A 64,624-nucleotide genomic window follows, 5' to 3' on the forward strand; every position below is an offset into this window, starting at 1 on the left:
TCGCGGGCTCTAGAGCATAGGCTCAGTATTTGTGGCGCGTGGGCTTAGGTGCTCCGCAATATGTGGGATCTTCCCAGACCGGGGCTCGAACCTGTGTCGCCTGCATTGCAGGCGGATTCTTAACCACTGCGCCACCAGGGAAGTCCACCTCCTGATATGTTTTCCTGTTTAAAACAATAAATAGGAAAAGAGTGTAAGAGGAAGAATCACCACAGTCTCACAACCAGAATAGCTTCTACTAGCTGTTTTCTTGTTTCCTTCTGGCCCTTGGCATCCTTTTTTAGATTCTTGTAATACTAGTAGAGATACTTTCATATCCTGCTTTTTCCATTTGCACTGTGTTGTAAGCATTTTCCTGTGTTGCTCCACGGTCTCCTGGTGCTGCGTGGTCCTCTCTGGAAAGGATGCACCGTGTTAAGGTGATGGGCCTTCCTTGACTTGGCTGACTCCTCTGTGTTTTCCTTTTAAGTTGTTTCCAACATTTCAGTTTGGCAAATGAAGCTATGGGGAAGTCTCTGAGATTTTCTTTCCCTTTTAGATTGTTTTCCTAGAAGAAAATTCTGTGTGGCACATTACTGGCTAAAAGAGCATTTTTAAATATTTCTTATTTTGCCAAGTAGCTTTCCAATAATTTTGTGCAGCCCCCAAAATAAGAATCTCTCCAAGTTCCCTTAATAATAAATCTATATGTCCACATCTCTAGATCTATTTTTGACTATGATCATTGCCTTGTAGGCATTTCTGAAATCTGTGGACTTGCTTTTGTTTACGTTGCAGTGAAGGGACAGAGCAGCATCTCACTCTGGCAAGCATGCAGGACCCTCTGCTTTACTTCTGTTGGGTTCACATGTATTGATTGATTGAGCATAGAGTAAAAAAAAAAATCACCAACCCAATGTGGTTTTCCGAAGAGTTTTTTCTCTCTAGGTTTGGTCTTCCCTTCCCTGTATTTTCCTGTCAAGAAACTAAGGGAAATTACTCTTAAAAATTCCCACCAGCTAGGTTGAGTCAGAATCATGTCTTTTTTTGCTGAAATCTATTCCTTGTGTTAGAGAGTATAATTCTAAAATTAACATTAAGCTAATTTAAAGCAACAGAGTAGCTTGGAATGAACATGCCTGCATTCTCGTTGTTTTATATTTCAGATTGTTCCCAGATGTGAGGTTATGGCTTAGGAGGCGGTGGTAGAGAAGACAACCAGAGCCCCTTTTTCTAGCAGCCCTTTGTATGGTGGCCTAGTTTAGCCATATTTAAATGCACATTTACCCTCATCCTTGGGTGGCTTGCATTATTTAAGGGGGTGGAAGAATGCTTCTTCCTCAGGCATGGGGTTTCAGCTGGACTAATGCATTGTCACATTCAGACCTCATGGTGTTAGTCACGCTGCAGAGTGTGACCAGAACTTGTGGAGGAGGGAGCCAGGGTGCTGATGACACTGCTTTGGTGGCTAAACTGGGGCACAGCGTCACCTGCACCCTGTCTTCTGCCCTGTCTTCAACTCACAGGGCCAGGGTATGAAAGTGGAGTGACCCGGGTGCCACCAGCCTCTGGAGCTGTCCCCTGGTGTGTTTGGGGCACCTCTGAATGCAGGGCTCTGGTCAGAGTAGTGATGGAAGCCCCCCAGATCATGTCTCATCTTTATAGGACAGCCCCTTCTAGCCTTCATAGGAGTAACAGTCCCTGGCATTTGCAGGCCACTGTATGATTCAAAAAGACTTTGGCATCTCATTAACTAATTCGATTTTCTCAGTATTTCAAAGTAGAGAGAGAGGTGGTTTTTGCCATATTTTATGCATGGGAGATTGAGTCAAAGAGCAGTTTGGTAACTTGGTGAGTCAGTAGTGAACCCAAAACTTGAATGTGTCCACATCTTGTGTCTTTAAGGTTAGTGCACTTCCATAGATGTTGTGGATGTGTGACACCTTGAAATATTACTGTTGGGAGTCTTTAAAAAAATCAGGGTTCTCTACACATCATGAGAGAGACATTTTTCATTCTGAGGGTTTAAAGGCATACAAATTGGGGGACTTCCCTGGTGACGCAGTGGTTAAGAATCTGCCTGCCGATGCAGGGGACACGGGTTCGTGCCCTGGTCTGGGAAGATTCCACATGCCACGGAGCAACTACTGAGCCTGCGCTCGAGAGCCTGCAACCCACAGCTACCGAAGCCTGCTCTCCAAAACTACTGAAGCCCGTGCTCCTAGAGCCCGTGCTCTGCAACAAGAGAAGCCACCGCAACGAGCAGCCTGTGCGCCACGATGAAGAGTAGCCCCCGCTCGCCACAACTAGAGAAGGCCCACGTGTAGCAACGAAGACCCAATGCAGCCAAAAATAAAAAATTAATTAATTTTAAAAATGCATACAAATTGGGGACATAGGGTATATGTGGGAAACTATTCCAGATACAGAGAGATGGGGACCTCCCTGCTGTTTTCAGCACTCCCCTGTCATCTGAATGCGCCTTATGCAGCAGCACAGATGTGGTCCTTGGAGAACAGTGTTTCCTATATGAGCCTCACCCAGTAGTAAATGAGGTGATTTTAGCCAATATTTGGACAAGGCATTAAATCCCATTAAATGTTCTTTTTTTTTTCTTCTTCCTTCTTGTTACCCAAAGGACAGAGTCTCAGTTTGGTGCTAGCATATCTTTTAATACCTCCCCAGCACTCAGTCATCTCACTTTTAACTAAGAGAACTGGCCTCAGTCTCAGCAAACTTCAGCTAAACTTTAATCATGTTAGTTTTCATTGTATTGAATTTTATGACTGCGTTTTGTTAGTAAAGCCATAATGATTTTTATCTGAAGTAGTAATACATGCCTTCCCACCCCCCACCCCCACCCCCCGGCTGTGCCATGGCTTGTGGGATTTTAGTTCCCCAACCAGGGATTGAACCCGGGCCCTTGGCAGTGACAGCATGGAGTCCTAACCACTGGACCCCAGGGAATTCCCTTGCCTTCTTAGGTACATTTTTTAAAGTAAATAAATTTTAATAAAAGAAAAAAGCAATAGTCCAGATGGTTTTGGAAATGGCAAGACTGGCAGAGGAGCTGCAGGAATGATAGAGGTCTGGAGACCCTGTGGTAGAGGAGGCCTGCGCAGGCCGAAGGAGACGGGTACTGGCCGCTGATGCCAGGAGTCTCGAAGAGGACCTCTGCTGTGTTGAGGGATGGGCTAGTTTGAGTGCTGGGTGGTGCCAAGAATGGGGCTTGCATGGGCAGTGTTCTGGTCTGAGCAGCTGCAGGGGTTGTGGTATTAATGCTTCTCTTTTTTCCTTTTTCTAGAAATGGACCTGAATTTGAAGCTAGGATACGACAGAACGAGATCAACAACCCCAAGTTCAACTTCCTGAACCCCAACGACCCTTACCATGCCTACTACCGCCACAAGGTCAGCGAGTTCAAGGAGGGGAAAGCCCAGGAGCCCTCGGCTGCCATCCCCAAGGTCATGCAGCAGCAGCAGCAAGCCACCCAGCAGCAGCTGCCCCAGAAGGTTGGAGCCAGCCCCTCCCTTCGCTTCCCCAGGGCTAAGGGAGGCTGGGACAGGGAGGGGAAGATAATGAACTCTGCTGTCCGGACCTCACAGCCACCCAGGGAGAAACTTGAGGTCTTTATCCCCATCTTACAGAGGCAGATGCTGAGGCTCACACAGCAAAGTGTTGCTGACAGTTGGCATTTGCTGAATGCTGCCCTTCACACTCTGTGCTCAGTGCTTTGGGAGCCTTGTCTCATTGGTGCCTCACAGGGGCTGCATGAGGAGGCCAGTAAAGTGACCATTTTTCAGATGAGGAATCTGAGACTTAGGGAAGCACAATTTACCCAAGGCCACAGAGTCAGGACCCTAAAGTCCGTGCTCTCAGTTCCTACTCTTTTCCTTGACCGTGGCGTGAGGGCAGTGCTGCAGTGTGGCTTGTGGACCCCTTCTTGTGCATCCCTCTCTACTGTCTCACCTTCCCAGGGCCCCTCTTTCTGGCCTGCCCTATTACCCCCTTAGCACTAGGGACGATTAGGGCTGTCAGTGAGGACAGGAAGGGCCCACACATTTTGCCTCCTGTGTAGACTTGGACTGGTCCTTTCTCTTTGCTTCACTCCGGAGCCATGGTGGCAAAGGCTGCCCCTGGTTTTACAGTGGGAAGTAAAGGTTGGAGTAGGTTCTGAGACCTTGTGTTGTAATTTACTACTCCTAGGGCCTCAGGCGACCTCAGTTTCCTCATCTATAAAAAGAATTCACAGTACTTGTTCTGTCCACCTCGTGGTTCGTGTAGTGGCCAGATGAGGTAACAATCGTGGAAGTCCTCTGTCCAGTGGGGTCCTCTGCACACATGTAGGGCTTACTACATCCTCTGTCTCCCGTGGGCAGGGTTTCATAAGCTGTGTTCCTGTTAGATCTGCCACCCAGTTTTGGTCTTCAGTTTCAGGACAGCAGCAGAGATACAGAGGGACTCGGTTCTCATTCAGAAAGCCATTTAGGGAGTCGAGGCTGCAGTTGGCCAAGAAATTGGTGCCCTTGTGAGTTAGGATTCTCTCACACCATGTGCCAGTGGCGTGTGTGTGATCAGCAGAAGTGTAGAGGTCTGTGTCGTCTGCCGGGGGTGCGTCCCCGCCCCCTCTCTGGAGTCCCTCCACCCCTGTGCCTCTTGCTTCACATTCCCTTTGCATCTTAGGTTCAAGCCCAAGTGATCCAAGAGACCATCGTGCCCAAAGAGCCCCCTCCCGAGTTCGAGTTCATTGCAGACCCCCCCTCTATCTCAGCCTTCGACCTGGACGTGGTGAAGCTGACAGCTCAGTTTGTGGCCAGGAATGGGCGCCAGTTTCTAACCCAGCTGATGCAGAAGGAGCAGCGCAACTACCAGTTTGACTTCCTTCGCCCGCAACACAGCCTTTTCAACTACTTCACGAAGCTGGTGGAACAGTATACCAAGGTGCCTGGGCAGGGCGGGGGCCGGGGTGCTGGGCCCAGGGAAGGAAGGCATCTTACCATCAGCACTGTATCCACTCACTGTCTGCAAGGACCCCGCTCCTGTGTGGGGCCCCCAAGCAGATGTTAAAAATCCCAGTTCAGTATAAAATCTTGATTTCTATTCAGTTTTCCTAGTAAATGCAACGTAGACTGCTGTTTCTAAAGAGAAAGGAAACGTGTGATTGATAACTCATTAGGCGAGTGCCTGCTGTGTGAGAAGGCCAAGTGGTGCTAGTTGCTTTTATGTACATTTAAATTTTCGGTTGCTTCAATAGGGCTTGAGAAGAAGCAAGCTCTTAATAGTTGTCTCCTATTATCACCTAATTTTATCCTCACAGGAATCCGTAAGGTAAGTATTTTCCTTCCTATTTCAGAAAGCTCAGAGAGGTAAAGTACTTAGTTGTGGTCTCTCAGCTAGTAAGTAGCTGCACTGAGATTTAACCAACACTGGACTCTGAAACCTCTGTTGTTTTCCACCCTAAAAAGTACCTTGAGGGCTTCCCTGGTGGCGCAGTGGTTGCGCGTCCACCTGCCGATGCAGGGGAACCGGGTTCGCGCCCCAGTCTGGGAGGATCCCACATGCCGCGGAGCGGCTGGGCCCGTGAGCCATGGCCGCTGAGCCTGCGCGTCCGGAGCCTGTGCTCCGCAACGGGAGAGGCCACAGCAGTGAGAGGCCCGCGTACCTGCCGCGGAGCGGCTGGGCCCGTGAGCCATGGCCGCTGAGCCTGCGCGTCCGGAGCCTGTGCTCCGCAACGGGAGAGGCCACAGCAGAGGGAGGCCCGCATACCACAAAAAAAAAAAAAAAAAAAAAAAAAAGTACCTTGAATTAGAAGTATCATTTAAATAATCATTGGGAAGCAATTTAACATAAATAAGTGTAGCCAGTATTGAGTACTTATATTACATAGTATCATCTCATTTAATCCCTAATAACCTATAAGGTAGCCACTGTTATTATATTCATTTTACAGAAGAGGAAACTGAGGTACAGAGAAGTTAACTTGACCAGGATTGCACAGCTAGGGGGTTGCAGAGCAGGGACTTGAGTGCTGGCATTTTTATTCCAGACCCTAAGATTTTAATTATCATGCTGCGTTGTTGCAATCAAGAATGCAGACAAGGGCTTCCCTGGTGGTGTAGTGGTTAAGAATCTGCCTGCCAATGCAGGGGACACGGGTTCGAGCCCTGGTCCCGGAAGATCCCACATGCCGCGGAGCAACTAAGCGCGTTCGCCACAACTACTGAGCCCACGTGCTATAACTACTGAAGCCCGCGTGCCTAGAGCCTGTGCTCCACAACGAGAAGCCACGGCAATGAGAAGCCCATGCACCGCAATGAAGAGTAGACCCCACTTGCTGCAACTAGAGAAAGCCCATGCATGGCAACAAAGACCCAATGCAGCCAAAAATAAATAAATAAATAATTTTGTTTAAAAAAAAAAAAGAATGCAGACAAGTCAGTACTGGTATTTAAAATAATCAGATCGCTAATTTTTTTAAATAAATAAATTTATTTTTATTTTTTTAAATTTGTTTATTTATTTATTTTTGGGTGTGTTGGGTCTTCGTTTCTGTTTGAGGGTTTTCTCTAGTTGCGGCAAGCAGGGGCTACTCTTCATCGTGGTACGTGGGCCTCTCGCTGTCGCGGCCTGTCTTGTCGCGGAGCACAGGCTCAGTAGTTGTGGCTCACAGGCCTAGTTGCTCCGCGGCATGTGGGATCTTCCCAGACCAGGGCTCAAACCCGTGTCCCCTGCATTGGCAGGCAGATTCTCAACCACTGCGCCACCAGGGAAGCCCCAGATCGCTAATTTATTAAAAAGTACACTGGTATAGGGCTTCCCTGGTGGCACAGTGGTTGAGAGTCCGCCTGCCGGTGCAGGGGACACGGGTTCGTGCCCCGGTGTGGGAGGATCCCACATGCCGCGGAGCGGCTGGGCCCATGAGCCATGGCCGCTGGGCCTGTGCGTCCGGAGCCTGTGCTCCACAATGGGAGAGGCCACAACAGTGAGAGGCCTGCAGCCTGTGCTCCACAATGGGAGAGGCCACAACAGTGAGAGGCCTGCGTACCACAAAAAAAAAAAAAAGTACACTGGTATAGATATGCCTGTGGAACATTTTTCTTGCTACACACATAATGGAGGTTGTCTTTCCTTTTTAGTGGCGTGGTTTGTACATCTGTTTTTGATATCTAGAAACAAAGTGTTAAAGATCTGACTTGAAAGGTTATGTAATGATTTTCTCTAACTTCATTCACTTTAATTGTATAACTAGAAAGAATGACAAAAATGTTTGTGTTTAGGAAGTCCAGAAGCTAGGAGAGTAGCTGAAATAACAATCATTCAAGTCATAAGACCCAAGGGTTATTGTAACTACACAGTATCAATTTTAAGTGAGCCCTGGGTTAATTTCTCTCAGTGGACTGCTTCCAGAGTTAAAGGTCCGCAGATTCCTTTTTATTCTGTTAACTTTCCTATTCCTTCTCCCTCAGAATTTGGGTATTGACATTCATTAATCTGAGGGCACTGGTGTGTCTCTAGGCCTGGGAACTCTAGGAGCAGATCAGTTCCTGAGGATGAAGGACAGAGAGGATGGAGTGGGGCTGAGCTGCTTTTCCAGTGAGAGTGGATACACTTAAACAAAGCCAGTATTCGTTCTCTCAGCAAATATGCTTGAGTGTTAGACACTGTTCTAGGTGCTGGATATGTAGCAGTGAGCCAAAGAGAGAAATCCCTGTCTTTGTGGAGACTGGTCTAGTGAAGGGGCAATAAGCAAGTGCAACGTCAGTGTATGTCAGATGGTGATAAATACTATGGAGAAAATGCTAAACAGAAAGCAGGGGATAGAAGTCTAGGGAGTTGGAGCCTGTGGGCTGTAGTCTTCAATAAAGTCATCAGGGGGCCTGCTGGCATGTGCAGAAGGGTAAAGGGCAGATCCGCCCCCTGAGAGCAGTCATCACATGCTGACTGTATGCTCAGTGATCTGGTGGTGGTTTTGCATACTTTCCTGCTACCCTTGGTAACCTTTTAAGTTGATGATGCCAACTTTAAGTGGCAGTGTCACCATTTTGTAGAAGGAAACCAAGTTACAGAGGTTGAGTAAGTTGCCCGAAGTTGCACAGCCAAATGGAGCTGAGATTGGATCCCAGAATCCCATGCTTTCCTTTCTCCTGTGCCTTTCCACAGGCCCAGGAAGGCCACTTCTTTGTCCTGTGTTGTGCTGCACTGACAGTTGCTTTAAATCTTCTGTGTTTCAGATCTTGATTCCACCCAAAGGCTTATTTACCAAGCTCAAGAAAGAGGCAGAGAACCCCCGGGAAGTTTTGGACCAGGTAAACTAAATTTTTTATAACCAGTTACTGATGGCACTAACGTTACATTGTGTGGGTTCTGTTGTGTGTTTGGAAGTAGTCTCCGAACCAGTACCTTGTTATGCTCCAGGCACAGTCGTGGTGGGAGGAAAGGCCTTGAGGCTACAAAGACCAAGAAACTTGGATTCTCTGCTCCCCAACTTTCTGCTCTGCTGTCTGCTTCAGTCTCTTCTTTTCTTCTGTTGCTAGAAGTTAGCTTTTGAACAGGTTCTTTGGTGACAACTGCCTTTTGAAGTCCCAGGTTTTCAGAGTCGAAGAGAGAGGGCATATTGGTGCTGGCTGTTCTGGGTGCCTGCTTGAGGCTTCTGTTTTGCAGGCTTTCAGACTGCTGCTGCTTTTGTGGGCACTTGGTTGTCATGCAAACTTCTGGGAGGGAGTTTGCTATCCACTCGCCAACTCAAGCAGAAAACTTTGAGGTTATAACAAACAGCTGCCCAGACAGGTCTCTCTGGGCCCCAGTCAGAAGGTCTCTGTGGCATTTCATATCTTCATCCTGTCCAAACTCTGGGCCTGGCTGAAACCAGATACAAATACTATAGTCTGCCCCCAGGAAGTTCCCCTTTATGGGCAGATGAGCTTCCTGTTCTGAAGGAGATGTTGGCTTTGGTGAAGGCCTTGGAGATGATAACCTCCTCAGGAGCAGACCCTGATTCTGCTCAGCACCACGCTGTTTCCCATCCCTTCAGGTATGTTACCGAGTGGAGTGGGCCAAGTTTCAGGAGCGTGAGAGGAAGAAGGAAGAGGAGGAGAAGGAAAAGGAACGGGTGGCCTATGCTCAGATTGACTGGCATGATTTTGTGGTTGTGGAAACTGTGGACTTCCAACCCAATGAGCAAGGTAGGTCTTTGAGGAAGGTAGGTCTGTGACTCCATTTAGGGGAACCAGGAGCTTGGAGCCATCCTGGGAGATCTCTTCCAGCTGTCCCCAAGGAGCAGCAGAATCCCTCAGAGGGTTCTATGGGTATCCGCTTCCGGAAGACTTCACTTCTACAACATTGTCCCAGTTAAACCCAATTGAACAAATATTATCGTTCCTGACAATAATGGCCCAACGAGTGGGCCTCTGGAGATAGGAGAGAAATCAGACAGTCCCAGCCCTCAGAGAGCTAACAGAGTAGAGAGGGCAGATAGATGGGCCTTTGATAAGGAACGTCTGTGGAACCCTGCCTTTGACTCTGGCTCACCCTTTGCCAGGGAACTTTCCTCCCCCCACCACCCCAGAGGAGCTGGGGGCCCGAATCCTCATTCAGGAGCGCTACGAGAAGTTTGGGGAGAGTGAGGAGGTCGAGATGGAGGTCGAGTCTGATGAGGAGGACGAGAAACAGGAGAAGGCGGAGGAGCCTCCGTCCCAGCTGGACCAGGACACCCAAGTGCAAGACATGGATGAGGTATGCTCCTGGAGCCCAAGGAGATGGAGGTGCTCTCCTCCAGAGAAGTCCAGCTCCCTTGTGAATCTTGAAAGGAAGTGTGGGTTCCTAAAGAAGGAGTCCTGGCTGAGTAACTGCCCAAGCCCAGGCAGCACAGAGCCTCTTTCCAGCTCAGGCAACAAAGATTCATTCATAGGCAAGGATCTGAAAGCTGTGCTGGCCCTGTTCTGTGACCTTCCTCCTTTGCCCCGGGGCCCTGCTCATTACCCACCCCAGGCTGGCTGTCAGTTAGGGAAACCTCTATACCATGTACTTTGGCGCTTTTGCGCTGAGGCCCAAATGATCAGCCGTTTCCAGAGCTTTTCTTTTTTTCTGGGTGGGGGTGCACACCATGTGGCACGTGGGATCCTAGTTCCCCGACCAGGGATCGAACCCATGCCCCCTGCAGTGGAAGCACGGAGTCCTAACCACTGGACCGCCAGGGAAGTCCTCCAGAGCTTTGCTAAGTGGCTTTCGGCCTCCTCTACCCCCATCGAGGCAGACCCTCCAAGCAGGCATAGAGTCTCCAGAGCCAAACTGCTTTCCTCCCCGCGGAAAGAATTTGTGCAGCCTGAGAATAAAGACGCGTGTGTCTGGGAATTGACTTTTTCTCTCCCTCCCAGCATTGCTTCTTGAGCAGCTACCATTGAACGCTGACTTGTTCCCCACACCCCTCTCCAGCACGTTAAGTGCCCTTGGCCTCCTGTGACTGCCTGGTGCCAGCTGCTGGAAATGCCTGGGCAGAGTGTTAGCACCACGGCCCCCAGCACTCCCATTCATGCTGTGAGGAAGCAGCTTGGCCAGCTGCCGGCTGGCCTCGGCTGCCCTGGGAGGCTTAGCACATGGATGCTGACTAGCAGGGGCCTAGGCTCTTTGCCACCCTGAGAGCCACCAGGCCTCAGTTGCAGGGAGGTGGCTTCTCAGCCCCTCTCTGAGTCCTGCCACTGCTTTGCTTTTCAGGGTTCAGATGATGAAGAAGAAGGGCAGAAAGTGCCCCCACCTCCAGAGACACCCATGCCACCACCTCTGCCCCCAACTCCAGACCAGGTCATTGTCCGGAAGGACTATGACCCAAAAGGTTGGTTCTGCTCTTCTGCCCTCATGTTCCTCAGACCTGTCCATTTTTAGGAGGGCTCGAGGTGGCTTGTCATAAAGGCATTGATAGCTCCTCTGTCATAGGCCTCACGATGGGGAATGGGACTTCGTCATCTCTGGTGCTCTGGTGCGATGCATAGCGCCAGGTACAGCGTGGCACTGAATGGACGGTGCACAAATGAAATAGCACCCTCTTAACCTGGGCTGCCACCCAGTATTCTCACTCAAGAATTTCTTTTGCTTTTTAGCTTCCAAGCCCCTGCCTCCAGCCCCTGCTCCAGATGAATATCTCGTGTCCCCCATCACTGGGGAGAAGATCCCTGCCAGCAAAATGCAGGAACACATGCGCATTGGGCTTCTTGACCCCCGTTGGTTGGAGCAGCGAGATCGCTCCATTCGTGAGAAGCAGAGTGATGATGAGGTGTACGCACCAGGTGAGGTTGGGGGGCATCCCCCACTCTGTCCACACCCCTTCTTTGACTCAGCCCCATCTCACTTTGGCCCATGGGGAATCTCTGATCAACTTTATGCTTTAATCAAACATAGAAGGTAACAATTGAGGTCAATAAAAGCTTTAGAGAATAGGTGCAGCCTATGACACTACAAAATAACTTCCCATTTTCTAGAAGGACTCTTCATAGGGATTCTTCCAAAGGCAGGCACCTGATGTGGATAGCATGTGTCCATTGACATCCTAGTGCAAGATCTGACTACAGCTGGGAGAGGTGCTCACTCTCAGGCCTGTCTTAGAATGAAGGCTGTGATGGCTGGAGTACACTGAGCACCTTGAAATGAGACACGGTGCCTTGACTGTGTGTGAGAAGCAGTATGATAGGGAGGGAGGAAACTGTCCCGGAGGCAGGAGACCAGGCTTTTAGTCCTGACTCTGCTACTTGCCCCGCCACTCACGTGACCCTGTCTTCTTAGTTGCCTTTTGTAAGTCAAGGGGTTGGACAAGCCCTAGTTTACAGGCTTCGTGCTCATTGGGCAGCCTTCCCTAGGCTCAGAGGACAGGCGTGCTGCATTGGGACCCACAGATAGCCTTGTCCCATGAGAACAGCCTCCACCCTGCACCAGTAAAGCTGCTGTGTTGTCAGAGGGGCATCTGGTTTAGTTTTCCTTTCTGTCCCCTGTTTCCGTTCTGTGACTATATCCAGGTCTGGATATTGAGAGCAGCTTGAAACAGCTGGCTGAGCGGCGTACTGACATCTTTGGTGTAGAGGAAACGGCCATTGGTAAGAAGATTGGCGAGGAGGAGATCCAGAAACCAGAGGAAAAGGTGCAGCTCAGATGACTCTTAGTGCCTTCCCCGCCGTCAGACTCACACTTGGGCTCAGTTCCAGGAGCCCTGACAAGCTGTGGCTTTGCTTTCCCATGCAGGTGACCTGGGATGGCCATTCCGGCAGCATGGCCCGGACCCAGCAGGCTGCCCAGGCCAATATCACCCTCCAGGAGCAGATCGAGGCCATTCACAAGGCTAAGGGCTTGGTGCCAGAAGATGATACCAAAGAGAAGATTGGCCCCAGCAAGCCCAATGAAATCCCCCAGCAGCCACCACCTCCGTCTTCAGCCACCAACATCCCCAGCTCAGCCCCACCCATTACCTCGGTGCCCCGGCCACCCGCGGTTAGCCAGCAGCCACCTTGTGACTGGTCTTTCAGAGCTGGGTTCTTGGGGTTAGACATTGCAGGCTGAGAAGGGCAGCTATCTCACAGCGGGCCCAAGCGCTGAGTGGGTCAAGTCAAGAGAAAAAGAACCCTTTGGTTAGAAGTGGGAACCTCCAGCCTGATCTTCTCTCTTTGTGGGAGGCTTGGAACAGGGAGGGAGGCGAGTGGCAAATGTGAGAAGCAGGCTTGGGTCAGAGACAGGCTGGAGGGCTTAATGGGTCTTGGAGGATTGCTGGCCTGACTCCAGGGGGCTAAATGGAGGTCAGTGTCTTCAGTGGCTCTCTCAGTGTTTGCCAAGAGCAGCTGGTTGAGTCCCAAGTGGAAAGAGTGTTGCCCTGGGCCTCTCTCAGCGTAGTTCCTGTCAGGGCCCAGTGTGAGGCTGCACTCTCAGTCCCAGGGGGCTGAGTTGAAGCTATCCAGCCCCATCCTCAAAGCTGCAGGTGGCCAGTTGCCAGCTTTGTGTGCCCTTAGAGTACAGCCTTGGCTTCCTGTGACCTGTGGGTCTTCACCCCCACAGATGCCACCTCCCGTCCGTACCACAGTTGTGTCTGCAGTACCTGTCATGCCCCGGCCCCCGATGGCATCAGTGGTCCGACTGCCCCCCGGCTCGGTGATCGCCCCCATGCCACCGATCATCCACGCGCCCAGAATCAACGTGGTGCCCATGCCTCCCTCGGCCCCTCCTATCATGGCACCCCGCCCACCACCCATGATTGTGCCGACAGGTCAGTGGGTCAGGACTACAGGCCAAGCCCTGAGCAGAGTAGTGGCTGATGGTAGTGCCAGCTGTTCCAGCTAGTGGTCCAGCCCAAAGGAGAGCCTTGAGTTCACCATGTGAGAGATCCCTGAGCTGGGAGCCAGGGACTTATGGCTCCTGGGGGAGATAGGCTGATATGGCAGAGCTGGGGTCTGTGCACCCAGAGGGGTCAGCCTGGACAGTCACAGAGGCCTGATGATGCTTGCTGTTGGCTGCCACCTGTTCCATCCATCGGTCCTGCCCCTCCTTCAGTTTCCTGCTACCCAGTCTGGGCAGTCTCCCAGGTCCCCCTGCCAGGGAACTTGCTGGCTGCCAGACACAGCAAGGAGTGGTCCTTCACACCTCTGACTGGGAGAAATGGGAAACCTTTGCAATCCCCTTTTCACTCTCACCAGCCCTGAGTCCTGGGCCCTTCCTCCCACTCACGTGGCTGCTTATTCCTGTCATTGCAGCTTTTGTGCCTGCACCACCTGTGGCACCCGTCCCAGCTCCAGCCCCTATGCCGCCTGTCCACCCCCCACCTCCCATGGAAGATGAGCCTGCCTCCAAGAAACTGAAGACCGAGGACAGCCTCATGCCAGAGGAAGAATTTCTACGCAGAAATAAGGTATACATCTGAGTGCTGCCCACAGCCTGGAGTGTCTAGATGGGCCAGGGTGGGGGGTATCCAGTCCTGCCCCAGTCACACGCTCCGTGGCCCACCCTGTTTTTCCATGGTTTTGGCTTCTGGGACCTGGGTCAGCCCTTGGAGGCCCGTGAAGCTTCTGAGCACACACTAGATGGGGGGTCAGCAGCCAGAGGAGCAGACAGTTGTCAGTAGTCCCCCTGGTGTGAACTGTTGCAGAGGCCAGCAGGGAGACCCAGCTGCACAGGCAGTAGGACTCAGGTGTGGAAGGGGTTCTGGACACTGGAGGGAATCCTGGGTGTGATTCTTAATTTGTTTGTGGCCTTTGCCTCCAGGTCCAGCCCTTAGGAGATGGTGTGTTGTGGGGATCCTGTGGGGGTACTAGAAATAAGAGCTGGGAACCTTGTCACTGCTGGTGCCTGGGGAAGCTCCAGTGAGGAGGCAGAAACATTCCCAGCCGCCCTCCCCCCCCCGCCCAGTGTATTTGACCAAATCTTTTTTCTTTTTTCCTTTTTGATGGTAGTTTCCATTTCTTGAGTACCTACTCAAGTGCTGGGGCAGAGCCACACATTTTACAGGTACTTGGTCTGTTGAATGCTCATAACATCACCATCCAGCAGTTGTGATCAACCGCTTTACAGACATGGCGTTGAGGTTCAGAGAGACCTAGTTAGCAGGGAAGCTGAGTTGGGAACCCAGGTCTTCTGACCTCGCAGTTCATATTCTTTCCTCCTGTGGTACTTCTTGAGGCTTGCAGAGCACTTTCATGTCTCTTCTTCGGCTCCAGCTTTACCAGTAGGCAGGGATTGTTCTAAAGAATGGAAACCAATTCTTGAAAAGGGCGAGTGATTTATTCTGTCACAAGTGGTGTCAGTAATGAAACAGGCCAGAGTCCAGGAGCCCTGATGGACAGGTGACATTGTCTCGACTGGTCCAGGAATAGGAGAGCGTAGTTCCTGATTGACTCAGGCCTCCCCAGGCATAATGGCCACCTCCTGTTTTGCAGGGTCCAGTGTCCATCAAAGTCCAGGTGCCCAACATGCAGGATAAGACGGAATGGAAGCTGAATGGACAGGTGCTGGTCTTCACCCTCCCACTCACAGACCAGGTATGAGTTGCTGTCCCCAACTGGCATCAGGTACAGGGGAACCAAAGAGTCAGGGGGAAGCTGCCTGCAGCTGACCTTAGCAAGAGGTGACTGACCTCTCCTCGGTCCCATAGGTCTCTGTCATCAAGGTGAAGATTCACGAAGCCACGGGCATGCCAGCAGGGAAACAGAAGCTGCAGTATGAGGTGAGTTGGGTGTCTGTAGTCCTTGCCCCCTCTGTTGTCCGAGAAGCTAATAAATCCCTTGTGGAATCAGAGGAGTGGGGAGACACCTGGGTGTGGTCATTTGAGTCCATCCTGGAAGTGATGGTGCTGGTGGGGGTTGCTGGGGCAGGTTAGTCTGACAGGGTGAGGCTCTGGCGGGGTCACAGCACAGTCTTGTATGGGGTTTGAATGCCTCAGTGACATCTGGGGACCAGACTTCGGAGTGCTCTGGTAGGTTTCTGTCCCAGTGGTAGAGCCATCCCAGTCAGTGTGGTCTCAGGTAGCCTGGCTTTGTGCTTGGACACAAAGGTGATAGTCCACCTCACCTTGGTGCCTGCCAGGTCACAGAGGACTGCTGTGTTCTTCCTTTTTGGACTTTGACAAATCCCCATTCTGGGCCTCAGTTTCCTCCTCTGTAAAGTGAGGATGTTGAACTAGTTGATCTCTAAATGTCTTATGATTTGAGAGTCAAAATTCCATGGGGTTGGTCAAGGCCAGAATTTTGGGGTGTTGACAGCATGGCTTGGTCGGAAGGAAGGAAAAGCAAAGCATTCTGGGAGGAACCAGAGACCTTCACTCCTGCCCTGTGCCACTCCCTTTCCCACCCCACCTTCCTTCAAGCCCTTGTATTTGCTAAGTTCAGAGTGTTGGGACTTGTGAGGCTGCTCTCTGAGCTCAAGGCCAGATTGCCCTGGACTGAGGCACTGCATCTGTTTTCTAGGGCATTTTCATCAAGGATTCCAACTCGCTGGCTTACTACAACATGGCTAATGGTGCCATCATCCACCTGGCGCTCAAGGAGAGAGGCGGGAGGAAGAAGTAGGAGAGAAACCTGCTGTCAGGTCCCAACTACTGCCGTTTTGCCTCCTGTCCCCTACCCCTGTCCCAGACCCAGGAGACCCTGCCTTGCGCATTTGTTTCCCTCTTATTAACTTTGGAAATCCAAATTGTCCTGCAGAGTTTCCTCCCCCCACTCCCTCCCCACGTTGATCAGAGAGGGCTTTCTCAGGCATTCTCCTCTCCAGTGACCCCTGGAATCCCTTTGTGTTTGGGTCTTGATTTGAGGGGTCATTTCTTCAGGTAGCCCATTAGGGAATGTGAAACCGGGGATGTCCTATAGGATGTTATCATAGTGCCAAGTGATACTTGGCTGGTAGAATATGGTTGTTATCATTAATCATTTTGTATCTTGCCATGGGCTAATAAACCTCTCCGACCCTTCTCGGGAAAAAAAAAAAAAAAATTTCTAGCGTTGGCTAACTCTGTGAATTTGGGTAAACACCTGTTGAAGTTGGCCCAGAAGAGTCTGTGCGGATTGATGGAAAAGTGGTGGCTGATTGTTGGTTGTTATCATTAATCATTTTGTATCTTGCCATGGGCTAATAAATCTCTCCGACCCTTCTCTTGTAGTTAATGTCATGAGACTTGTCTCCTGGCCACCTGTGCCCTGCCCAGACCTAGGAGCATGGCACAGTGCCTTGTGGCTCCTCTTCAGCTCTGAGGAATGCTGGGCTTTTAACTACATTCTTGCTGCCATCAAGTCTTCTATGACTCTTTCTTCGATATATTTTTATTGCCTTCTTGAAACACATGGATCCTCCAAAGGCATAGCCCCGTACGTATAACAGACTAATACGTATAACATGCCTTCAACATGCCAGGACCACAAAAGAACACAGACAGATGGGATGCAGTTCCTAGGTCAGTGGGCAGCATGCAGATGAGACTAGAAGGTGGCAGTTTCCTGCAGGCCAGGGATCACTCATCATCACCTGATAAGTGACCTTGGGCAGGTGGCTTATCCTGAGTGAGCACAAGTATACGATGAGGTTTTTAAAAAAAAAAGTGTTTATTTTAAAAATACTTCATTGTGCCAAGGCCATGAACTATTTTAAGAACTTTATAAAATTTAGCCAACTACTCTTTATTGTTTTAAGCACTTTATCAATTTTAACTCATGTAAAATTTTTTTTTTTGGCTGTGTGTGGCTTGCAGGAGCTCAGTTCCCTGACCAGGGATTGAACCCAGGCCATGGCAGTGAAAGCCTTGAATCCTAACCACTAGGCCACCAGGGAACTCCCTAACTCATGTAATCTTGCTGTGGGTGTTCCTGTTTTACACTTGAGTAAACTGAGGCAGAGAGATTCTGAATCACGTGCCCGCAGTCACACAGTAAGAAGATAAAAAGAGAATGTGTGCAAAACACTTGTCAGTCCTTGTTCCCTAGTAAGGGCCAGACACAGGCTGTTATTTTTGGAGTTGTGCTGTCACAGGGAGGTAGGTGCTGCTGTGGGTGGGTGTTCACAGGGAGGAAGGTGAGAGCCTGTTGATAACCATTTCCTGGTTTTAAACCTAAAGTTGATTTCATTCTGAAGATCTCGTGTGTTTATCCCCTGAGAGTTTCTAATGCCTTTTCTTTGCAGTCCTTCCATTTCATCCTGTGCAGTCATCTCCCAGGCCCAGAAGGGTGAGGCCATTCCCAGGGTCACAGTATTCTAGTCACCATCCCCTCCACCCCCTCACCAAGCTCAAAGCTTCCAACTCTAGACCTAGGCCTCAAGTGGCCCTTTTGCAGTGCCAGTTATGTGGCTCCATTACAAACTGGTCACGTTTTTAACTTGGTCAGTGGGATGTTATTCCTCACTCTGACATTTGCTTCCCTCCTGGTAGCTAGAAGTTTCCTCCAGTGGCCAGGGCTGAAATTTGGCTTCCTGAAGCTCCAAGATTTGGGTGCCTGAAGTGAGCCCACTGCTGGTTGCTTCTCCCTGGCTAACACCAGAAATCCCCTGAACTCCCCCTGGGTCTTGTTCCAAGAGGAAAGGGGGTCACTAGAGCTGGGGGAGTCCCGTACTCCAAGCTCTCCTTTCTTCCTAGGATTGGCTCTGGGGCCAATCTCTCCTTCACAGGTTGGCAGATCTCACCGGCCTTCCATGACTGAGGCTGCAACTGGAGGCCAGGAATGCTGCTGGGTGGAATGTGAGTGAATGGGTCCTTTGAGCTGCCCTCTGGGGCCGAATCTCAGCTTCCTGGAGTTCCTGAATGAACATCTGTCCTGGCTCACTCAGTTGCAGAACACCCATTGACCAAACAGCTTTGCGATCGTCAGTGGCTGCAGGCCCAGCGTGCAGCCCAGTGCTCTGCACTTTTTGTTTAGAACCTGCAGCATGTAGGCATCGCCTTGCTTGCACAGCTTTTCTGATTCTCACTGCATTCCTCTGAAGATTATCTGGCCCATTTTTTTAGATAAGGTAGATACCCAAGGCCAGTGAGGGCTCTGGAAGGCCAAAGCAGCTTTTCTATTCCTGGTGACCACACTATCCTCACCACTTTGCCAGACCAGACTGTGAAATGGGGAGAAATGCTCCTGTTGTGAGATTGCTGGGAAAACTGGGCATGGCTTGGTGCTTTCAGGCTCACTATAATTTTAAAGACTTGCATGAAGAGGGCTCTAGGAGTAGTAGACATTAAGAAATTTCAGTTCCACCAGCTGCTTGAAATGAGCACTTACCATGTAGCACAGAGGAGGCTACTAATGATTAGACCCATTTCACGTTTTAAAATTATGTATTGTATTGAGAATGTGTACAAACGTTATATTAGGATACTTGAAATATGTGATATACTGTAATAGCAATCTTTACAGGTAATATTTCATTTATCCTTATAACGCAAAAATCAAAAAGGTAAAATACAATATAGCTCATGTTTAAAAGTGCATGAGGGGCTTCCCTAGTGGCGCAGTGGTTAAGAATCCGCCTGCCAGTGCAGGGAACACAGGTTTGAGCCCTGGTCTGGGAAGATCCCATGTGCTGCGGAGCAGCTAAGCCCGTGCACCACAACTACTGAGCCTGCGTTCTAGAGTGCGTGAGCCACAACTACTGAGCCCGCGTGCCACAACTACTGAAGCCCGTACACCTAGAGCCAGTGCTCTGCAATGAGAAGCCCACGCACCACAACGAAGAGTAGCCCCCACTCGCTGCAACTAGAGAAAGCCCGTGTGCAGCAATGAAGACCCAACGCAGCCAAAAATAAATAAATTTATTTTAAAAATAATGAATAAAAGTACATGAGTTAGTATTTAAGATTCTTAAAAGTTGCTGTTTTTTTTTTTGCGGTACGCGGGCCTCTCACTGTTGTGGCCTCTCCCGTTGCGGAGCACAGGCTCCGGACGCGCAGGCTCAGCGGCCATGGCTCACGGGCCCAGCCGTTCCGCGGCATGTGGGATCTTCCCGGACCGGGGCACGAACCCGTGTCCCCTGCATCGGCAGGCGGACTCTCAACTGCGCCACCAGGGAAACCCTAAAAGTTTTTAAAAATAAAAGTGAAGTAGGCTCCTGGGCACCAGCTAAGTACCTTCTGAACCTTAGCTCTGCTCTCATTATAGATAAAAGCTGATATCTGGACATCTGTCTGCTCCTGGCGAACACTGACAGATTTCCCAAGCACATTCCAGGATCCAGGAGAGGGGACTGCACGGGAGCTCGTGTAAGGGCCTGAGCCAAAATTTCTAGGAATGACCCCAGTAGGATGAGACTCGAGTTTTTCAACACATTCCTGTAGCCCTGGCCAAGCATCTCTCATCCTCAAAAGAACATTTACAGCAGCCAGTCTACGAGGATGTTTCACAGCATTGCCAGATGCCTCTTATTTTATACTCCAGTGAACCATGTGATTCTGTAGGGCATTCCTTTGGACCATTCATTGATTCATTCATTCATTTTTGCTTGCTTTCTCCAGTCTAACTACACCATCTTCTGAGCCTGCTTCCCTTTCAAGGGCTTTGCACTTGCTGCCCCGCTTCCCATATACCCTTCTCCCAGATCCCTGCACAGAGGCTTCCTCATTTCCTTCTGCCCCCATCTCTGCTCACCCCCTTCCCCAGGGGTTTCTAGGGTAACATCAAATAAAGAGCTCTGGATTTTGAAGTGTAAAGAGCTAACATTTATTAAGTATCTACTGTGTGCTGGAAGCTTGACTCTTCACCAAGTAATTACTGACCTTCCTATTTTTCAGAAGAGGAAACGGTCTGAGAAACTAAACAATTTTGCATAAGAACATCCAGTTATCGAGGGGCAGAGCCTTGAAGCGAAGTCTTCCAAGCAATGTGCCATTAGTTAAATTAGGAAAATTCCCCTGCTGCAGCCACAGGCTGTGGTGGGAGACACTCAAGACAATAATGAGTTTGCTAGTGCTTGGCAAACTGCAAATGCCACGACTTCTGGCTACCATTTACTGGGAATCTCCATGTGCCAGATGTTTACCATGTACTGTCACACTAAAAGTCAGAACCACACCTCCAAGGAGATATTTTTTCATCATTTCCATTTTGCACATAAGGAAATGGGCTCAGAGAGAAGTGATTTGCTCAAGGTCACAGTGACAGCAGAGATTTGAATCCTCGGTGGTGGGTTTTTTTTTTGGCCACACCCCCCATGCAGCTTGCAGGATCCTAAAGTGCTGAGTTGTAACCACTGGACCACCAGGGAATTCCGCTGGGTGGTCTTATGTAAGAAAATCAGAAGCTGGAGCATCAAGGCCTTAACTTGAGGTCAACATCTATCCAGTCTCCCAAGGAAGGACACCTGGATGCTCCTGACCTGCTCCTCCAACCCCACCCCAGATACCCCTGGAGTGAACATCACTGTACACGTGCCTCACAGAGCTGAACGTGTTTGGGATATGAGCCTAGAACCAGAATTATAGTCAAAGGGTTGTGGGTACTTTGTCAGGCTTGGTGCTTCACATCTGATCCACGTGCATCTGACTCCTCTTTCTCCCTTCCCTGGGATAGGCCCACACCCCGTTGTGAGGCCTACTCTGACCTTCCTGGGAGCTGGGACTAAGAGCCCACCACTCTGGAACTACTAGAGAGGTGGAACACGTCCTCCCAGACTGAGAGTTTAAGACCGAAATAGCATGTGTTTGCTGTTGCCCTGTTTATGAAAAACAGAAGCCTATGGAATGTCAAGACTGCACAGTGAAGTCTTTAAGAATGTCTGGGCCACATGGCATTAAGGAAATGGCTGGTGAGATCACTCAGGGCTTAAGACCTCCCTTCTTAGGGCTGCTTTGGGCTCCTTAGCAGCCTGTCCCAGGCTCTGCAGCTCAGGCCTGGCTCTTCTAGTCCCTTCCCCTGTCTGGGCCTGTCTCCTGATAGGTCTACTGGGGAGTGTCAGATGACAACATGGTTGTGACTTAAGAGCCAAAAAGTGCTGGACCTAAGTGAGGAGCTGTCATTATGACTCCATGAGTTGATAATCCATGGTCAGAAGTAGGCTGCTGGGAGCTAAGTCTATATAGATACAATTGGCCCATGCTTCCCAATAGAAAATGTTGGTAAGAGCTAGGTTCAAATCCTGGCTCTGCCACAAGCTAGTTCTGGGACTTCAGGCAGCTGACATCACTTCCCTGCACCTCAGTTTCTTTAATTGTAAAATGGGACTAAAAATAGTATCTACCTCCTTGCTAAAAGATTATAAGAGATGGTGTGACCAATTTGGAAAACAGCTTGCCAGTTCCTGAAAAGGTTAAAGACCCAGCAATTCCCACTCCTAGCTATTTACCCAAGAGAAATGAAAATAAATGTGCACACGAAAGCTTCTACCCAAATGTTTATAGCAGCACTATTTACAATCACCACAAGGTGGAAACAGCCCAAATGTCCATCTACAGATTAATGGATGAACTGTGATATGTCCATACAATGGAATGGTTTTTGGCCCCAAAAAGGAATGGAGGTACTGAGACATGCTGCAACATGGATGAACTTTGAAAACATGCGAGGTGAAAGAAGCCAGACACAAAGGCCAAATACTGTATGACTCCATTTATATGAAATGTCCAGAAAAAGCAAAACTATGGAGACAAATTTTAGTGGTTGCCAGGGACTGGGGGAGGAAGGATGAGGAGTGACTGGTAAGGATAGGAATTTCTTTTTGGGGTGATGAAAGTGTTCCAAAACTAGATAATGGGGATGGTTGCACAACTATAAATATGCTTAAAACAATTATACACTTTAAACGGGCGATTTTTATGGTATGTTAATTATATCTCAATAAAGCTGTTGGAAAAATAAAAATTAGAAGAGGAAGTAGGTAGAACTCGGGGCAGCGAGTAGCTCAATAGTCGTTGGTCTTTAATCTTACTAATTAGGCCTCTCTAAAGCCCCAGAAACAGCAGGGCGAAGGAAGGGGCTGCTGAACTTCTAGCTCAGCCTAGGTCTTTAAGCCGCCGAGTGTCCCTGGGCGTGTCCCCGGACCCATCCCGCGTCTCCTCAGAGCTCCTCATAAATGAATGGGAGAACAATCCCCACCCACGTCCCTAGGGTCTCGCGAGGAGTATGGGGGCTCAGGAGGCAGAGGCGGAATTCCCAGAGGGCGCCCTCGGTCTCGGCCTGGGCGGTGCGGCAGGTGTCGGGCCAGGCCTGGGCTAACCCGGAAAGGCCCGAGAAGCTTTTTCAGGTGAGTTCTAGTGATTGGCAGCCCAGGGGGGAGGGCTTCGGGTGACGGCTGCCCCGCCCCCTCACGTCGGGCCTGTTGGCGCCAGCCTGGGGGAGGTGGGCGGGTCCCGGGGTCTGCGGCACCCATTGGGCATGGGGGGGAGGAGGTGCCAGGGAAGGCCTAGGGCTCCGCCCTCGGCTTTGTGGCGACCAATGGGTGCGGCTCGTGGGCGGGGCGTTGGCGGCGTCGGCGGAGGTCGGGCGGCTGAGGTGGCTGAGGTGGCCGCTGAGGCTGAGGCGGCGGGCGCGGCAGGGATGGCGAAGAGCCGCGGAGAGAACGGGCTGCGCGCGCCTGCAGCCGGGGGGAGCCTGTCGGGGACCCGGGAGAGCTTGGCCCCGGGCCCCGACGCCGCAGCCGCCGACGAACTCAGCTCTTTGGGCTCCGATTCAGAGGCCAACGGCTTTGCCGAGCGCCGCATCGACAAGTTCGGCTTCATCGTGGGCTCGCAGGGCGCCGAGGGCGCGTGAGTATCTTCGGGGCTCGGAGCCGGGGGGCCGGCGGCCGGGGGCGGGACCCGCGGGGGGTCCTCGACGCGGACAGAACCGCTCTCAGAAAGGACAGACACGTCTCCCTTCCAACCAGGAACAACCGACCCCTTGTCTCCCTTGCCCCACCCCCACCTCCCCCGCAGCCGGACTGACCCACCCCTAGGAAGGGCCGACAGGGCCCTCCTTACCAGTGCGGACTGGTCGACAGATACCTGGTCCAACCCCAGCGCTGCCACCCTCGCCTTAGGGCTGGCTGACTCAGCCGGCCCCTGACAGGCTCACAGGTGGCCGCCCCTCCCCCAGCAGGCTGCTATTCTCCATACCCAGCCTCCCACGAGACCCACAGACGCCCTTGTGTCAGCACCCTACTACCCCCACTTCAGGGGGACACCTTAGGCAGACTTCAGAGGGACGGGCTGCCCTGCCCCCACCGCATTCCGGGACAGACTAACCCTCACCTCAAGACACACGGACCTCTGGATGAATTGACATTGGTCAGCTCCCTACCACCTTGGGACAGACAGTCCCTTCCCCTCATGGAAGTGTCAGAGAGTGCCCCCCTCTCCCCCCTCAGAGGCAGGTTTCTCTCCGTCACCAGCAACAGGTGGGCAGGCACTGCCCCTTCCCAGTACCCACAGGATGATGCTACCTCACCTCCAGGACAGACTGTCAGCTGTCTCTGTGTATGCTGTGGAAGCATGCACCTCCTCTCCAAATGCAGACTGTGGGGCAGGCAAGGAGACAGCAGGGTCCCTGCTCATAGCACACCCAGATCCCCCACACCCAGGCACCCAGCTGGCAGGCAGAGCAATGTGAGGCAGTGGAGCAGCACCTTCCCTCCAAGCGGGGTAAGCTGAGCAGCCACATTCTGCCCCCACAGAACTCCGAGTCCAGTCCTCACAGAGATCATATGTATGGGTTGGTGATGCCCTTAGGAAAGATGGACTCCAGACCCCACTTCCCATCCCAGCTGTCCTGTCAGGCTCTCTTATGACTTATGGAAGAGCCTTAACCATCTGTAAGATCTCCACCCCACACCCCATAAAGGTCTCTTCTGGGATTTTCCACAGTCCCAAAGCCTCATATTCACCAGGCCTCCTTCTCCTATGGACAGTTGGAGAGAAATGCAGGCCCCTCCCGTAAGGAGAGTTCTCTTTTACCCACTGGATGTCTCCTCCAGCCTCTTCCCACTTGCTCACAGCAAGCTAAGGCTAGTCCAGTCCAGGACTCAGAGAGCACCCCTTATTCTGATCCTTCACCCTGACTTGCAGCTTTGTCACAGTTCCCCAGGGATTAGCTTGTGAGAACCCAAAGGGTACTTAGGGTATATTTTTGAATTGAAGAGCAGACACCAGGGATCAGGGTCCTGGGAGGCATGAGGTCTAGAAAAGTGGGAAAGGAGTTCCCAGTTGCATTTGTGGGTGCTTGGAAGGAAGAGCTCAGATTTGCTGGTGAATTCTGGGAGATAAGAATTCCTACTCCATGCTTATCAGGCAGTTAACCAGGTATCAGGGTACAGAGCAGTGTGATATAGTGGAAAAAGGCCAGGTTTAGGAAGAAATCACTCTTGCTGGCTTTGTGACCTTGGGCAAGTTCCTGAATCTCTGAGCCTGCTTACTCACTGTAAAGGGAAACAGTAATACCTACTCCCAAGATTACTGTGGGGATTAAATAAGATCAAGTATTCGAAGGTGCCTAGCATAATGCCTGGCTCAAGTAGTGGCCCAGGAAAATGTTGTTTCCTTTCTTTTCCTTCTAAGGGTCTGAAAATTGATGAGAAAATGAGGGCGTACCTCTGGTATTTGTGGACAGAGAGGCCCCAGTGGAAGCACCTCCCTTTGGCTGTAGTCCCCAGCCAAGCAGCCAGACATCTGTCTTTCCCACCCTCCAACCGCAAACCAATGACATCGTCTGCATCATTGGTGTCTGTAGCGCTGGGGCTGAGGTGGGATTCCATGTCCCTTCCTCTCTCCCTGCCTCACTTTCTTGACCCTGTTGGTCAACCTAAAATCTCTGGTGTCTGAAAGCTTGGATGTTCCCTGTATAGTTTATATTGTGGTTCAAAAAAAGCCAAAAGTAAGTCCCTGCTCAAGGCCATAAAAGAGGAAGTTATGGGCAGTTTCAGGGTGACTGCCCTGAACCCAGTCTCGTAGTTGAGGGCTAGGAGACCATGTGCTATCCCAGAGAAGTGAAACATTAGCACTGATGGCTGCAGTGGAGATGGCAGGGACTCTGGCTCCAGATTAAAGGTCTGTTTCAGCCATCCTGGGCCAAAGGTTGTCTCAAGACAATCAGTTTTGGCAGTTGCCAGGGATTAGGGGGATGGGGGAAGAAAGCAGATCAGAAGCTATCCCACTCAGGTGACTGCTAGGTACCTGGCACGAGTAGATCATAAAATCATAGACTGTTAACGCTGGAAGGGATCTTACGAGTTTGACCAGCTTAACCCTAACTTATTATACAGATGAGGAAACTGAGGTCCAGAGAAGAGAATAACTTGCTTAAGATCACACAGCACAGGGCTTCCCTGGTGGCGCAGTGGTTAAGAATTCGCCTGCCGGGCTTCCCTGGTGGTGCAGTGGTTGAGAATCCGTCTGCTGATGCAGGGGACACGGGTTCGTGCCCCGGTCCGGGAAGATCCCACATGCCGCGGAGCGGCTGGGCCTGTGAGCCATGGCTGCTGAGCCTGTGCGTCCGGAGCCTGTGCTCCGCAATGGGAGAGACCACAACAGTGAGAGGGCCGCGTACCACAGGAAAAAAAAAAAAAAAGAATTCACCTGCCAATGCAGGGGACACGGATTTGAGCCCTCGTCCAGGAAGATCCCACATGCCGTGGAGCAACTAAGCCCATGCGCCACAACTACTGAGCCTGTGCTCTAGGGCCCGTGAGTCACAACTACTGAGCCCACGTGCCACAACTACTGAAGCTTGTGCACCTAGAGCCCGTGCTCCGCACGCAACAAGAGAAGCCACCGCAATGAGAAGCCTGTGCACCGAAATGAAGAGTAGCCCCCGCTCGCCACAACTAGAGAAAGCCCGCGCACAGCAACGAGGACCCAACGCAGCCAAAAATGAATAAATTAAAAAAAAAAAAAAGAAACATCACACAGCACATTAGTGTCAGAAGCAGACTTGAACCCAGGGTTTCTGACTCCCCAGTCAGGACCGTTTCCACTGCCTTTACCACCCATTAATATGGCATACGGCCCCAGCAGTAAATCGAGTGCTGGACAGGTAGAATACAAGGTTCCTAGAAAAACCTGTCTGCCCTCACGTTCCTTGGCTTAGGTCAGCACTTTTGACTCCCTCAGCAGTGTGGGAAGCTAACGGGGATGGCCCAGCAAGGATAAGGCTGTGTTGTCATTACCACTTCATTAGACTGGTGAGCTTCAGGACTGGAACCAGGCTTTTTTGTGTGTGTGTGGAGGGGGGGCCTGCAGCTTGTTGGATCTTAGTTTCCTGACCAGGGATTGAACCCAGGCCCTCAGCAGTGAAAGTGTGGAGTCCTAACTACTGAACCGCCAGGGAATTCCCTGGAACCAGGCTTATTCACTTTTTCCTCAGGCCTGCAGAGAAGTAAATGCTCAATTAATATTTATTTATTGAGTGACATTTACCGGCACACATTTCAAATCAGGAAGCTGAAAGTGAGCTTAGAGATGGCCATCCTTATATGGATAGGTAAACTGAGGCCTAAGAGAAGTGATTAACCTCACTTCTTCAGTCAATTAGCAGCAAAGCCAGGAATTAAACCCAGAACTCCTGATTCCCAGCCCTAGGCCTTTTCTACTTCACCTTGTCTTTTTTTTTTCTTTTTTTTGGGCTGTGTTTGGTCTTCGTTGCTGCCTGTGGGCTCTCTCTAATTATGGTGAGCCAGGTGGGGCTACTCTTTGTTGTCATGCGTGGGCTTCTCATTGCGGTAGCTTCTCTTGTCTGGAGCACGGGGCTCTAGGGCATGCAGGCTTCAGTAGTTGCAGCATGCAGGCTCAGTAGTTGTGGCTTGTGGGCTCTAGAGTGCAGGCTCAGTAGTTGTGGCTTGCGGGCTTAGTTGCTCCGCGGCATGTGGGATCTTCCCCAACCAGGGCTCGAGCCCGTGTCCCCTGCATTGGCAGGTGGATTCTTAACCACTGTGCTACCAGGGAAGTCCCACCTTGTCTGTCTTTTGAGCCTACTCTACAGGGAACCTTTGCTGGGCCCACAATGGTCCCTGCCTGCCCTTGAGCAGTAGCCAGTGAGTGGGGAGAGGCAAGAAAGCAGCCAGCCAGTGAAGGACCCTGTGGTGGCATGGGCACAGACAGGAGTGCTGGCAGCATTAGTTCTTTCGGCTTGGCTGGCAACTGAGCTGGTTGTTGAAGCCCAGGAAGGACTAGAGGAGGAGAAAGAAGTATCCTTAGCAGGGAAGGGTGGGAGGAGTGATGTTACCATTACTATCACTTCGGGTAGGAAGAGCAGACCTGTTTGGGGGGGGGGTCCCTTCTGCAGCATAGAGGACTTGGTCAGGAAGGGAAAGAAGGATATCAGTTGGATACCAGGTCTCTGGTCTGAGCAAGATGGTCTGAGAGGGGTGGATCCCTGACCTTCCTTTCCTTTTCCTATGTGATTGCCAGGACTGGCCTCCTGAAGCTGGAGTTTCCCACCCAGCTTCAGTCTACTCAGTGCTTCAGGCCAGATAAGGTGAGGAGCTATGCTCTCTGGGGTCCCGTGGGTGTTGGCTTCCTGTTAGGGGAGAGAGGGATCTGAACTGGGCCCTGGGAGAAACATCTGGAACAGCAATATTGTCTTTTGCTGATTCAGTTCCCCTGTCCCCTGGGCCCTCCACTACTTATAGCCAACTATGGCAGCCCTATGACTTTGGAAATCTTAGAACTGGCTTAATTGACATCCTGATAGTTTGGTCTGTGCCAGTTATTGTTGGGCCAGGGCCCTCCTGACACGCCAGGGCCTGCCTCCCCTCTTTTCCACCACCTTCTCCAGTTTGTAAGTTCAGAACATCCTCTTCTTGAGCTATTACAGTTCCCAGGAAAGCGTGGAGCTGGCAGTGGAGTGGTCCCTGGGTAGTCCATCTGGAAAGAGACAGCTGCACATATGGAGCCCTGGTCTATGACTCTGGGCCACAGAGCCTTCATTTTCTCTCCTCCTTCTTTTCCTCCAGTTTCAAAGGAAAATCCGGTTTGGTAGCCCTGTGGGTGTTCTAGGGCCTCAGACAAGACTTGACTTGGTGAAGGAGGGAGCCAGCACACCAGCTGCTGCCCTGGGAAGGTGCCTGTGTGTCCGCCTGCTAGGAAATCCTAAGCTGTGGGAAAGAGATAAAGCGGTGGGACCTGCTTGATGTTTTGTCCTCCCAGCATCTGGGTCTGAAACAGGACCTTCAGGGGGCTGGTGAGGCCTGGCTCTGGTTCAGCCTTGCAATCTGTTTACACCGCGGTGGGAAAAGAAGGTGCTCTGTGCTCCCTCCTCACCTAAGCTCTGGAGTCTGGCTGTTTGTGTGACCTTGGACATATTGCTTCACTTTTATGAGCCTCAGTTTCTCACTGTGAAATGGTTATGATAATACTGACTTTGCAGGGTTGTAAGGTTTAAATGAGCTGATGTTTGAAAAGAGCCTGACAATACTATAGGTGTTGTCAATGAATGCGCAATGAATGTTCTACCTCCTCATAGAGACTGGAGTAGCTAGTGGTCCTGTCTTTTTATTTCCTACTTTCCATCTCTGGCTGTGATGATGAGCGTCATGAGGTCCATCCACTGTGGGCAGGAGTGAACCCTAACCCATGGTGAACCCTTACGTTCCCCTGAGAGGGGTGGTTATCCCATTTTGTAGATGAGTACACTGAAGTTCTAAGAAGAAAGTGCCCAAGGCTTGCTAGCTGGTAAATGGAAGAACTGGGACTAGAACCCGTTTCTCAACACTGAATTCAGTGACTAAACCTTGCTAAGGTGGAAGCAGGCGGGGCGCCAGGTGCTCACCAGTCCCTGATGCCCCCACACCCAGAGCAGCAGTTAGCAGGAATCTGGCTACCTCCCCATCCCAGTGTGGAAGGCAAGGCAGGTCTCTCAGTACAGTCGAAGTCCATGGCCAGCCAGGCCAGAGAAAGACCCAGTGAAGATCCTTGTGGAGGCCCTGGAAGCCTGGCCAGATCAGGCCTGTTCTAGCCCTCCCATAGGCCAGAGTCTACACTGCTCTTGACCCCAAAATACTGCATAATGACCATCTGACTTTGATATCCAGTGTGTGCCTTTTGGAAGAAGTGTTTCTTTGTAGGTAAGGCAGGGATTATGCACCCCGTACAGGTGAGAAATCTGAGGCTTGGAGAAGCCTTGCAGTTAGTTAACAGTGGAGCCAGATTTGGGAGGGATCCCAGATCTTCTGACTCTCAGCCCATTGCTACCACAGCTACATGGACCTGTCCATTCTCTTCCTCACTCCAAGCCAGTTGAACCTCAGGCCAGGATGCATTGCCCACCAGAGCAGAACCCAGTCGTCATCCACCCATTGTCAGTGTCCTAGCTGATCACTCTCTTTATCCTGCTGGCAGCACACCTGACGGGGAAGAGGCCTCCTTTAGCTGCTTTGTCTGCCCCTGGCAAATCTGCTGCTATCCTGAGCCCAGGGAGGGAGACCCTGGCAGGGAGAAAACTCCTGGCTGCTCTACTGGCAAACCAACTCTCCTGATGCTTGACCTGCTTAGAAGCCCCCTTTCCAGGATTTTAGGGAAGCTGCCAACTTAGGCTTTCCTTTTCTCATCTTTCTCTTTCCCTTCTCTATCCCACCCCACCCTACTCTACTCCATGCTCTGTCCAGTTCCTCAGAGGCTGGCACAGCTTACCTCTTCTCTGCTCTTCATGTAGGGAAGTAGGCAGCGGACTCAGGAGCCTGGGAGAGAAAGCCAAGGCTTTACTTTCACCAGTTTATCCATCATAGCAGTGAGTTTATTTATCAAACATTTATTAAGCCCCTACTCTACCAGCCTCTGTGACTGGGACTAAGGATACAGAGTTGATCAAGACATCTGTGTCTTGTTGCCCTCAAAGCATTCACAGACTGGTTGGAAAATAGAAGCACAACCAAATCATTACAATGTTGAGCAAGAAAGCCTGTAATGGAGGCATGTGGTTGCTCTGGGAATATATAGGAAGAAGAAGCAGCAAGCTCCATCCATAGGAGCCCAGAGAAAAGGCCTTTGATCCAGGCCTGAGAAGGAGCAAAGAAGGCCATTCTGTTGTATGGGAGGGGACCCGTGTGCAGAGTCCCCCCAGAAGGCAGCTGTTTGAGAAATGTGGTGTTCCCGGAGGTGACAAGAAGAATGGGAGGCGGGAGGATGACGTGATCAAGGGGAGGGTAGCAAAGTAGGTTGGGCAGACTGTGACTAGCCTTGAATGTCAGACGAGGCCTCCTGTGTTTCATTAAGGTCAGTCTGGTGCTGGCATGGAAGATGGTATAAAGAGGAGCTGGACCACAGGCAATGAGAGCAGTTGGGAAAGGTTGGGACAGCCCAAAAGGGCTGTAGAGAGGCCTGGAAGAGTCTTGGAGCTATGAGGATGAAGAGGTCAGCAAGTAGGGCTTGGTGCCTGATTGGCCGTGTGGACTGTGGGGAACTGGGAAGGCTTTGGCCAAGCTGAAGTGGCCCTAGCCATTCCGGGGCCTTCTGACCACAGGGAAGGAAGGCCATCTGTGGCCTTCTTTTGAAGCGGACGTTGGGCTGCTGCCGACTCTGCTTTGTCACAGCCCTGGGCTCCCCAAGGTGCCTGGCATGGCTGGCATGATCAGGGCACATCAAGGGTTTCTTTGTCTCTCTCCAGTAGGAGAGTGGGTTTGGCCTGGTTGGGAGGGGGTGGGGTGAGTGGAACTGAGCTTTGAGGTCTCTGCCCAGTAAACACATTGGATGGCAAGGAAGGCTGCAAGAAGGGCTAGACTCCTCTCCAAGGAGAGAGGAGTAAGGCCTGAGGGCATGGAAAGCCTACATTAGGGCAGTATGTAGCTGGGGAGGGTAGGTTTGGGGCTTTTAGGCACAGCCTAAGCTGATCAAGGGGAGGCAGATGGCAGCTGAGGGCTGACCTCATCTCACCTTTATTTTGTTCCTGGAGCTGGTGCCTCAGCTGGGAGGTGGAAGCAAGTCCAGTGCCTATGAGAAAGTGAACCCCTCAGCCCTTCGGGGCACCACCAGCCATTTCTCAGAGATGATTCTGGCTGGATATGTGGATTTAGGCTAATATGGGAAAGGGTTCTGAACCCAGGGGTCAAGGTGCCAGTGCTGGCTCCACCACTGCCCCTAGTGGTGTGTGACTTAAGCACGTCCTCTCACCTGACCATGGGGCTAATGCTCCCTGCTTTTCATCCAGCACATACTATGTGTGCAGCCATGTGCTAGGCTCTGGGGACTTGGTCCTGCCCTCCCAAGACCTAGAGCCTAGCAGGGAAGTCAGACATTCAACAGTAGATAAAGGTGTGGTCTGTGTACAAAAGGATTGTGAGGATCAAATGAGATAACTGGATTAGGAGCATGTGTAAACAAACACTGCTGAACAGGGATCAGGAGACCTGAGTCCTGGGCTTCCCTGGGCCCCTAACTAGCTCTGCAACCTTGAGAAAGTTGCTTAATCTTTCTAAACCTCAGTTTCCCCTGCATATAAACCAAGATAGTTTTTTTTTTTTTTTTTTTGTGGTATGCGGGCCTCCCTCCGCTGTGGCCTCTCCCGTTGCGTAGCACAGGCTCCGGACGCGCAGGCCCAGCGGCCATGGCTTGACGGGCCCAGCCGCTCTGCGGCATGTGGGATCCTCCCAGGCCGGGGCGCGAACCCGGTTCCCCTGCATCGGCAGGCGGACGCGCAACCACTGCGCCACCAGGGAAGCCCCACTAAGATAGTTTTAATGGGTGATGTTGAAGATGTCTTCTGCTTCTAACATTCTGAGACTGACCTTGGAGTATATGAAAAGGGCTTTGAGAAGTTTTTTATCAGGTACCACACAAGTGCAAGGGGTCTTCAGGGCACAGCCCCAAAGGCCAATGCTTCCAGCATGCTCTGTTCCTCTTATGAGAGGACCTCCCTTTGTCAGACCAGTGGCCCTCATATCTTTGGGAGTGGAGTCAAATCAAAGAATGCTTTGATTTGTCTAGCTCTTTGTTCTGCAAAGTGCTTTCTTTCTCATTGCCTTGCAGTAATCCTTACAGGAGCAATGGGAAATCAGTAGGGTAAGTTTTATTTTGCCCTGTTTACAGACAAGGAAACCTAAGCTGAAGGAGTAATGGAATTGTGCGTAGAAGCCAGGGTTCCTCCTTCCCAATTTTCCATCTTACCAAAGCTTTTGTTGTCACTGTGTGGCCTGTCCTCCCTCTTCCTGTCCCAGCCTTAGGACTTTCAGTCCAGCCCCAGGTGTCTACACTTTTCCTAGTAGGCTTCTCAAGTTGTTTTTGTTGTTGAGTTGTTATAATGGATGGCGCACTTCCTGTCCCAGGTCTCCACACACAGCCCCTCACATATACCCCAAGATAAGGCAGGAGCAGCTGGGTAGTAAGGGGTCCAGGAACATAGTATGGAAAACTCTTGTTCCTCCTCTTCTGTGTGTCCAGAAGCCATCTTTCTTAGCCAGCCTCTTTTGGAGGATGCTGTATATTTCCCTTTCCTCTCTGTCTTGGTTTCACAAAAAAGGAGAAACTAAATTTGGACCTGGGAGATCCTGGGTTCAAGACACCAGCAGACCTGACTTCAAGCCCTGGTTCTGTCACTTTCTAGCATGTGACCTCTCTGAGTCTGTAAATGGGCCAGGTGGTGGCATTGGGAGAGGGAACTGGCCCCATGCCAGTTATGGTTATGAGTATTAAGGGAGGAAATGTTGGTAAAACACCCAGCACAGTGTATGCCACAAAGTAAGAGTTCAGTGGTACATCGTGGCTCTTATAATTCGAGTGTGAATTATCCTCTAAGGTTTACTTCCGGCCTTTGGCATAATGGTGAGAGAACAAGGCAGCATGGGTGTGAAGATCCAGACTCCCTCATGTGCTCTGCCTACCGACCCTTGGACCTTGGGGGTAAAACGGGAGCCAGTCCCACTCAGCTTGTGGTCTGGAGCTTTCTGTCCTGCCAGGGCAGGTTGGGAATCCCCCAATCAGTTCCTCATTGAGTCATTTGGAACAGAGCCCTCAGGTGACCCTGACTCTGAGGACCCTGATGCAAGGGCCTGATCTTCTCCTTGGTCTGTGAAGATAAAGCAGAAGTGAGGGGCTTCCCTGGTGGCGCAGTGGTTGAGAGTCTGCCTGCTGATGCAGGGGACACGGGTTTGTGCCCCGGTCCGGGAAGATCCCACATGCCGCGGAGCAGCTGGGCCTGTGAGCCATGGCCGCTGAGCCTGCGCGTCTGGAGCCTGTGCTCTGCAACAGGAGAGGCCACAACAGTGAGAGGCCCACATACCACACACACACACAAAAAAAGCAGAAGTGAGAACAAAAGTGGGTCTCCTGAAAGATTCAATTCAAAGCATGTGACTGTAGGGGCCTCTGCCCTCTTGGGTAGTGGCAGTCACTTGGGGAAGGAGTAAGAGTTTGCTTCATAATTACCACCACCCTCCTGTGTTCCTTGTAGACTTTCATCCTGGGCTTCCTGTCCTGCCTCTGAGTGACCCCTTCCAACCTCCCAGCATAGTCACATGGTAATGCCATTTCACAGAAGAGCTTGCATGGTGGACCATGCTTTCACCAATACCACCTCATTTAACTCTGAAATATAGTTATTATCATCATAATCTCCATTTTACAGAGGTAGACACCAAATCCCAGAGTGGTAAAGTGACTTGCCAGGCATCACACAGTATACGGCTCTGAGGTCACTAAGTTCCAAGCTCCCTGGAAGCAAGGCTTGTGCTCACCCAGCCTAGTGGATAGCAGTCAGTGCCAGAGTTGAGTGACAGAGCAGAAGAGCAGGGCCCGGGTATACCTCCGAGAGCTGTCCTCTGCTCACCCTGGACATTGGATAGTTACTGGCTTGCTGAAAACCTGAGTTTCTTCATCTGCAGAAGTGGGGGGAGGTGATAATTAGAGGACCTATTTCATGTGCTTGTTGTCAGGATTAAATGAAATAATTTAAGTGTTGAGCACCATGTCTGGTCCATAGCAAGTACCTGGTAAGTGTTATAACAAACATTCAATTATGTTAATTGAATATAGAATTATAATGTTGTAAAAGGCCATCATCAAGCACATCTGGGCTCAGCCCTGTGCTGGGCTTCAAGGAAAATCCAGAGCTGGTATCAGGCCACAGAGGGAGTGCCCTTTATGAAGCACTTTCTGTGCTTGTGCTTTTCCCATCTGATCTCAAGGTAGAGGATAGTATTCCCATCTCAGTGGGGAGAAAACTGAAACTCAGAGTGCCTGAGGTCACAAAGCAAATGAATCTGTCAACACATTTATTGAGCACCAGCTAGGTACTAGGCTCTGTTCTAGGGCCAGGACACACTGTGGAGAGTGTGATTGGCAGAGCCTCTGTCCCCCAGGAGCACACCTTCTCGTGGAATGCTGCCTCAGCGGAGTGGACAGTCGAGCGGAGAAGCCAGACTCGCTCCACTGGACTGCTCACATTCCCCAAACAAGCCAGGCCCTTTTCCATTCACTTGTGCTTTCTCATACTGGGTCTTCTGCCTGATGTGCTCTTTCCCCTTTCTCACCCTGGCCACTTCCTGTCACCCTTCAAGGACCATCTCAAAAGTCAGCTCCCCTTTAAAGCTTTCCCTAACTCCTCCACCCCAACCCTGAGTGCTTCTTGCAGTCTCTAGCACCTTCTACCCTTCTAGTTTTTCTGTGATAGCACCTCTGTGTGTGCTAGTTATTTACTCACCCATCTGTCTCCTCTGCCAGATTGACCTCCCCAAAGGCAGGGACTACATTTTATTCAACTTTGTAGATTCAGGGCCTGGAACACAGGCTCTAGAGAGATGTGTATGGAATGTAATGAGGTGCTGATTGTGTTCTGCTCCTGGAGTGGTTAGGAAAGGCTTTGTAGAGATGAGAGGGTATTCTGAAGGAGGCCTCAGAAGATGAGTGGGACTGAATTAGAGTTGGGGGAGGGCTGAGGGAGGGCAGCTCAGAGAGAGGGCCATCTAGAAATAGGGCTGGGAAAAAAGAAGGACATGTAGAGGGAATAGGAAGGCCTGGGAGCCAGGGCCTGAGGTTTCTGTTGAACAAGGAGGGCAGTAGGGAGCCTTGAAGGAGTCTTGGCAGAGATAAGCAGTGAGTCAAGACTAATTTGATAAGATCTATCTATCAATAAAGTTTAGCAGTTTTGTAAGGATGGGTGAGGGGGGCTGTAATTGAGTCATGGGGGCCCCCAGGTGCCCACAGTGAGATTGTGACCTGAAGACCCAGTTGCCCGTGGGGAATTTCAAGTAGTACTCTGCCCCATAGGGGTGGGGGTTGGGGAAGGGATGTCTTCTGTTGAGAATAGTCTCCATACCTCTCTGCATTTGTCAGGGAGAGCTCCCCTGGGAGTTTTTGCTAAGGTCTGTGCCTTTCCCTAGCTGAGTGGGGGTTGGGGAGGGGGATTCCTTGCTTTTTGGAGCCAGCAAGGCTGGTGCTTAAAGGAACCATTTCTTGCCTCTGACATGGGGGGGAGGGTGGGGCTGTGCAGAGTGGAGAGTTGGGCAGAGGCCCATGGCACTGAGGCCAGAGAAGGGTGGAGAGAACCTGTTTACCATTGTGCACTGACCCAGGGCTGGAAGGAGCAAAGCCAGGGAATTCCTTATGGGAAAGGGAGGCAGGCCCGGAACTAGCTTGTACCAGGAGTGGGGGAGAGTGAAGCAAACCAGACTCTCTGTCTCACCCAGACAGGGAGCCTGGACACTGCCCTACCTCCAAGCCAGGGGTTGCCAGGCCGCAGGAGGGAGCACCAGGCTGCTGCAGACCATCTTCCTTTTCTACTCTGACTCACAGCATCGCCTTGGGCAGATCACTTACCCTTTGATCTCTAGGCTTCCCTGGCTGTCTGGGGAGTGGGTGGACTCCTTAGGTAACCTCACAGGCCTCCCAGCCCTGACCATCGGCCATTTGCACACCACCAACCCACCCTCTCTTGATTCCAGTTTCCTGTCATTGGTTATTATGGAGCTGGCATAAGAGCTATTTATACTTTAGTCATTACCACCTCTTAGGTTAATGAACTCCAGAGGTTGTTACTCAGTGTGCAAAGTAGGTCAGCCTTTTGTTTATTCTCACTTCTTTTTCCAGCTCTGGGTGGGAGAGGGGAGCTCCCCCATCTCTGTTGTCCCTGGATCTGTGATTGCCCATCCATTTCCCAATTTTCCGCACTTTCATCTTGCTCACTCTTGCCGTCTCAGCACAGGGGGTAGTGGTTCTCTACTTTACTGGGTGATAAAGGAAAAAGAAGGGAATGTAACAGGTATTGAGGCCCTGTTACATGTGGGTCACTTTATATTTATTGGATAGTTTAGTACTCAGTTGGCAGCCTCTACTTCCAGGCTGTGTAACCTTGGACAGATTATTCAGCTGTGTTAAGCTTTAGTTTTCTTGTCTCTTAAGTAGAGATAATAAAAACTACTTCCTTGGGGACTTGTGTGCCTATGTAGTGCTTGGCAGAGCTAGTACAGAGCGAGTGCTGGAAGTGTATCAGCTCTTACTGTCTCATGTGGTCTTTACTGCTGCCCTCTGAAGGGGTGGTATTGCCCCCATGTTACAGGTGGGGAACCAAAAGCTCAGAGAGTGGAATAGTCACAAAGTGGCAGAGCTGGGTCAGAAGCCATGAGTTACAGTCTGTGTGTCAATGAGTAAATGACTTACTCGCCTGGGGCCTCAATTGCTTCATGGGTAAAATGGGGATAATTGTGCCCTGCTGCATGTGTGTATGGACCAGTCAGATGAGAAAAGGGATGTGAAAGTGCTAGGTAAGCTGCAAATACCAGTCACCTTAAGCTACCATTAGCCGGCCACCCACCAGGCTGGGTCCTTATACACATCTATTCTTCATTTAAGCCTTATAAAGTATGAGGTATGTGTATGGTCCCACTTGAAGATGAAGTTGAGACTTAGAGGTCTGTCTCCCAGTTGGAGGAGCTGGAATGGAAACCTAGGTTGGTTGGCTTCAAGGTCCCCACTCTTTTTACTCTCTCCCACACTCCACCTGGCCTTCCCGATGGTTGAGATGAGGAGGCTCAATCCTGAGGTCTGTGACCTTGAGCCTTCTGCTTGGGCTGGTTTAGAGAGTGAGGCTTGGAGGAGGCGGTTACACTGGTTCCTTGGGACCAAGGTTTATCTGACACCTTTCGATAAAGGGGTCATGGGCACAGGCACCACACCTGGCTGAGTCTGCCAACTGGAGGGGCTGAGGTGTGCTTGGGCGGAAAGTATTGATACATGGCTGGAAGGACAAGGCGGAGAGAGCCCAGGTCTTGGGTAGCCTTGGGAACTGGTCTTCTTCCTCTGAGCTCTTGACAGTCTTCAGCTTCTGGGTTTGGGGAGAAGGCTAGGGAGCCTGCAGAGCCTGGTGTCAATGGAGTGTCACTGCTGCCTTGGGCCATGGCATGGCACAGCACGGCTAAGCCTAGCTCAGCCTGAGAGCCCGACAGAATCTGGGCTCAGTCACTCTCTGGCTGCCCACTTCTGTCTCCTCTGTGCCTCTCTCCCTTAGGAGGTGGTGGCCGAGGGTGTGCTTGCGGGCTCTGCCCATCCAGCATATTGGCCTCACTGAGCATTGCTACGTAGGGGCAAGCCGCTTACTGAGACAGTCAGAACACTAGAGGAGGGTTTAGACTGTCTCCAGGGGTTTTGGGGCCAGAGATAGAGCTCCACAGTGGCACCTGGAGAGCGGCCGGCTTTCCTCACAGCCTTCCCAGGGGAGTGAGAAGCAGCACATGAGTCACTATGGCAAAGGAAAGCCCTGGTTTTGCCACTTAATAGCTTTGGACTTTGCCCAAGTCATACAATCTCTCTGATTGGGTCAAGTTTCTCATGGGTCTAATTGAAATAGTAATTAATCTATGAGGATCTTGCTGGGCTATTAGGGGCACAAATAAAATTGCTGTAGGCAGCAGTGGCTTGTAGCCCTGAAGGCAATACAGATGAAAATAATGATGTCATGGAGAAAACCAGGCAGGCATCTGTTGAACACCTGTGAGGTACATGGTGGGAGTTACAGAAGTTCAAGACCCAGTCCAGTTGGGGAGGGACAGTGCTGAGCAATATGATCAAGTTGTAATGAAATGCTCATTTCAGACCATGTCTTGATTCATTAGTGATTTAGTGCTGAAATCAATTTTAGGGGATTGTGACCAGCATTAAAAGAAGAAGAAGAAAAAAGAAATAGAATGTAGGGCCTCCCTGGTGGTGCTGTGGTTAAGAATCCATCTGCCAATGTGAGGGACACAGGTTCAAACCCTGGTCTGGGAAGATCCCACATGCCGCGGGGCAACTGAGCCCGTGTACCACAACTACTGAGCCTGCGCTCTAGAGCCCGTGAGCCACAACTACTGAACCCACGTGCCACAACTACTGAAGCCCGTGTGCCTAGAGCCCGTGCTCCACAACAAGAGAAGCCACAGCAATGAGAAGCCCGCGCACCACAACGAAAAGTAGCTCCCTCTCGCTGCAACTAGAGAAAGCCCGCTTGCAGCAACGAAGACCCAACACAGCCAAAAATAAAATAAATTCAAAAACATAAATTAATTTTTAAAAAAGAATAATATAAAAATTGAACTGAAAATATCTGGTGCATTAGTACATGTAATAGTAAATTGTTTCATAAAATGTATTGTGTGTGTGTGTGTGTGTGTGTGTGTGTGTGTAGTCTCAGTCTAAAATGTATTTCTTACTGGGAGTTTCAGTTTAAAAACTTTGAGAAATGGTGTTCTAGGTCAGGATGAAGGTCTTCAGGTTGGAGGACAGCCATTGAGATGTGGGCAGGCATGGAGGCTGCGTGGAAGCTAAGGGCTTGATCTTTGCAGGCAGAGGAGTATAGTACACAGTCAGAAGCCTGGGCTGTAGAGTGAGGCAGTCCTGGGTTTGAATACAGCTACATGGCCTTGAGCAAGGCAGTTAACTTTACTAAGTCTTGGATTCTACTTCTAGAAAATGGATATATATAAGTATTTTGGAAGATGTTGGTAAATAGTAAATGATGTACAGACGGTAACTACTATTGCTGCTGTTATTGTTGAAGTTGTCATTTTTATTATTATATTGGGCCCTGAAAGTGTTGCTGTGACTTGGAGAGGGGAGAGGAAAGGGCATTCCAGGTAGGGATGGGTGGGTGACAAGGGATAAGTACGTGTGTGCCTGGTATGGGGCTGATCTGGCTGAGAATAGTGCAGCCTTAGAAGGGGATATTGAGATTATAGATAGAAGATACCAGGAAAATTTGGGGGAATTAAGTTTTAACAGTAAAAACTTCAACAGTAAGGGTGGCTTTACCTAGAGATAATGAGGCCCCATCCCTGGAGGAGTTCCAGCAGAGGCTGGGCCACTAGAGACTGTTCTCATTAGGCTCTTTTGGTTGCAGAGACTCCTTCCGGTCACCTTAAGGACAGAGGAGTTTTCTGAAAGGGTGAGTGAAACTCTCAGACCTGAAGCATCCCCCATGGGCTGTTTGGTTCCTTAAACTGCCATTTGGTCAGCTTCCCTGTCACTGGAAACTGGCTCATGCTCTCCCCCCACTGTTAGGAGGAAGCCACCTCAGGGCCTCTACACCATTATGCCATTTGCAGGGATACCCAGACCCCAACTCCATCTCACGGCTCCCTTCTGGGCATCTTTTGAGGGTCAATTCACAATGCAGGCCATCCAATCGTATAGGGAAACAGCCTCAGAGAGGGCAAGGGACTGTTGTAGAAGGGATTCCTATATCAGACAGCAGTCTGATCAGATGCCTTCTGAGACCCTGACTGACCAGACTGAAGGGGATGTGAACCTTCTGATTTTTTAAAAAATGGGTAGCCTGCAGCTTTTCAGGCGCACATCCTGTATGTAAAGAGAAGTTTACCTGTAGTTAGAGAGCATGTAAAGTGCTGAGTGCTCCGTTCAACCAGACCTCCGGACCTCCAGTGTCTTCCTTCCCACCCTCTCCTGGTGGGTTAAACTCCTCTGCTGTTGGAGGAGAAGGCACTCAAATGACCATATTTCCTCAAATTTTTCCCAATTTAAGATTTTAAAAATCAAAATGGATCTTTCAATTGACATGTACATTTAAAGCAGTGGTGGGTTTTTTGTTTGTTTCTGAGCAGATCTTACCAAATCAATGGTGTAGTTTAAAATCAGTAGTGTCTTAGAATCCAGGAAATATGGTTGTTTGTTTTGTACCCATTTGAAATTCCGGTTTGAGGTTTGATGTTGGGGCTTTGAAACCGCCAAAGCTGTTATCTGGAATCATTTAAAAGAACACCGAACTTGAACGTGTTCCCCTGTGTATTTGTAGTTGGGAGAATGGGTATCTCTGAGGCCCTGCTGTCAGATCTTATCAATAAAGACAGACTGGAGGGTTGAGGTATCAAATGGGCATATATTTAATCAGATGGGAATTCTCTGGAAACTGGTAATCTCAGGCGAAAGCCTTGCCCTCTTATGAGCCTCCATTTTCTCATCTGCTCTAGGGAGTGATTGGATCAGATATTATCCACATCCATAACTGCCAGCACTTCCTGTTGACTCAGTGTGGGTACCCCTTTTGTTTAGTCAGCTAGAAAGCTCATCCCCTGACTTGTGTGAGTACTTTGTAGGTGATGGGAGGGTCCTGGCCTGTGATGCTGGGCCTTTGGTTTCCGCTCCCTGGGTGTTTTGGGGGCTGCCCAGAGACGTGCATAATTTACATTCCTTTGTAAGTTATCTGATCTAAAGGTATGGTCTCAGGTTTTCTCCTATGGGGAGGGATAGGAAGGAGCGTATCCTTATGCCCTGGTTCTGTCTGTAGGTGGTGAGAGGGTCAGCAGTTCCAGAGGGTGGTAGCCTGTGTCCCTGTGTAGAGGGGGCCAAGTTTGCCCAAGGCTCTTGTCTCTCCTTGGCTGTTCAGCTCCAAGGCTGCTCTCAGGCCTGTGCAGTTCTCCAGATAAAGAACGCTTAAGAAGAGGACCTGCCCTTTTGTGTCTGGGGACCTTTGCTCTGCCAGGGCCCCTCCCTCTGCTCTTCCAACCAGTAAAAGTTATAGCAGTGCATTTCCTTCCGGTAGAAAGAGAATCAGAGAATCAAGGCCTGGGCCAAACTCTAGCCCCACCATGTCCTGTTCCTGCGAGCCTCCTCCCAGCTGCCTGAGTGCCTCAACTCCTTCCTGGGAGGTCAGGCAGCACTGAGTGCAGGCACTTGGCTAGGATCTGACTTGGATTTGAGTCTGGGTTCTTCCACTGATTTGCTGTTTGACTCTAAGCAATATACCCTCCCTTGGTATCTTGCCTCTCAATAATGTCAGTACTTTTTTAATTGAAAAAAAAAAAAGACACAAAAAAGAAATTTAAAAGATCCATAATCCACTACTTTAAAAATAATTTTAAGAGAGTGTGTATGTGTGTGTAGAGAAGTGCACGTATATATTATTTTCGTTGTTGTTTTCTTACCAATATTGCTCTGTAGGCTAAATAAGGAAGCAGCCTACAAACACTAGTCTCCTTCTTCTCTTTGCCCCTTAGTTACGTGAACTCAGGAATTTCCAGGGTCTCACTCCTTGGAAGAAGCTCACTCACTTGAAGCACCCTCTAAGCCAGGGATTTCGCCTCAGCCTACCTCAGCTGCTTTGGTGCTGCCTGGCGTGGGTCTTCATGCTGAGCTGTTTTCCCCACCAGCTCTAGCGGGCATTCAGAGGCCAGTAGGAGGGCTGGGAGTTTGTTTTTGTCACAGGAGTTCTTCTAGGAGTGCTTCTAGGGCCAGATACCCTGGCCCTAAAACAATGCCTGCATAGCTGTGACAACTGCATAGTTAGTAGATGTACAAATACAAGTGGCATTTGATGGGGCTTTGAAGTGTATTTAGGATTTTGATAGGTGGAGACAACTCAGAGAGCATTCCAGCCAAGGGACTGGCATGAGCAAAGCTTGAGAGGTGGGAAAGGGCCAGGGCGTAATTGGGGAAACTATGAGTAACTAGTTTTGTAGAGTGCAGAGGTGAGCATGTTATTTCTGTACTTGTTTGACTAGTTTTTTCATCCAGCTCTGAACCTTGCATGCTGGCCCTATGAAGAGGCTTATTTATCGGGACAGACCGAGCATGGGAATGCTTTGCTGTGGTGCACAGGTGCAGGCATTCAGGCCTCTGCCCCAGAGAGGCACGGTGACCCCTGGCCCCTTGATGCACTGGGGGAGTGAGCACTTGAACCTAGTGTCTCTCCAACCTATGCCTTCCAGGGAGGGGGTTGCATTCCCTCGCATCTGTGTTAGGATGTCCATGAGTTATAGCAGCTCCAAAGGAAACTGCAGGGATGGAGGGCAGGGGGAGGAATGGAGACTGACCAGGCTGGTGGAGGGGGCCTCAGCCAGGGCCTTTGCTTCTCTTGGCACCTCTGACAGGCCCTGCCCTCTGCTCCACAGGCTAGAGGAAGTCCCCCTGGAGGTGCTGAGGCAGAGGGAGTCCAAATGGCTGGACATGCTCAACAACTGGGACAAGTGGATGGCCAAGAAGCACAAAAAGGTGAGGGTCCTGGCCTTGGGCCTCAGGCTGGGAGTCACAGCTGGGGGAGGAAGTGAAGAGGGAGGAGTTGCATCAGTTTGGAGGAGCAGGAGCTTCTCCAACCACCAGCTGCCTTAGGTGTCCCCACCTGCCAGCTTGGAAATGGGGACAGAAGCTGGCTGGAGGGCAGGTCCCAGGTTTCACTTGGTCCTCCCAGATGACTTCAGACTCTCACAGAACTTTGTCCTGGAGTCAAACTTCAAAGCCGCTCTTAGCCAAAAGCCTGTCAGGCAGCTTTCTTCCAGCTCTCCTGGGGGAAGTCCTTACTGCTGCTCACCACCTATCAGGGAGGACTTTATAATACTAATAATAGCCAATGTATGTTAAACACTTGCAGTGTGCTGGGCACTTGACTTGGATAATCTTTACAACACCCCAGTGGGATTGGTGGTGGTAGTATCCGCACTTTATGGATGGTTACAGAATCAAGGTTTGAACCCGGGCAGTCTAACTTTAGTGCCTGCACTCTTCACCACCACAATAAGGGGCCTTCTTCACCCTCTAGATTAATTTGATGAGTTCCCTCTTGCCCCTTGGACAAAGCAAAAAGAAAGAAAAGTAACCTCACAGTTTAATGGTCTTATAAAAATGAAAATACCCTGTGGTCCTTTTCTAGTGGGCTATATTTAGGCACTAGCTCTATCACCCCTTAGGAACATCCTTGCCCACCACATGTATGTGTTGATACTCTTGGCTACCTCAGCAGGGTCTACTGTCTCCCTGGCCTAGCGGAGGCCTGTCCACAGTCCCACAGCCGGGTCTCTCTGCACAAGTACCCAGTGCACAGTGACCCCGCTGGCCTGTTGTTGTCTGCTGACATGCTGGTCTCCAGGCTGGCACAGCTGGCTGCAGGGCTTCGCAGAAAGCCCAGGACCAAAGGTCACATAAGGGCTTGGGCCCAGCCCCATGGCCTTCCTTTCTTCGTGCCTGTGGCTAGCTGTGTGACTTTGGGTGAGTCACTTCACCCTCTCAGCCTCAGTTTCCCTGGTCAAGTGGGAATGACAATCCTGTTGCAAGGCTCCTACTGTAAAGCCCTGAGCCCATGGGAGGAAAGGTGCACCCAGGCCAGGGCTCTTTCTTGCTGTTCTATGTGGGCTTTGGGGCATTCATTTTTTGCTTATTAGAAAAACTTTCACTTTAAAAAAAATATTTTTTTAGGGCAGCTGTTCTTCAACTGCTTCCTGCCTGACTCTGGGGTCAGTTTTCCTGCTTCCTCAGCCCTCAGGCTTTTACGCTGAGCTTCAGCTCCCTCTCCACTGTCTGCTGTGGTGACTAGCGGCTGGCAGGGAGATGGCTGTGGAATTCTCGCCCCAGCCTTCCTCGCAGATGGGGATTCCAGAGGGGAGCCTTGGGGAGCTCCTCTCAGCAGAGCAGCCAGCATCACTTCCTCTTCCCCTTTGCTTCCCTGGCACTGTGGTTAGAGGCCAAGGCTACTCCTGCCCAGCAGGGGCCACTGCAGGAGGCTGCACCCTACCCTCCCCAGAGGCCCTAGCCCTCTGCTTCTCTCCTGCCATGCTGGCCCTGGGAGCTCTTACTGCCTTGCTGCGCAGGCGTAGGCTTTCGCAGTGGTCAGGAAGTTGTGGCACAGGAAGGAGAACACCTGCATCAGGAAGTGGATCCAGACCCACTGCACTTATCCTGAGTCCCCAGGACTGGGGCCAGGCCCTGCAGGGAGGCAGGCTCTAGCTGGAATTCTGTCTTCCCCTGTAGGGCTCTGCTCAAAGTTTGGCCCTGCCCTCCTGGAGTTCAGCAGGCTGGGTGTGGCTTCACACTATTGTCATCAGAGCTCTCCTTTCCCAAGGCCTTACCTCAGATAATGATAATCCCTTGTGCTTTCTGTTTGCTGAGCACTGTCTCTAGCTTTATCATTGCTGATCCCCACCTTTGCCTCCTCCCTAAGGAGGAGATTATGATCTCCAGCACCCCTGCGCTGAGGAGGATTCCAGAGGCCAGAGTGGGAAAGGCTGGCTGTATTCCTGGCTCTCCATCCCCACCTCCCCAGCCTTGGGCCTGGGTGAGGGTGCGGCCTCTTTGAGAACTTAGTGGACTGAAGATATTCCTGGGCTCCCCTGGGGCAGGCCAAGCCTGATAGGGCTGTGATATGTGGGGGCTGGCTCCAGCTGAGCTTGGCCCTAGGGGAGCCTAAAGGGCCTGTGGCTCTGGGCCATACTGCCTCCCTTTGCCAAAGCCTGCCCAGACCAAGCGGCTTCCTTCAGGAGACCCTTGTCCCACAGCAGCAGGAAACTGTTCGTGGAGTCTGGGGCAGTTTCCTTCTGCTCCCTTCCTCTCCCCGCTTGGCAGGCAGTCCCAGAAGCTCAACTTGGCTCCTATGACCAGCCACTCTGCTCTTTCCCTACTGCCCTCAGCCTGTCTGCCTGTCTCCTTCCTGGTTCTTGACTCTCTCTGACCCTTGGAAAGTTTTTCCTTGTTTGTGCTGGTCATCAGGAAGCCCAGGATTTCTGTGCTCCCTCCTCTGAGAGCTTCCAATGGGACTCTTTGAGGGGGTTTCCAGGTGAGAGGAAGTTAGGTGCGAGCCCGAGGCCCAGGGCTTCTGTGTCAGGCATCCTCCTGGGATTGCAGGGGTGGAGATGAAGCCATCATTTATTGAATACAGACTGTGTCAGGCTAGGCATGTCCCCCGCCCCCCGCCACCACCCCACTTCTAATAGAATCCTAGATGTTATCATTTTGATCTTACTGTTGATGAGAAGTGATTGGCTAAGGTCAGCGCTGTGAGTAGTGGGGAAGGCCTGTGCCATTTTATTTAGCAAGGGCTGGAATCAGGACTTGTACCCAGGCCAGCTGCCTCGGCTGCGGTCTGATAATCCTGGGAGTTTAGGGTCAGGGAGAGCAGAAGAGAGGGGATTCTTGACCAAACAAAGAGGGAGCCATTTTTGATCTGCTCCCATCTTCCTTCTGAATTCTGCTGAGGTCTTTTCTCTAGGCTGGATGTGTCCTGCCACACAGCTGCTTAAACACTTAAACACTCCCATGAAAGTGCCCAGGCCATGTGTCTGGGCACATTCTGGGTCATCTCGTGAGCTACTCGCCCTGTGGCTGAGCTGTGTTCCACATTGTGCAGATCCCTTCCTGGTGACATCCCATGGGGATCCTCTAACTTGTATGGTTCCATTTTGATTCAGAAAATGGTGATGGGGATTCATAATCCTGTGGTAGACTTCAAGAATACCTGTGTTGGGGACTTCCCTGGCGGTCCAGTGGTTAGGACTCTGCACTCTCACTGTGGAGGGCCCGGGTTCAATACCTGGTAGTCGGGAAACTAAGATCCCACAAGTTGCACAGCATGGTCAAAAAAAAAAAAAAAAAAAAAAAGAATACCTGTGTTATCACTGGACCAGGGAACACGGGGACTCTGCCATCACCTGGTGACAGCATATCTGATTGCAGTATTGTAGCAACAGGGGAGAAGTCCTCTTTTCTCCCCTTTTCGGCTCTTGCTGACGTGCTCACTGAAGGCCTGACAAGCACCAGCAGAAGGGGTGGGCTAGCACACAGCCTCTGGGGGAGCAGCCCAGCGGGATGCATAAGCACAGCCCTCCTTTTGACTTTCAGATCCGTCTGCGGTGCCAGAAGGGCATCCCACCTTCTTTGCGGGGCCGTGCTTGGCAATACCTGTCAGGAGGCAAGGTGAAGCTGCAGCAGAACCCTGGAAAGTTTGACGTGAGTTGCCCTTCCTTCACCCTGTCCTCCCTTCCTCGTCTCTTGACTTCCTTTGCGTGGCAGTGATCCTCTGTGTGCTCACCTGGACCTCAGCAGTATGAGTGATTGATGAGATCACTTGTCAAGAGCCTGACTGCCAGGCCTGGTCAGTCTGTGACTCCTGGGGGCTCTGCTCATCTGAGGTTCCAGCCCTGAGAAGGCCTCAGTGGGATGAACAGATTTGAAACCCCCCACTTCCAGCGCTTCCTCTTGACAACCACCCAGGTTTGCTCTCTTGGACTCAGTGGGCCACCTCCCAGACTGCCTTGGGCCCTGTGCTCTGGGCCTTTGGGGGCCTGCCCAGCAGGGCCACAGAACCCTAACACCTCTTGGCCTCCCATCCTCTACTCTTTCTCCTGCCTTGTCCAAGCCAGCTAGACATGGTTCACCTGTGTTGCTTAGGGGCTTGTCTGCACTAGGGATGGCAGAGCCAAACCAGTATCCTTAGAGTTTAGGAGCCAGTCCGGGTCAGAGAGGTTACCCTCTGAAGCCATGCCTTCCCTTCCTGCTGCCCCCTGGCTCCATGATTGCCAGTGTGAAGAACACCTCCTCCATTCATGGGGCTTCTTGGGGCCCACGTGGGCTGGGCAGCTCCTCTAGCCTGCTCCTCTAGGGAACTAGGGGAGTCAGTTGGCTTCCCTGGGGTTGCCCCGGCTCACCTGCCAGACTTGGCCCCAGGCATCAGGGTATCTCCCAGGCTCTTGGAGCTGGTGACAGGCAATGAGACAGAGCTGCCGGCCACCAGCTCTTTGTTGACACGCTTTATGCTTCAGTGAACGCTCCTGTGCCGCCAAACCTGTTCCTTGAGAAGAGTAGGCAGGGCAGCCTAGAGTTTCTGCTGTTGACCTGGAGGAGGTGAGAGCTGTTTGCTGGCAGCACTTGGCCCCGGGGGATCGGGGGTTGGTGGAGTGTCTGGCCGGGGTCAGACCTGAATCAGGGCGATTGGACTGTCCCACAGAGCACCAACATTGTGCCCCACTCAGGCGGCCTCTGGACTCCAGTCTTCCATCTCTTCCATTTCAGGGGGCTGTATTCTGGGCAGAGTGGGAGGTTCAGGGGTGGGAGTCTCACCCCAAGTCCATAGCTTACCTTTGGCTGCCAGAGCACAGGCATGAGAGCCGAGACTTGGGTGGCCCAGTTAGCCTCCTGGTTCTACAGTTAGCAGACGTGACCTCATCCTGTGTGAGCAGCGGAGCACGGAGTTCTGTGTGCTTTACATGTCCGGGGAGTAGTACATCCAGAGAGGAATTGACCACCTCTGTGGGGTCTTGAAGGTTGCTTGTGGGAGGAGGTAGATTTGCCAAGAAAGGCCTTCAAGATGCTCTGAAGCTGAGTGGTGGGTCCCCAAAGCAGTCCTGGGGGCCAGAACAGTGGTTTGTGAACACACCTGGAAGGACTTTGCCTGTGGGTGACGAAGAAGAAGTGGACGGGGATGAGAAGCTCCCTCTGGCTGCTGTGGACACAAGAGCCCAAAGGCAAGGGTGCAGTGATGGGGCTGGTGGTGGCAGCATATCCTGCTCCTGTGCTCCCCCGCAGACCCAGGCGGCTGACCCCAACCTCAGCTGTCAGGGCAGGTTCCTCAGCCCCTGGTGGCTCCTTCTTCTCAGCAATTGCTACTTGTTTCTTCTTCCTTAGGCAGGGTAGGACCTTCCAGGCTTTTTCTTACTTGGTTTTCTTCTCTGGCTTCACTTCATGATGGCGCCAGCACCTGCAGGCTCCCTGGGGGCTGCAGTAGCTGCATCATCCCCAGTGGCCCACACCTGCCTTTGATTCCCAGTACCCTTTCTCCCTGCAGGCCCTTCAGCTACACCTTTTCCTTTCTCACCCACCCCTGTGTGGCTGAGTGCCTTGGGCTGCTGAGGTAGCCGGCGAGCATATCCTAGCAACTGACTTTTTGGGTTCCCAGGTCCCCACCTCACTGGAACCTTCAGGAGAACTTGTGGGACCCTCCTCTCCCTCCGACAAAAGCAAACCTGCATCGTACTCAGACAGTATCCAGCCCTGGGCCTGACCTGCAGGGTGCATAGGACACACACAGGCCCCTATCTTGAGGGTGTGCGGGGCCCTACATGTTGCACGTCCACCTCTTCAGCCATGTGCCTGCTCCAGGGCCCTCCGTGGAAGCACCTGGCCCCTCCCTCCACCCTCCAGCCTCCAGCACTGCATCAGCTTTTTCTCTCAGTATTTATTCTCTCATGTCAAGTTACCTGGCACCCGAGGGTCTGTATTTCAATGCTGGGACACCCCCACAGAGGGGCCACAAAAGGCAAAAGGGACTTATATAAGTCACCTGTTGGGCAGGGACCTGGGTCTATGCCCATCCATGTGTTTGCTGAGGACCCAGCCTTCCTCCTGGGGGCCTCGCCTGACACTGCCCAGCATGGCAGGCTATGAGTACTTTGTCTGCTTCCCTGCTCAGCCCTCTAGGTTTCCTTCCCGTTGATTTTTTTCTTTCTTTGGTTAAAGTTGAGGTATGAACTTACATAAAGTAAAATGCACAGATCTTGACCATGCAGTTCAGAGTTTGGACAAATAGTAAATACCCATGTAACCAACAAGCAAGTCAAGATATAGAACATTTCAAATGACCAAGTAGTGATTGTTTTGTGTGTAGTAGCTTTGTTTTTATAAATGGAACTCATGCTAAAATGCTCATGGAAGTTCAAAGAAAAGAGTAAAAGTTTATTGAAACCCCAGCACCCAGAGATGGCTCCAAGGCTAATGGTTTGACAGGTGTCATTACAGTGCTCAGTGCAGCAGGGCACACACACACACCCCTTCCTGAATATGTGGCACCACTTGTACAGGGACATGGGCAGCAGAGGAGTTGGGACTGACAGCTCTGAGTCAACCTGGCTTCCAGGCCCAGCAACACCGTTTTTCTAACCACGAGGCATTGGGCAAGTAGCTTTTCTTTGATCCTCAGTTTCCTCATCTGTGAACAGTGTAATGATAGGACCTGTCTTTTGGGGGTTGAGGAGGACAGTCAGTGAGGCCCACGGGTGCCGTCTTGAACGGTGCTCGGAGTGGTGCTTCCAGGTGGTAGCCATTGCTTTGATAGTCGCCTTCCATCTTAAGGGTGTAACATAAGGTGTCTGAGTCCTGAATGAAGTGCCTAGAGGTTATTTCAAGCCACAGCTATGATGGACACTCTTGGCCACACTGGTCTTCCTGGATCCTGGATCACCCGTCAGGGTTTCCAGGACTCTGCTCCGCTTGTCTCTGCCCCTGCCCAAGCTTTCTGACCTGTCCTCGGGAAGGCCCAGTCTCTGATGGGATCGGGTGGACATTTTCCGTGGTGGTGGGTGCTCCTCCAAAACCTGGGACAGCTGTATCCTCCTAGCCATCCCTAACTCCTAAGAGATGCTCTTGACCTTGCTTCCAGGAGCTGGACATGTCCCCCGGGGACCCCAAGTGGCTGGATGTGATTGAGCGTGACCTGCACCGGCAGTTCCCTTTCCACGAGATGTTTGTGTCCCGGGGGGGCCACGGGTGAGCAGGCTGGGCCTTGTGGGCTGGAGGTGGCTCTTCGCCCTTTCCCTCAGAGGGAGAGAGGAGGTAAAATGAGTTTGAGGGTATCTTGGGGTCCCAGGAGTTGGGGGCCCCAAACTACACTGTTTGTTTCTCCTCTTTGGTTTGAGTCTGATGGGTCCTCTTAGTTTCTCCTCTTACGTCTAGGGCAACTTCATCATTTACTCCCCAAAGTGCTAGGGCTTGTCTGGCCTGGCCTTCTTCTGGAAACAGGCTTTGGTGGGGAGAAAGAAGGATAGAAGAGAGTTGGGTGGGCAGAGGGTATGTAGGAGAGGAGAGATATGGCAGGCCAGGCCCTGGGACCAAGACAGACACCTGGAACAAAGCTGGCCTGGCTAAGAGGCCACAGCTGCTGAGTGAGGGGCCCACACTTCCAACCCAGGCACATCCTTACCCTGTATCTGGCATCTTGCCCTGGCCCTGACCCCTGCTTTCTTTTTGAGCCGCTGCCCTCACCTGTCAAATGGGGAGGTGAGAGTCGATGTGCTACAGTGGGAGACTGACCCCTTGGTGACCACAATCAGGTCACATCCCTCTCCAGGGAAGTGCAGTTCTGAGACAGGTCCGATCTGGTGGGGCACAGGTGAGGGTAGTGGGTGGCAGAGTCACACCTGTCGTTCCTGCCCCGCTTGGCCTCTCCACAGCCAGCAGGACCTATTCCGTGTGCTGAAGGCCTACACACTGTACCGACCTGAGGAGGGCTACTGCCAGGCCCAGGCGCCCATCGCCGCCGTCCTGCTCATGCACATGCCTGCTGAGGTACCACCAGGCCTCGGACGGGCGAGCGGCGGGTGGGCAGGGAACAGCCAGCAGCAAGGCCTCACGTCTCTTTTGCCCACAGCAAGCCTTCTGGTGCCTGGTGCAGATCTGTGAGAAGTACCTGCCTGGCTACTACAGTGAGAAACTGGTGAGTACTTGCTGGGCCTGGGCCTTGGCCTCAGACCCGCCCCAGCCTGGATGCCCTTTGTCTAGGCCTTAACTCTCTAAGCCATTCCTGTCCCCGCTTAAGTCCTTCCCAGCCTTCTGTTGCTTTCAGGCTGAAGTCCCAAGGCCTGCCAGGGTCAGTGCTCCCAGGCTCTAGCCTCATCAGTCCCACACTCCCTCCGTCGCTGCCTCCAGCCACAAGGCTGTTGGGCAGGATCGCTGTTCCTCCAGTGCACTGAGTTCCTCCCTGCCTCGGCCTTGTCATAGGCTTAAACCTCTGCCCCTTTCCTTCCACTTCTAACTCTACTTTTCCCTCAGTTTTCAGCCCTCCGGAGCTGTCCTTGACTCTGACAGGTGGCACCTCCGGCACACGCTCCCCCAGTGTTCCTGTTCCTGCCATGTTCTGGTCACTTAGCCCCCTCCCTCTCCCCTCCCTCTGGTCTCATTGCTTCTGTAATTCACGTCTGTCTGGCCCTCTGCACGACATGCCCCATGAGGGGGACTTAGCTGTGTCTGGTTTGCTCATTGTTGTATCCCAGCACCCAGCATGAGCTTGACACCCTGCAACATTAGCCGCCTGAGGAACGAATGGATGCCTGCCTGGAGCTGGGGCCGGGCGTAGTTCCCGCCCTGGCTGATGTGGGCCCATGGTCATGGCCCTGTGGCTTCACTGTCCCCCCAGGAGGCCATCCAGCTGGATGGGGAGATCCTCTTCTCACTGCTACAGAAGGTGTCTCCCGTGGCCCACAAGCACCTCAGCCAGCAGAAGATCGACCCGCTGCTCTACATGACAGAGTGGTTCATGTGTGCCTTCTCGCGCACCTTGCCCTGGAGCTCCGTGCTGCGTGTCTGGGACATGTTTTTCTGCGAAGGTACCGGGGCTGGGCTCGGGGGAGCACCCTTGCCCCCAGCCCAGCCCACAGGAGGCCTCTATTTCCAGAGAAACTCTCTAAAGGCTCCCTTGCACTCACTGCCCGCTTCCCCCATGCAGGAGTCAAGATCATCTTCCGGGTGGGGTTGGTGCTGCTGAAGCATGCACTGGGCTCCCCCGAGAAGCTCAAAGCCTGCCAAGGCCAGTACGAGACCATTGAGCGGTTGCGGAGCCTCAGCCCCAAGATCATGCAGGAGGCCTTCCTGGTCCAGGAGGTACAGCCCACACCTTCCCCTCGCCACTGGGAGGGAGGGGAAGACTTGAGGGCCCTTTGGCGGGGGGGCCTGGTAGCCCTCTACCCCTGAGGCCTTGTGCTCAGCAGCCCAGAACAGTGTGGACAGACCCCATTCTTCTGTCTGAACAAGAAGAGGGGGAACAGAGAGGCCTAGGTTCGAGGGAATGAAAGTAGGTGCAACCCACCACCCTCCTCCTCCCTGGCCCTACAACCACGGCCTTGGCTTTCTTTTCTTATTTTTGTGGACCATTTTTAAAGTCTTTATTGAATTTGTTACAATATTGCTTCTGTTTTATGTTTTGGTTTTTTGGCCCCGAGGCATGTGGGATCTAGCTTCCCGACCAGGGATCGAACCCTCACCCCCTGTACTGGAAGGCAAAGTCTTAACCACTGACCACCACCGAAGTCCCAGCTTTTTTTTCTTTCTTTTGTGGATTTTTGTCTCTCTGGGGCTGTAATGAGGTGACATATATTTAGGCAAGTGGACTCATGAGCTTTCTCCTCTGAGGCAGTGGGTCTCAAGTGCCTGGCTCACCTGGCACTCACTTCTGGGACTTGTGACCACCACAGGGTCCAGGCCCGCCACCCTTCCTGTGGTCAGCCTTTAGTGACCAGGGCTGGGGGAGCTGGGGGAGAGCAGGGGCCCAGGCTGGGAGGCAGAAAGGGAAGATTCTTCCTGGTGCCCACCCGCCTGTCACTGCCCCCACAGGTGGTAGAGTTGCCAGTGACAGAGCGTCAGATAGAGCGTGAGCACCTCATCCAGCTGCGGCGCTGGCAGGAGACCCGGGGTGAGTTGCAGTGCCGCTCTCCACCCAGGCTGCACGGTGCCAAGGCCATCCTGGAGGCAGAGCCAGGCCCGTGGCCCACTCTGCAACCTTCACCGTCCATCCGCCTGCCCCCAGATGCCCCCCTCCCTGGTTCCAAAGGCAAGTACAAGCCACCCAAGCAGGTCCAGAAGGAGCAACGGAAGCAGGCGAAGGCGAGTGGGCAGCGGGACAAGCCCCCGACCCCAAGTCAAGCCAAGGTGGCAGCTGCTGCAGGAGATGCATGTCCCCCACAGGATGTGCCCCCAGAGGACCCGGTCTACCAGGACTCCCAAGACTCAGCTCCCCAGGACTCAGCCTACCACTGCTCCCAGGAGAGCCTGACGTCCCAGGAGAGTGAGGACACCTACTTGTAACCCTGGCAGCTCAGGCCCCTGGGCTGGGGTCTCCACACACCTACACGGTTCACGGACTGACACTCCAGGGCCTGCCCACGCTCTGAGGGCCTGGCTGCCTGGCCCCTGGGTGGCAGAGTCTAGCTGGCCCAGCACAGATTCTGCCTGAGCCTCCTTATTTATTTTCTCCAGAGTGGAGCTTGGGCCGGCCCAGCTGGGGCAGGCAGAAGTGAGGGCCGATGGGTGGGGCCTCACTCAGCACCCGCCTCCTGGGGGGATGCTCCCCAGGGCTAGGGCACTGACGTGAGGGGAAAGGGAGGGGAAAAGGGTGGGGTGCTCTTTGTGTAAAATAGAAACATGGTTTTGTACAGAAATAAACACGCTTGTATAGAGAGCTGCTGTGCAGCTAGGGACTGGGAAGGGGCTGCCAACCCTGGTGCTCAGCATCTCTTCCGCACACCCTCCAGAGCCCCCCATCCTGGTCACAGCCCAGCACTAGAACCTCTCTGAGAAATACCTTTGCCAGAGGAGATGCCAGGTCTAGGGCCAGCCCCTATTCCTGGCCCCTGTATCCCCTTACTCCATCCCCTCTGCCCCGTGGCTACCATCTGCCATGGATGAGGGTCACCATGCTATGTATATGTGCTGGGGCAAAGCAGGGCCTGCTCCCAGGCTTTGATGCCTACCCATCACAGAAGGGGAGAGGCTCCTTAAGGAGGTCCTTTCATGCTTTTCCTCCTCCAAGAGCTGGCTTGGATGCCACTTCGGACCCCAATAAGGTACTGAGTGCTCATTCTGGGTCAGGTGCTGGTGCCAAGGGCGGGTGATCATGAATGCCCTCACATGCTCAGCCCAGGCCTCCATCAAAGTTAGAGGGGTGCGGGGCGAAATCTGGATCTGTGATAAAAGGTCGCCTGCCATTTACTGAGCACTTAGCATATGCCTGGCTGCACTGGTTGTGTCACGTGTTTGATCACGTAGGCTTTATTATTATCCCCATTTTACAGATGAGGAAACAGAGGAGCTGAGTGGGAAAGATGAAGCTGATCCAGATTTGTATCCAGAGCCCCTCACTACCTCTCCTGACTAGGGTGACCGGACTCTGCCACCGAGGACCCATGCAGGCACTATGGTCACAACTGATGATCAGCAAGGGCGAGGACAGGGTGTCCCTGGGAGAGGCCCCCCCCTTCTGCTGAGGAAGCAGCTTTTCCAGTCAAACAATAGTGGCTGTTTCTGGCAGGCCACCAAGCTGGGCCAGGCCATGGGGGAAGGGGGAGAGAGAGGAGTAGAGCCTCCCTGGGAGCTTTTAGGCATTGCAGGGCCTCGGCCTGGAACATCTTGTTCTGGTACAGCTGGGGATACTGAGGCCTGAGGAGGTCAAGGGTCGCATGAACCTGTCAGGGCAAGCCATCCACCTCCTACCTCCTACCCCTCACCCCTGTGGCTCCCTACCCCATCTGCACCTGCCATCAACGAGATGAGGGACTCAGCTTTAGAGGACACTCCCTTCCCCCTGGCCCTCCAGGGGACTGGCCAGGATATGGTGGCTTCAGTGTTCTACTGGGATCCACCATGCTGGAGAGTCCAGCAGGAAAGGTGCTGCCCCACTTCCATCCACCTACAGTAGAGGCCCCTGAGCAGGCAGGAGGCCTGCTCAGGCCTGCTGGGTCCCAATCAGACCTGAAGCCTGCTTTAACCTGTTTGGTTCAAAGCCTTGCATCTGAGGCCTGCGGACGCTCGGGCCAGGCAAGGGCCCCTGGAGCGTGTTCCATCCTGCTAGGAGCCAGCCTAGGTGTGCTGGTGCCTGCTCCGCACTGGGGTCTTCGTAGACCTGAAGAGGCCTGAGCAGAGCCCAGCCCTAATGTTGAAATGAGCCCAAGTTGGCACTAACAAGCCTCAGATCTGGGGTGTCTGCCAGTGCTGGGGGGGGCCTGCTTGGGCATGAAGCAAGTGTAGATGTGCTCAGGCCACGTAAGTTCTGCTAATGACTGCAAGCTTAAGTCTCTGCTGAGAGCTGAGTACCCAGTGAGCCCCAGATGCATGGCTCTGTTCCCCCAAAGTTTGAGTTTTGGCCAAGTGTTAGGCCTGGCCACCCTCAGCTCCCTACCCCACAGCAGGTGGCTGGGCCCCTCCCTTTTCTGAAAGTTGGGTGAGAGGAACAGATGTGGGGGCCACCAAGTCCAGGTTAGGTTTCACCTTGTCAGTGCACTGACAGGGCTCACAAAGCAGAGAGGTGTACGTATCAACACCAGTCCTGGACAGCCCTTGCTGGGGGACTTTTGTCTCCGCCACCCCAGCCATCTCTGGTGGTCCTGCACCATGCTGAGCCATGAGAGGAAGGAGGGGGAAAGACGCCAGGACACTGTTGGCCGAGAACCACAGGTTCGCCTGAGCTACACAGTGGACCCCACCCCTCCGTGTTCCACGGATTTGGGGGCACCGTTCTGTCCCAGCCCAGCCCCGGTTCATCTTGTGGCCCTCCAAGGCTCAGTGAAATTAATCATAAGGCCCAGATGCAAGCCCAAGGACAGAAATGACCCCAAGAATCCACTGGCTCCGGACCCCAGCGCAGCGGGCGCCCAACGGAAAGGGCGGAGCCCGGAGAGGGGGGGAGGCACCGGCCGGGCCGAGAGGACTCGCCGAGGGTGGGGTCAGAGGGTGATTCCCGAACCACTGAGGAGGGGGAGGAGGCAGCAGGGGCGGAGTTCGGCGGGTTCGAAGGAGAGGAGTGTGGCTCCGGCGTTAGAAGGAGGCGTGGCCACCCTGGATTGGCCGTCCGTCTCCGCACGGCGTGGCCGTCAGGCAGCTGGCGTAGCTGGCGGCGTGGACTTGGCCGCCCACCGGCTCCTTTAAGCCCCCCGGCACCGCCCCCACCGACCCGCCCCCAGCACGGCCTGGGCCAGGTTGGCTGCGGGGTCGGCTCCGCGAGGGCAGCGATGGAGCTGCACATCCTAGAGCACCGGGTGCGGGTTCTGAGCCTCGCCCGCCCCGGTCTCTGGCTCTACACCCACCCGCTCATCAAGCTGCTCTTCCTGCCCCGCCGAAGCCGGTGCGCGCCCGGGTTCGGGGCACATATGGGGGTGGGCTCCACTGTCGCTTTGGGACGGGGTCGGGAGATTAGGACCGCCGCGGGGCCAGCGGCAGCAGGCGGGGAGAGCCCTCTCTGCCACCCTCCCTCCCCCCGCCCCCGGCCGCCATCCGGCCTGGGCCTACCCTCCCTGGGACCGCCGCCTATCCGGCCCCGTGAGGCCCCCTCCCAGGGCCGGTTAAGGCGCAAACAGCCTTGGGATGGTCAATGCTTAACTCCTAGTGGTGTCAGGTGGGGGCATTCCTTCCTGGCGACCGCGGGGAGCTTTTTCCAGATGCTTCCCATCGGGTCAGAGGGGCTGGTCTTGGGGGCCCAAGGTCCAACGCCCCGGGACTGTCGCCGCGGGTGAGCCTCTCCTCCCTCCCGGAATGGAGAGGCAGGGGGCTCCTGCGGAGGTCGGGGAGGCGAAAAGGAGTCCGCAATTCCGGAGATGGGGCACACACCCCACTGTCCTGGGGAGAAAACTGAGGCTTGAGGGGGCAGGGAGGCGCCCGGCGGGGGTCTACCCGCCCCCTCCGCCCCACCCAGGCTGAAGATGCCCCCGCCCCCCAACCAGGTGCAAGTTCTTCAGCCTGACGGAGACCCCCGAGGATTACACGCTCATGGTGGACGAGGAGGGCTTCAAAGGTGGGGGCTGGGCTGGGGAGGAGGAGTAGGGGAAGGAGACTGCGCTCTTTGCGAGATTCTCACTGAATGCTAGGATCCAAGGTCGCAAGAGTGGCCTTGAAGGAGGATGGATCTGGGTTCTAATCCATTTCTACTATTCACTGGCTGTGTGCTCTTGAGCAAGTCACTTCCCCTCTCTGAGCTGTTTGTTTCCTCTTATGTAAAGTGGGTATAGTTATGGTTCTGATCTTATAGGGTCCCACGAGGGCTTTATAATGGGGCTGTGTGTGGAGGACACTTAGCAGCCACAGGCCAGCAGCAGCGCCTCAGTTACAGTTCTGGGGCAAGAATCGGGTTCCTGTGGCTGTTTCACCACCACCCCCTTCTCCCTTTGGACTATTTATCCTTGGACTTCTCTCCCTGGTGTGGGTCACCCCCTCCCGGACTGGTCTGGCGACTCCAGGAGTCTGAGGGTTGGGGAAGGAATGCAGGCAGCCAGCCCAGGGCAGGATCCTGGCCGGCCTCCTAGCTGTGCTTGGGTGATTAGCACCCAGCCTGGTTGTGGCCCCTGCTCTGGACTGGACGCCAGCCTGGTCCCTCCCTGGTCCCTGGAGCTGACATCTGCCTTCTACTCCTGCCAGCTTGACCCATCCTGACAGGCCTGGAGCCTCAGGCCAGCGAACTGGGGTTTGGTCCATCCCGCATAGCGCCACTTCAGGCCTTAGTTTCCCTATTTGGGCAGCAGAAAAGTCTGGGTCGGCTCAGAGAGGAGGGCATCCCCCAGCCAACGTGGTCTGCTGGCTCCCCCTGGTGGTGCCATGTGGTATAAGGCATCTGTGAACCCACAGAATACTGTCATCCCATTCTACAGAGGAGGAAACTAAGGCTCAGAGAAGTTAAGTCATTTGCCCCAGGTCAGCAAAAAGTAAATGGTGAGGCTGGGATTGGAGCCCACCTCTGTCTGGGTTTGGAGCTCCAATCTTAACTGGGAAGTTTCAATCCCTGACAGGCCAACACCTGAAGCACCTCTCAGTCCTTGCAGACATGCAGGTCTCACGAGCAGAACTTGGGGGAGGAAGACAGCTCCAGTCTCCAGACCTGATCTGACCTTGGTAGAGCCCTCCAAGGCTCAGACAGGGAAACTGAGGGCAGGGTCCAGCCCCGTAGGCCCTGACTGGGCATGTGCCCCCTGCCCCACAGAGCTGCCCCCATCTGAGTTCCTGCAAGTGGCCGAGGCCACGTGGCTGGTGCTGAATGTGTCATCCCACAGTGGCGCAGCAGTGCAGGCTGCTGGGGTCACCAAGATCGCCCGCTCCGTAATTGCACCGCTGGCCGAGCACCACGTGTCAGTGCTGATGCTGTCCACCTACCAGACAGACTTCATCCTGGTGAGTTTCCTGCAGGTGCTGGTGCGGGGCAGGGTGGGCATGGGTGCCTGGGGACCCATGTGTTGTGCCATCTCCTGTGGCCCAGGTGCGAGAGCAGGACCTGTCCGTGGTGATCCACACGCTGGCCCAGGAGTTCGACATTTATCGAGAGGTGGGCGGGGAGCCTGTGCCCGTTGCCAGGGATGATTCCAGCAACGGCTTTCCCCGTGCCCAACATGGTGAGGGCCGCCCTCTGACACCCAGGCCTGGGCAGGGGCTCCTCTTCCCACTGGGCCCCTTCCCTTGTGCAGGTGGGTCTGTGGGCTTAGGGAGACCAGCTGACACTGACCCTCTCATAAGATAGGGAGATGGGGCCAGGAAAACTCAGGCAGGTACCTGCATGTAGACAGTGATCCGGCACCCAGCCCAGGCCTCCTCTCTGGCTGGCCACCAGGGGGCGTCGCAGCCCACAGTCGCCCTTTCACCCGCCACCACCTTGTCCCTCCTTAGCAGGGCCCAGCCCCACGGTGCATCCCATCCAGAGCCCAGAGAACCGTTTCTGTGTCCTCACGCTGGACCCTGAGACGCTGCCAGCCATCGCCACCATCCTCATTGATGTCCTCTTCTATTCGCACAGGTGGGCCTTGTTTGCGTTCGTCTCTTTGTCTTCATACCTTGTTCCCCGTGCTCTTTCCCACCACCTTCCACCCATCCCTTGGTTCTACGGGTTCTGTGCCCTGTTCTGTGTCTGGGGTTCCTGGCAGCCTGTGATGCATATGTGTCCTGCACTGAGGTTCAGGCAAGGTCCTGATGCCGCAGCTGGAGCCCTCCCCTCTGGTGTGGGCAGAGCCACCCCTGAGCTGTGCCCTGGCAGGCCCTCCGGCCCTGGGTTCTGTGTCTTTGGCACAATCAGGGTTCATCATCTTCCCCCATCCCCACCTACACCAGCAGGAGGTCAGGGCGCTTGGAAGGGGAGAAAGTGGCCCAGGGACAGGAGGGTCTGCCCAGGGCCAGCTGTGCCAGCCCCTTCCCAGGTGTGGAGGCCAGTGGGGAGGTGGAGTGGGCAGAGCACCTGAGCCTACTCTCCCTCCCCAGTCCCCCTAAGGAGGCAGCCTCCGGTGGTCCTGGATCCAGCTCCATCACCTTCTTTGCTTTCTCCCTCATTGAGGGCTACATCTCCATTGTCATGGATGCTGAAACGCAGAAAAAGTATGTGACCCCTGACCCTAGGTGGGCCACAGGCCCTAAGCCAGCCCCAGGGAGGGAGGGGGTAGAGCGTCAGACTCCGAGGTCACCAGGCTGACCTGCCCAGGGAGCTCATAGTGGGCAAGGATGGGACAGGGGTGCCCTGCCCACTGCCCACCTGCCTCCCCAGGTTCCCCAGTGACCTGCTGCTGACTAGCTCCTCAGGGGAGCTGTGGAGGATGGTGCGCATCGGCGGACAGCCCCTGGGCTTCGGTGAGGGCTGCACCTCGTGTGTCGGGGGCTTGGGAAGGGCCGGGGTGGGGGAGGGGATCAGGGCGATCCACATGGACCTCTCCTCAACCCTCAGATGAGTGTGGGATTGTGGCCCAGATCGCAGGTCCCCTGGCTGCGGCCGACATCTCCGCCTACTACATCAGTACCTTCAACTTCGACCATGCCCTGGTGAGCGCTGCTGGCTGGGGCCAGGGCCCCTGGAGGGACGCTGAGGGAGTGGGGTGGCAGGAGGTGGTCCCAGCTGGGCCAGGAAGTTGGGCAGCCCTGACCCCTCCCTCTGTCCACCTGCCCGCAGGTGCCTGAGGATGGCATCGGCAGTGTCATCAAGGTCCTCCAGCATCGGCAGGAGGGTCTGGGCTCCTGAGGCCCTGAGGGGAACAGCAGCCGCCAGACTCTCCCCTTGTCCTCAAGCTTCCAGAGGCTTCTCAAAGCTTTTTCCTCAAGCTCTGGGATGCTCCTGTCGGGGGACTCCTCCTTCCTCTCTGTGTATGTAAGCTGCGTGCAGACACTGGCTCTCACGTGGACACGCGTGTCTGCCCAACGCAGGGGAACACGGTGCTCAGGGCTTCCTCCAGGAAGCCCTCAACCCATCACTCCCTGCGGGGCCTCGGCATTTGCACATTCCCTGTCTGAGGCCCGAGCCTTCCCTCTCTCAGCGCCCTGGGTGGGCCGGCTGCTCCCCAGAAGGCCTGATCTCCCTTCTGCCTCTGGCTCTGTTGCCTTTCCTGGCCAAGTGAGTTCTGACAGTGCCTTCCCTTCCTGGGGCCTCCAAAAAAAGTATTTTTACACCTCTCTATCTCTCTTCTTTTTTAATCAACTTGTTAATAAAGAGCTTGTAGTGAGCGGGCTGGGCTGTGGTCCTTGGGGTTGTCCAAGCCTTGGCCATGCCTGCCCCGCAGCTCCTCTGGCCCCTCTGCCTGAGGTCCTGGACTCTCCCCGTTCAGCTGGCTCCGGGCCTCACCTCCCTCAGTTCTCACCTCAAGAGCGTAGATGAGCTATTGCCGTTCTCCAGACAAAGGACCTATGCGCTGGGAGGTGGAGTGACTTAGCCAGGGTCACGTGATTCCTGTCCAGGGCTGCCTGGCTCTGAGGTCCAGGCTTTCTCTCCATTCCTTGCTGCTTCTGAACAGCGCAGAAGGTTCAAAACAGGGAAGAGACTCCTGCCTGGGGGTCCCCTAGCCTCCCTGCCACCTTGGGTGTGGCTGGCCTGTTGCAGAATCCCCTCAAGGAGGGGAGCCCTAAAGCACCTCTCCTTCAGGCTGCTGCTTGCTTTCTTTTGGACCACGCCTGAGTTCTGGCTGTCCCTCACGGGAGCAGTCAGTTCTTGCAACCAGGGCTCTCCTGGAGCAGTGGTGGGAGGGGCCCAGTCAGAGTGTGCACCTGGGAGTCTGCACACTGGGCTTCCCCTGGCTGGGGGGACAGGACAGGGGCCTGGAGGCCACCTGGAGCCCCCTCTCCCCTCGATGGCTGCACGCTGGGGCCAGAGGCTCTGCACATCTGGGCCGGGGCTTCCTGTCACAGAGGGGCCACCTCCCTGCTCTGTGAGCTGGGATTCCGCTGTGGCCTGATGGAGCCCCACAGATGTGCTGGGGAGGTTATCGGGTGCCCTCAGCCCAGACCCGCCCGCGCTCAGGAAGGGAAGAAGGGTGTGACTTCAGCGTACTCAGAGGTCGTGGTGGCTCCCCAGAAAAGCCAGAACGGGGCCAGACCTCTGGCAGTGCGCCCGCCTGGCCACTGGGAACCTGGGGGCTGAAGATCCAGGAGCAGGGAGCACAGCCCAGCCCGGTGAGTGGCAGTCAGGCGCCCTGGGCCAGCCCCTTCCCCTTGGCCTCCATTTCCCCGAGTGCATTGAGACCCAGGAGGCAACTCCTTCAGGATCCTATACCCTTGGGCCCTGGGGAGGGGGCATTTGTTTGTAGTTTGTCTTTGGGTTGGGGAGGGTCCTGCTTCTTCTCTCCCTGGAGGAGCCACCCTGGGCCTTGGCTCGAGGGATGTCCTGGGCTGAGATGGGGGTTTTAGAACCAGAATTCTTGGGGCTGCCTGACCTGTAGCTAGAGAGCTCCTGGCCGCACGTCCAGCTCTGGGGGTCTGTCCATCTGTCTGTCAGTTTGTGAGTCACTGATTTGGGTGTTTCTGTCATCCCAGTTTTCCAAGTGTGTCAGGTCTCACCTGGTCCCCCAAACTGGGTCCTAACCTGGCAATGGTTAGATCTTGCGGCTGCCCGTGGGATTGGGCTGGGTGGGAGGCCACAGGCCCGCCCCGGTGGGCTGGTACAACTCAGGCCCAGGCCTAGAGGCCAGCATGTCCACCTGCGTCTCTGCCACATGCGTGCAGTTGTGTGTGGGGTTGTTAGCTCCCAGGGCATTAGGGTCCCTGGGGGTCACTGGGCTGGCTCTCGGCCTTCTTGGCAGGTTACAGATGGGGAGACCTGCTCGGGGAGTGTGGGAGACCGAAACCTCCCTGGGGTTGGGGCACAGGGCTTGGGAAGTGCCTGGAGAACACAGCTTCTCTGGGAAGGGGATATGACCTTGGCCTTCTCTCACAGCTGAAGTGCTGGGTGCTGTCTGACAGGTCTTGAGCTGTCCCGGGCCGGGGGAGGGGGAACTCGCCGAACCACTTCCTTGTCCACCCAGGCCCCAGAGATTTCTAGGGAAAAGGAAGTTGGTCTGGTCAACCCAGGCCTCGGGTTGGGTCATTCATAACTGAGGTTGGGGGTGCTCGCTGGCTCACCTGGAGCCCCAGTCCACCTGTCTGCCTCAGCGTGGCCACTCCTGGGCGTGAGGCCGAGGACCGCGGAGCCTGAGTGCTTGTTCTCAGAAAGATGCAGCCCATGCCCGGGGAGGGCCCTGCCCGCAGCCCCTCAGCCCCTCAGCCCCATGTCCAGCATCTCCTGGGAGGGTGTGAACCAGGGTGGGCGGCTGTTGGGTGGGTGGGGACGGGAGATGAGCAAACCTCGGGCGTGAAGAGTCCCAGGCTCATTTTTACCCTTTCTGATCTCCTTGCTCATACAGAAGAAGTGACCTCTTCAGCCCTCCTTGAAGGCATTTGAGCAGAAATTCAGTGTTCAAGGTTTTCACCCCCACCCCAGCTAGGTAGGGCCGTGAGGTCCCACGCTCACCAAGTTGCTCCAAAGCAGGGTTATTTTCCTGCGTAGAGGGGAGAATAAGGCCACGCCCTCTCCATGTTCTACCTGGTCCCACCGGGTGGGACTGGTCCAAGCAGGAGGAAGGAGGGGCAGCCGTCTGCAGCTGGCTGACTGTGAGCCCAGGGAAGCTGCTTCCCCATCTGTACGTGGGAGAGGGGAGCCGTGTGTTCCATTAATTCATGTATTCAACACACGCTCTCATTATCCCCCTTTTACACAGGGGAAACGAAGCACTTCACAGAGGGGTGAAGTGACTTAACCAAGGTCACACAGCTGGGCATGGCAGAACCATTATTCAAAAAGAAGGTCAATAGTGCCCATAGGGGCCTGGGGAAGTTCCCTGGGGGAAGGGATATTTTAGCTGAACCCTGAGGGACCGGGAGAATTTTGCAAGATCCCTCGCAATCCCAGCTGTCTGCGTTGGTGACTGAGTGTCTGCCTCTGGTGGCAATGGGTGCGTGGGCGGGCACGTGAGGCGTGGCCCTGCCTCCTCCCTGACCCTGGACTGGGCTGGGTGAGCCTGTTGGTCAACAGGCGGGGTTTGTGTCTCACTTTCCCAGGCGTGCCCTGGTGCTGGGGTTCCCGAGCCAGGGGTATCTCAAATGGGGGAGCCCAGAGCTCCCTTCCCAGGGGGTTGGTCACGGTGCCACGTGGATGGGTGTGCTGCACCGGTGTGTGCATTCACAGTGTGCAGGCCTTCATGGGCATCTACAGGCAAGTCTGTTTTGGCCAGAAAGTATATGTATGTGTGTCTATCTACACGTGTGTCTAAGTGTTCGTGTGTCCTTGTACTTACGGCTCCATGTCGGAGGTCTGGATGTCTATGGCTATACCTGCATCCAATTTCTTATAAACATCAGCTGTGTGCCTGGCTCCGTGTCTGCATGTGTCCCGTGTATGTGTGGCTGGTGTGTGCGTCTATGCCTGTGTGTGCGTCTATGCCTGTGTGTGAGCATTTGTGGCATGTATTTCTGTGTGTCTGTTTTTGTCTCTGGCTGGGGCAGTTTTTCTATGTCCACGTGTGCGTGCACATGTCTGCATCTTTTGTTTTTACATTCACACCTGTGCCCGTGTACACCCTCTTGTCCACTTTCCTTCTGTGGACCCACATTCCCTCAGGGCCCCCTGCTCTCCATCTCCCTGATACCAGAAGGCCCAGCTCCCTGCCGTCCCCTGGGGAGTGGTGGGCTGTGCTGCCCAGCCCCCCAAGCCCTGCCTCGTCACCTCTGCCCTCTGCCCCGGCCGCCTCCGCCCAGCCTCTCCCGTCTCCCTCTTCCCTCTCTGCCACTTCTCTGTCCCTCTTCTTCTGTCTATAGCCCGAAGGGAGCCTAGCCCTGCTTTCTGTCCCCCTGTGCATACGGCCCTCAGCCTGAGCTCTCTGCGGTGACCCAGCCCCAGTGCCCTCTGCAGCCCAGCACCCCCCACTGCCCACGACCCTGAGTCAGCCCACGGTTCTCCCTGCCTATGTGGCCACCCCAGACCTCCCGATGGTCTCCCTGCCTGGGTCTCCCTCTCCTCTGGCTGCAGAAGCATATTTTCCCCAGCACTAGTGTGCTCCCTCCCTCCCTCCCCTGTCTCCAGCCTTCCGCAGCCCCCCGCTCTGTCTTTGTGACCAGCCCCCCCCC

General features: G+C 53.3%; 3 protein-coding genes across 6 annotated transcripts in view; all 3 read left to right on the forward strand.

Annotated features, from left to right (window-relative positions):
- The window catches only part of SF3A1 (splicing factor 3a subunit 1), a 20,758-nt gene extending 4,351 nt beyond the window's left edge, over nt 1-16,407 (forward strand). The window contains exons 3-16 of the mRNA XM_024121022.3: nt 3,284-3,491; nt 4,663-4,920; nt 8,211-8,285; nt 9,011-9,161; nt 9,518-9,711; nt 10,690-10,807; nt 11,073-11,258; nt 11,982-12,103; nt 12,205-12,450; nt 13,009-13,216; nt 13,701-13,855; nt 14,880-14,981; nt 15,095-15,166; nt 15,906-16,407. Of these exons, the coding sequence (XP_023976790.1) occupies nt 3,284-3,491; nt 4,663-4,920; nt 8,211-8,285; nt 9,011-9,161; nt 9,518-9,711; nt 10,690-10,807; nt 11,073-11,258; nt 11,982-12,103; nt 12,205-12,450; nt 13,009-13,216; nt 13,701-13,855; nt 14,880-14,981; nt 15,095-15,166; nt 15,906-16,007 (2,197 nt within the window). The 3' untranslated portion in view covers nt 16,008-16,407. The remainder of the gene's footprint in view (nt 1-3,283; nt 3,492-4,662; nt 4,921-8,210; nt 8,286-9,010; nt 9,162-9,517; nt 9,712-10,689; nt 10,808-11,072; nt 11,259-11,981; nt 12,104-12,204; nt 12,451-13,008; nt 13,217-13,700; nt 13,856-14,879; nt 14,982-15,094; nt 15,167-15,905) is intronic.
- A 6,457-nt stretch (nt 16,408-22,864) lies between these two features.
- On the forward strand, nt 22,865-53,705 carry TBC1D10A (TBC1 domain family member 10A). 2 transcript variants are annotated; one of them, XM_055080397.1, is made up of 10 exons: nt 23,032-23,146; nt 39,666-39,710; nt 42,673-42,772; nt 46,385-46,492; nt 49,917-50,023; nt 50,707-50,821; nt 50,904-50,969; nt 51,669-51,858; nt 51,978-52,132; nt 52,862-53,705. In XM_055080397.1, exons 3-10 carry the CDS (start codon nt 42,728-42,730, stop codon nt 53,330-53,332), a joined length of 1,257 nt encoding a protein of 418 aa, XP_054936372.1. In that variant the 5' UTR covers nt 23,032-23,146; nt 39,666-39,710; nt 42,673-42,727; the 3' UTR covers nt 53,333-53,705. The 2 variants fall into 2 exon arrangements, with proteins under 2 accessions (XP_007128716.1, XP_054936372.1); XM_007128654.4 differs by lacking the exon at nt 39,666-39,710 and having other exon boundaries at nt 22,865-23,146.
- A 1,962-nt stretch (nt 53,706-55,667) lies between these two features.
- Nucleotides 55,668-60,697, forward strand: CASTOR1 (cytosolic arginine sensor for mTORC1 subunit 1). 3 transcript variants are annotated; one of them, XM_024120841.3, is made up of 9 exons: nt 55,668-56,363; nt 56,959-57,029; nt 58,209-58,396; nt 58,482-58,614; nt 58,886-59,012; nt 59,471-59,584; nt 59,751-59,833; nt 59,928-60,022; nt 60,150-60,697. In XM_024120841.3, the coding sequence occupies exons 1-9, from the start codon at nt 56,251-56,253 to the stop codon at nt 60,216-60,218; spliced, it is 993 nt and encodes a 330-aa protein (XP_023976609.1). In that variant the 5' UTR covers nt 55,668-56,250; the 3' UTR covers nt 60,219-60,697. The 3 variants fall into 3 exon arrangements, with proteins under 3 accessions (XP_023976609.1, XP_007128715.1, XP_054936620.1); XM_007128653.4 differs by having other exon boundaries at nt 58,889-59,012; XM_055080645.1 differs by lacking the exons at nt 55,668-56,363; nt 56,959-57,029 and having other exon boundaries at nt 57,140-58,396; nt 58,889-59,012.
- The last annotated feature ends 3,927 nt before the right edge of the window (nt 60,698-64,624 follow it).

This window comes from Physeter macrocephalus, chromosome 19 (assembly GCF_002837175.3).
Source record: "Physeter macrocephalus isolate SW-GA chromosome 19, ASM283717v5, whole genome shotgun sequence".
In the NCBI taxonomy this organism is placed as follows: Eukaryota; Metazoa; Chordata; class Mammalia; order Artiodactyla; family Physeteridae; genus Physeter; species Physeter macrocephalus.

What these genes read in the sequence shown, in the direction of transcription:
- TBC1D10A (XM_007128654.4), top strand. Translation starts at nt 22,938, where the DNA reads ATGGCGAAGAGCCGCGGAGAGAACGGGCTGCGCGCGCCTGCAGCCGGG. An exon ending in TCATGCACATGCCTGCTGAG is followed by an intron (nt 50,822 to 50,903) that starts GTACCACCAGGC and finishes TTTTGCCCACAG; the next exon opens with CAAGCCTTCTGGTGCCTGGT. An exon ending in AGGCCTTCCTGGTCCAGGAG is followed by an intron (nt 52,133 to 52,861) that starts GTACAGCCCACA and finishes CTGCCCCCACAG; the next exon opens with GTGGTAGAGTTGCCAGTGAC.
- CASTOR1 (XM_055080645.1), top strand. Translation starts at nt 57,938, where the DNA reads ATGGTGAGGCTGGGATTGGAGCCCACCTCTGTCTGGGTTTGGAGCTCC. An exon ending in ACCAGACAGACTTCATCCTG is followed by an intron (nt 58,397 to 58,481) that starts GTGAGTTTCCTG and finishes CCTGTGGCCCAG; the next exon opens with GTGCGAGAGCAGGACCTGTC. An exon ending in CGGACAGCCCCTGGGCTTCG is followed by an intron (nt 59,834 to 59,927) that starts GTGAGGGCTGCA and finishes CTCAACCCTCAG; the next exon opens with ATGAGTGTGGGATTGTGGCC.